The 72089-nt window shown below is 40.3% G+C and overlaps 2 protein-coding genes across 4 annotated transcripts; one reads left to right on the top strand and one right to left on the bottom strand.

Annotated features, from left to right (window-relative positions):
• Nucleotides 1-16661: 16661 nt before the first annotated feature.
• LOC147641137 (uncharacterized) lies at nucleotides 16662-19697 on the top strand. Of its 2 annotated transcripts, XM_086818568.1 has the most exons (5): nucleotides 16765-17572; nucleotides 17690-18634; nucleotides 18724-18948; nucleotides 19050-19158; nucleotides 19266-19697. In XM_086818568.1, exons 1-5 carry the CDS (start codon nucleotides 16997-16999, stop codon nucleotides 19379-19381), a joined length of 1971 nt encoding a protein of 656 aa, XP_086674694.1. In that variant the 5' UTR covers nucleotides 16765-16996; the 3' UTR covers nucleotides 19382-19697. The 2 variants fall into 2 exon arrangements, with proteins under 2 accessions (XP_086674688.1, XP_086674694.1); XM_086818562.1 differs by having other exon boundaries at nucleotides 16662-18634.
• A 27797-nt stretch (nucleotides 19698-47494) lies between these two features.
• LOC147641136 (putative pectate lyase 4) lies at nucleotides 47495-50720 on the bottom strand. 2 transcript variants are annotated; one of them, XM_086818537.1, is made up of 5 exons: nucleotides 50380-50718; nucleotides 49549-49900; nucleotides 48106-48316; nucleotides 47943-48011; nucleotides 47495-47858 (listed from the first exon to the last, which is right to left on the bottom strand). In XM_086818537.1, exons 1-5 carry the CDS (start codon nucleotides 50636-50638, stop codon nucleotides 47637-47639), a joined length of 1113 nt encoding a protein of 370 aa, XP_086674663.1. In that variant the 5' UTR covers nucleotides 50639-50718; the 3' UTR covers nucleotides 47495-47636. The 2 variants fall into 2 exon arrangements, with proteins under 2 accessions (XP_086674663.1, XP_086674674.1); XM_086818548.1 differs by having other exon boundaries at nucleotides 47716-47858; nucleotides 47936-48011; nucleotides 50380-50720.
• Between the last annotated feature and the right edge of the window lie 21369 nt (nucleotides 50721-72089).

Below are 72089 nucleotides of genomic sequence, written 5' to 3'. Positions count from 1 at the left end.
ACCTATTGTTTTTACATTTTCAACTCCTTTTGCTCAAGGATCATTATATCAAAGTCCTACGGTTTCAGTATAGAGAAATCAGGAACCCCTGTCTTCGAATTGGATGAATCAAAGGAGGAAAGTTCCAACTCAATCAGCTACTGTAAATCTAATGCCATTATAGTGGCTGACCAGAAGGAAGAAGAAAGAGATAGGATTCATGCCACTATTGAGCATCAGGGCCATAATAAAAAATTTTCAGTAACTCAGCCTACATCAATTTGCCAAGGTAAAGGTTTTAAGCTTTTGGTTGATTCAAGAAGTACTCTTGAAATCATTCATTTTTCCTAGATGCTTGCATAAATTAGTAATCAAGGGAAACTAATGCAAGGGAAATTGGCTAATGAAAATATTTTTTTTCACATGCACCATGAGATGGGTGTGATTAAGTTCTCTCTAGATGGAAACATAACCGAATGTAAGTTTAGAACTTTTCCCTTAGGCAAAATTCTAAACCATGAGAATTTTTGTCACATGCACCATGAGATGGATGTGATTCAGTTCTCCCTAGATGGAAACATAACCGAATGTAAGTTCAAAATTTTACCCTTAGGCATATATAATAGAATGCTTGGGATGGAGTGTCTTACTCAAAATTAGGCTAACATCCACTATCACAAGGAGACTATTTGTAATTGGAGCGCTCCTACCTCATAACTTATAAATACATCTAAACTATTGAAGAGGCAAGGAGTCGGATTCTAAGGAACCTAAATGGTTAAGTGAAGATGATGATATATTTCCTGAGGATTTTATCACCAATATGGAGATCTACCTTCATTGCTTTGTGAACCCTTCTTTCACAATTCCTATAGTCCTCCATCTTAATCTAATTTCCCTCATAGAAGCACATGCATGGAAGCCGGTGTTATCAATTATAATCCATGCATTAGTAATTTGAAAAAATTCTCCATCTTTATTGTAATCCTCTTGAAATAGTAATTTAAAATTTTTCTCCATCTCTATCTTTCTAGTTCTTGTTCTCTATAAAGGTCATGTTGCTTGAATTAATGCATAAGTTGTACTTTCTCATAGTATTTTCTTACAACCCCCTCTTTCGCCATTATTAGTTAGCCACCCCAACCCATGTTGGTGGAAGAGAAAACGAATCATAAATTTTGAAAAAAAGAGTGGAAAAAAGTGAAAACAAAAATTGAACAAATAAAAAATAAAATAGGGAGAAAATTAGGAAAAAGAACAAGAAAAAGGGGGATGGAAAGATAGGGTGAAAACCCTTAAAAAAAAGCAACAATGAGGGGGGAAAATAATTTAAAATCAAGTAAGCAAAAGAGGTGGGATTAGAGAAGAAAAGCAAATTTAATGGTAAAAAAGAACTAAGGAGGTTTAAAAAAGGAGACAAAAAAACCAAAAAGGGTCTTTTGAAGCTCCTTAATCCCCTTGGAGCATCTTTTTTTAATAGCCATTCTAAGCTCCCTTAAGATGAGTATAGCAAGGGAACCTCCATAAATTCCTCTTGATCTTCATTCCAGCTCCATAATTTACCTTAACTTCTTTTTATCACCTTGAGAGTCCCTTAAGGCATCTTAAAAACTCCTTGTTGAACTCCTTTGAGAACCCCTTAACGCACCTTAAAACCTCCTTAAACTCTCCGATATGAGCCTCTCAATAGCTACTTTGAGTTTCTTATAGGAAAAATGGTATTATTGTTCAACTCTATTTCTTCAAATCGCAAACCATAGTGAGAATTTAGTTAATGACTCCAAATCACATATATTACCCTCATATTACCCAACTTCCATGTCATCGAGCGCTAACTCTTGGTTTTGTGCCCATTGCTTCCAATCACACAATCTTGGCACAAAAGAAAAACAAGGAGAATAAACAAAATTGAAAGAAGATAAGGTTGATAATATTGTCCATGCAAAGAAGCGATGATTAGTGGTGTTAATGAGAGAATTCGTGGTTTATGGAGACCCATTTTGTCAACTTTGGGCTCACATAAGCAAGATAAAGAGGGATCACATGTAAACATAATTTCAAGAAGATAAAGGTTGATATTATTGTCCATGCAAAGAAGCCATGATTAGTAGTGTTAGTGATAAGAATTGTTTACAGAGACCCATTTTTGTCAACTTTGGGCTCACATGTAAGCAAGATAAAGTGGTTATTAAGTTAATTTTGGTGATGCCTTAAAGTACACACTAGGCCACAAAATTGAAAGATGGGTGGTACAGATTGTATTTAAATATTTTGAAAGGGATCCTTCTTGCAAGAATAGCACTATTTTTTCGATTTGCAAATCAAACTATTTTTTGAACCCATATGAATCAACAAGGTAATGACATTTAGTAAGGTTTTAAGGTACATGTATTACTGGCTAGTAACAAGAACTTTAAAATCGATCATCATATCATTTCATTTCAAATTTTCAAAAAGGGTTATGATTGTTTCCAATGCCATCAACCATAGCCAAGAATATTAAACCATGTAGCACCAAATTTCATAGAAGGAGATTGGGATGTTGCACTGGTTAAGGTACAAGGTTTTAAACAATGGTACACAACAAGTGATTATTGGCCACATTTAAAGCCATAAGTTAGCACTAATGGGATAGTGAGTGTGTGTGCTTGATTCTACTTTTTCTACGGGAACAAGGGACAAGGGATAGTGCAAGAAGGTCAATAATACAATATATTAATATAAAGGCTTATATGGAACATCGTCAAGCAATAATTCCGTATCCCAACACAGTGAAGAGAGAAGGTTTGCAAAATTTAGAATGACGTTGTTTGTTGAGACCTTAGTGTGGGGACACATGCTAATTTGATTAATGAAATGGGACCGATTAACATGGAATTGACCATAAAATGGGAAACCTAAGCATGAGAGAGAGAGAGAGAGAGAGAGAGAGAGAGAGAGACTTTTGATTCATATTGTATTTTAGAGCCATAAAGAAGTGTGGTGGGTACAAGTGGAAGCCTTAAAATGCACGATTGGGGATGTGCCACATATCTACCATCCATTCCTTCATATATAAAAGTGGTGTATATATATATTTCCCCAAAAAGTGGTGTACATTGTAGATTCTAATAGTTCTCATAGCAAAGTTTCAAGAGATAATGATGTAATGCTAGTTATGAGATGATGACATCTTTTGTGACCCCCTCAATCAACATCAAATATCAAATCATGATAATTACTATCACCATTACCACCACCATGTGTCTTATCGAGTATCTAAAAGGCTAATGGAACTCATAGTTCTTTACATGACGTCGTTTAATAATTGTGAGTGTTTGGGTAGGTGGGTGAATGTGATGTTTGTGAGTTAAATTTATTCCCTTTGGAAGAGGCACTCTTTTGGTGCTTACCAATGCATGTAAGATGAGATGGTTACACCTAACAAAAGAGGAGATGGGTTTTCTATGTGGGTGCTTAGCAATGTAGGTAAGAAAGAGAGATGGTTACACCTAACAAAAAAGGAGATGGATTTTTTATGTGGGTGCTTCAAAGTAACCAAAAATGTTTATTACCAAGCATCAATGAGGGGTGGTTCACATGCATTCACCAAATGAAGCCTTGGAAAAAGCTCATTTAGTGTTTATTGTGAGACTTGATTTTTCTTTAACTTGAGACGAAGGCCCATTGGATGAGTTTAGCAAAAACAGTGTGTATAGTGGACAATTCACGGTCAAAGGAAAAATTGATATCAATGTGGGTTTAAGTTTAGAACCTCCACCATTCAAGAGTGTTATGTTGGCCTTAGAATATTAGCATTTCAGAAATTAATTTTAGAGAACCTTGTGTCAATCCTTTTCACCATGGGGTGAAGAGGAAATGATAAATATGAAGAAGCGCTTTCTTCATATTTTCAACTATCATTCCTACTTCATGGAAATTTTAAGAATGTTTTTAAACTTTTCCCATCAATTTGAGACATATATTTTAAATTTCAAATACCATTTTTAAATTGCGATGATTGGAATTTTCTCACACCCTTTTTAACCCACCCCCTAATGGAGTGCCGAATAGGGGCGAGCTCGATTTGAACTTGCGTCCGAGTGAGCTCCTAGCTTTATTTGTCCCTACCCCCAAGAAATACCCTTGCATGGAGGCATTTGCATTTTGAAGCCACCCAACTTAGAAATTACACATCACTTTTTGCAAAACTCAATATTTCACCTAGAAACACGCCCGCGCGGGGAGAATCCCCATCCACTACTATGGGTGGACATGATGGAGCGATTTTTTTTTTGAGGAAGGCTTGAAATTAATAGGAAATGGATATTGACACCCAGCTTGTGTATACAACTCACACACACCACCGCCGGAATTTGTACAAGGGTGCACATCCACTGTAGTGGATATATCACTCGTCCTCTTCTACCAGCTGGCATAGTTGTGATTGAGCAATTTTTTTCAAAATGAGGTCTTATTCCACTCCTAGTCGCCCACACACACAGGAATTTCACCTGGCCACACACACACACACACACACACACACCTGAGTATCGCAAGGGGGTACCACCTTTCCAAATATTCGCTACTTTTGTAGGCAATGGATAAGCCGTAGGACGAACCCCACAAATTAGTGGTCGATTTTAGTGAACACCTTGCACAACTTTGGTAGAACTAGGTGTCACAAGATAAGCGGAGCAAAATTTTCAAGATTTTTGAGAAAGTCTCGGTTGTAGAGGCTCTCGCAAGGCTCATAATATGAGGCAGTGCTTGAAAAAACGGCATTCTAGTGTATTTTTACTGGCCAAAATTAAGAAAATTTGGTTGAGGTTTTAAGTGGCCCTTATTTTAAGGAATGTTTTTTTAAACATTTTAGTTATACAACAGACATATACTAAATTAAAATAATGCTAGTACTACTTTTATTACTATTACTATTAATATTAGCTCTATTCTAGAAAAAAAATTACTGCTTCTAAAACGCCAGCAAATTCGAGAGTTTTGCCTCCACATAAATTTTTCAAATAATAAAACAAAAATTCCTAAGGAAAAACATTGATGTGGAAAACCTCTATGCTTCTAAAACGCCTGCAAATTCGAGAGTTTTGCCTCCACATAAATTTTTCAAATAATAAAACAAAAATTCCTATGGAAAAACATTGATGTGGAAAACCTCTATGCCGCTTATGCACAAATCAAAATTGTAAACGAAAAACAATTGTAAAAAAGATAACATTGTGTTAAATAAACAAAGAAAGTTATGTCATTCATGAAAGAGAAATCAAAATAAATAATATGTTTATGTGTAGTAGAACAGAGAGAGAAATCAAAATATTTGTGCGCTGCGGATGGCTAGCATTAGGGACCAAAACAACGTGAAAAACAAAAACACTAAACATATATGTTTGTTTATGCATAGTAGGCAAAGAGAAAGAAATTTTGAATTTGTGTGCCTGGAATATTTGGGGCACGAATTTGGGCGGAATTCTATTCTTTGGACTTTGGAGCGACAAATTATGGCAGAACGAACGAGCAGTTACAATTTATTTGTTGTTAAAATTGTGAAAGGTCGGAAGATGGAACGTATGAGCATTACCCTCATGAATGAGGCCATGATATGTGCATGGGAAAAAACTACCAAACCAAGTTTTAGTGTGCAATCTGAGAAAGAGGTCTGGTGGCTTGGTGCATTCGAGGTACCAAAGGAGACACATGAGGTATTGACATGGATGTTTGAAAAGACTCCCTGGATAACAGATGTAATCAAAAAGCAAATTGATGGCCAACTTTTAGATGTAGAAAACATAGGAAAGTTCAAGGTGGATTGGCATCTTGGGGGAGATTTGAAGACAATTAAATGCATGATGGGTTGTGCTCAAGGTGCGACATCAAGATGACCTTGTCCATACTGCAATGCTTAGATTGATATTCCTAGGCAGAAAAAGACAAATAGAAAAGGTATACAGAAGGTTGGTTCTATTAGGAAGGATGCCTCGAAAGGTCCCAAGAAAGGGAAGAAGCAACAGGAAGATGCAGTAGATCCAACCGAGTCAACTGATGATGAAAATGAGGAACAACCAAATGCAAGATGGGTGGAAGGTGTCATGTCTCCTGATATGCTAGGAGAACCAAACAGGAATTCAAATTGGGGCCCCATCATTAATTTTCCACTAAAGAATATTCACTTTTGCACACTTCATGCATTCATGAGAATCTTCGATCGATTGCTTAAGTGCCATATCGATTATGCATTCACAATGCCTACACAAGAGAGGAAAGTTGCAACCCTTGGTAAATTAGAGCATCTTTTGAATTCTCTGGGCTGCCATGGCGGAAATGTGAAAATTGAAGTGAATAAGCAGGCCTTTGGTATGTCATACAAGGTTGCTTAAAAGGTCTCCATGACTAGATCAAAGGCAAGGAGATTTTTGGAGAAGCTAGCAAACATGGAGAATTCAAAGAAGACTTGGGGACTTTGGAGAGACCTGTGTTCAATCACCACAAATGTAGATTGTCGAATGCCAGCTCTTGTAAATATGTGTAAACAGCTTTGGATAAATTTCAATAACATGGTTTGCATTATGAATCAAAGTAGCACAACTGCCCAAGAACGACATCATTCCAACAACATATCGTAGAATTCACCAAAAGTGTGCTAGGTGCTTGGGGAGAGAGTAAAGTAACACACTATATGGTAAGTTGTACAATAAAAAAATAAACTGGTGTTTTAACCTGGACTTTTTCTAATTAAATTCTATTGTCATGTGTACAACACATAGTAAACTATTGTTTCTCTCAATTAGTGTGCTCAACTTCATTATAAATGCATCAATGATCCTGAGTGGCTAGGGGAGAAGTGCCAGAACAGTGCGAATTTTGAGCCTACATCGCCGTTGTTGGCAGAGGCCAAATTCGCACTGTTCTGGCACAGCTTCCTCAGTCCTCCAAGAGCATTTCTGATGCCTTGGGTGAAAAACTGGCACATGATAGACACTCCATGGTAAACAAACATGATGACACCGAGATATTGTAAGAGAAACTTAAAATTTTAAGTATCAAAAGGTTACAAATGAAAGCCAAATAGGCTTGCTATTACAAAGGGGGGTTTGAAACAAAAGAGTTGCTTCAAAACGAAGGTTAACATCTAAGATCTCTAGATCGTGTCTCGCTCGCCTCAAATGCACCGAGCTAGTTGCATGTCCTTAGCAGATATGGTAATCCTCTTTGCATGTATTGCAAGGAGGTTGGTGTCTTCAAAAAGCCCAACAAGGTAAGCCTCGGAGGCTTCTTGCAATGCTTCAAGGGCAATCCCCTGCACACGGAACTCTGTTCTATATCGTTGGAGAATCTCCTTCACTGTGCGAGCAAAAGGGACTCTTCTTATCAGCAACTCAGTGTTCCTCTGATAAAACTTGATTTCTTGTAAAGCCCTATGCGCTTGGCGCATCCTTCTCCTTGGAGCTCTCTGTGTTGTGTTGGTGCGTTGGCGAGGTTGGGACTTCCTTAGCTTGAAGAGCTTGACCTTTCTACGCGTGCGCGCACTTGCAAGAACCTTCTCTTGGTCTCTGTGTTGTGTTGGTGCGTTGGCGAGGTTGGGACTTCCTTAGCTTGAAGAGATTGACCTTTCTACGCGTGCGCGCACTTGCAAGAACCTTCTCTTGGTCTCTCTCATATTCTGAATCCTCCTCCTCCTGTTGTTGTGGTACCTATGTTTCAAGTTCCTTCCGGGTAGTAGGGGACCTTGTCCTGGTAGTAGGGTCTTGCCACCTATGGTGCTGCACAATGTAGGAATGTTTTCACCAACCCAGTCGAACTGCTCATCATCGGCCTCTCTGTCTTGATCTCTAGGGTGGCTGCATTGTGGGGTCTTCTTCACGCGCTTGCTCCCACTAGAAGGGCCTGCATGTGTGTGCGTTGGTGTTACTGTGGTAGGAGGGTTGGACTCTGGTGACCCCATTGCGCATGTCCTAGAATCCAAGGGGTCAGTCTCTTCCGTGGTGTCACCAATATGTGGTTGTTGGGTGCCTTGCACTGTGTTTTGTGAAGGCATGGTAACACGTGCGGTGTTCTTGGTGCGTGTCATATCCATGTATGACTATGCTTATTGTGCTAATGTGGTGATGTGCTGGTGTCCTTACGTGGGTTCCTACGTAGATCTTGAGCTCAAGCTCTCTAAAAAAGTGAAATGAAAATGAAGTGAGAGAATGAACTATTAATAGTTTTTTTTAGGGCAAAAAAAACCTAGCTAAACTTATTTTATTAGCCTTATTACATCTAGATTTATGCTGGTGCGTGCACAACCCAACGTCTCCCTTGTCTCAATGGAAAAACACCTTTAATCATGTGTAAAAATACAGTGTTTATCATTCAATGCATCAGAATTGCTCCTGGAGGACTGGGGAAGCTATGCCAGAACAGTGTGAATTTAGGCTCTGCAGGCAGCGGCGATGCATGCTTAAAATTCTGATGCATTAATGAAGTTGAGCACACTAATTGTGAGAAACAATAGTTTATAAATTCTAATGCATTAATGAAGTTGAGCACACTAATTGTGAGAAACAGTAGTTTACACTCAGGATCATTTCTAATGCATTTATAATGAAGTTGAGCACACTAATTGTGAGAAACAATAGTTTACAAGATAAAAACACCTTTAATCATGTGTAAAAATACAGTGTTTATCATCCAATGCATCAAAATTGCTCCTGGAGGACTGGGGAAGCTATGCCAGAACAATGTGAATTTAGGCTCTGCAGCGGCGATGCATGCTCAAAATTCACACTATTCTGGCACTGCTTCCCTAGCCACTCAGGATCATTTTTGATGCATTTATAATGAAGTTGAGTACACTAATTGTGAGAAACAATAGTTTATAAGATGAAAACAGCTATAATCATGTGTAAAATTACATCGATTGTCATCTAATGCATCAGAATTGCTCCTGGAGAACTGGGGAAGCTATGCCAGAACAGTGCGAATTTAGGCTCTACAGTGGCGGTGCAGGCTCAAAATTTACACTGTTCTGGCACTGCTCCCCCAGCCACTCAGGATCATTTCTGATGCATTTATAATGAAGTTGAGTACATTGATTATAAAAAACAGTAATTTACAATATAAAAATACCTTTAATCATGTGTAAAAATACATTATTTGTCATCCACCAATGCATCAGAATTACTCCTGGAGGGCTGGGGAAGCTATGCCAGAATAGTGCGAATTTGGACTCTACAGCAGCGGTGCAGGCTCAAAATTCACATTGTTTTGGCACTGCTCCCCCAACCACTCAGAATCATCTCAGAATCATTTCTGATGTACATTGATTATAAAAAACAATAATTTACAAGATAAAAATACCTTTAATCATATGTAAAAATACATTATTTGTCATTCAATGCATCAGAATTGCTCCTGGAGGGATGGGGAAGCTATGCCAGAATAGTGCGAATTTGGGCTCTACAGAACGGTGCAGGCTCAAAATTCACACTGTTCTAGCACTGCTCCCCTAGTAACCACTCAGAATCATTTCTGATAATGCATTTATAATGAAGTTAAGTACATTGATTATGAAAAAGAGTAATTTACAAGATAAAAATACCTTTAATCATGTGTAAAAATATATTATTTGTCATCCAATGCATTAGAATTGCTCCTGAAGGGCTGGGGAAGCTGTGCCAAAACAGTGCAAATTTGGGCTCTATATCAGCGGTGCAGGCTTAAAATTCGCACTATTCTGGCATTGCTCTCCCAAGCTCCCAGGGTCATTTCTGATGCATTTACAAAAACATTGATGGTACAAACTAGAAAAAACAATGATATACTTGATGAAAAGTTTGCAAAAACTATATTGTATTCATAATAAGAAGTGATACATCATCTTTACAAAAGCTTTCTTACAATATTGAGCTTCCTTCTCTTGTTATTGGGCAGAGTGTGCTCAAGGAGTGATTGGGCTATTTCTTGAGGATCCTCTATGGCTATGCTTTTGGCTATACCTATATGAGCAAGAAGCTTACCCCTAAATCCAGAACCAAAAACATCGAAGGTAAGGGATTTTTAAATCAGAACTATACATTTGGTGCTCTATGCCATAGAGGCTGCACAGAGCACCTTAGAGAGGGCTTTCAAAAAGAAGAGAGTGAATGCGGATTGAGGGGTGTAGTCCCTGTGGATAATGGCGATGCCATCCATAGGAAGCCGACCAAGATAGTGCACCAACGTAGCATCATGTCCATGATATCACTTACCATCTTAAACTTTAAGCATAAGATGGTCCAAGCATCAGGTTTGGGCCATTCGAGATTGTTAAGAGGGGGATTAGGGATCTCTTCTAGCTTGCCAAATAAACCTGGTTTTTTATCTATAAAATATGAGTGTTTATGTTACACTGACAATTTGAAGGAAACCTTGGTCGTTGGCCTTGAATGTACATGTCTCCAAGGGTATACACATGTTGCACTATGGCAACCAGTCCTTCCTTCTTAGTATGCTTTAAGCCTTGTAGCCACCCCTTCCAATGATGTAGCATATTCCCTAGTTGACGCACTCGATGTGGTCCCTTAGAGCTTGGCTGCATGTAGACCCAAGCCCCAACCCTGAATCTTGTTAGAGCCCAAACTCTGTTCTCATCTCTTGTGTTATGCAACACAAGCTCTTCCACCTTCTCCCTAGGTCTTCTCACATTACTTGAAGAGGCCATGGTGGTAAGAAAAGAGAAGAAGGGAAAAGAAAAGCTTGTTTTACAACACAGGAGTGGAGAGGAGAGAAAGTTCAGGGTTTTCAGTGCAGCAATGGAAAGCTTAAAAGAGGGTTAGAGTTTGAGAATAGGCTTCCTGAACCTAGAGTAGACTAAAGAGGGATAGAGTTTCTGTTGTTGCCATATATATAGGCAGTGATGTGTGTGAACACACTTAGGACCGCCGGGGCACTTTTTCCCTCTTTAGGAGGTTTTTTCCCCCGGCTTGTATATACGCCCATCATTTTAGGACTAACTTATCTTTTGCACATTGACACAATTTAATACATTGTGTGTTGTGTGCATTCTTGCTTCTTCTTCTCCAAGCTTTGTGTGCTTTCCTGTAACCCTAATTCCAACAGTTGGTATCAGAGCAGGCATCGGCTCCCAGGGCTACGCCGCTAGTACCCTCCGACTCACGTTCTCTGATTGAGGTGAGCTTTCACGAGCGCTTGCAGGTCTCTATACTTTGCAAATAAACCCGTAGGACTTTGCGTTTTCAGAAATTGCATCTGAGGTCGTTTCGGGCTCCGTTTTTGCATTTCAAGTTCTGCACAGGTGTTTTCGTCATTTTGTGCAGAAATTTTGACAGTGTAGTTTTCTGCAAAACAAGCATACGTATTCTATTGTGGACCGTGCTACATAGCACGAGTTGTTTTCTGTTCAGTCTTTGCTTCATTACAGGTAGCTTTTGCATCAGTTTTAGTCAGTGGCCATGGCTGAAAACAGCAATGATGTATTTCGCATGTTGTCTGCTGACAAATTGGATGGAGACAGCAACTACCCACTTTGGGCATATATGATGCAGCATGTTTTGGTTGCAAAAGGAGTGTGAAACATTGTGTAGGGTATGGATGTACGTCCTGGTTCGGTGGATGTAGGATCTCTTGAGGATGTTGCAGGTTCTAGCAGCTCTACTGTTGCTGCTGTTTTACCCACTGTTGAACAAGCTCGTTGGGGATGGTAAAGATGCGCAGGCTCATGCCTTGATTGCACTTTCTGTCAAACGTAACATCACCCCACATATTCGTTCAGCTAAAACAACAAAACAGGCTTGGGATATTCTAGCTGGTTTGTATGCAGGTCGTAACGAGGTAAAAATCACTTACCTGCGTAAAGAGCTAGAATCGAAGATTATGCAGGAAGATGATGACATGAATGTTTTTCTTGCTGAGATTAAAGATCTCAAGGAAGAACAGTTGATTTCTACAGGTGAGATTATTCTTGATCATTCTCTTGTGCAGACTGTTCTTGATGCTTTACCTAAGTCATATCAGACTTTTGCTTCCATGTGGAGACTTGTTACTGAGGACAGATCTGATGTTGTCAAGTACGATACTTTAGTCAACAAGCTCTTGCAAGAAGCGCAGTCCAAGCAAAACAGGGCTAGGCAGCGTGCAGTTGATCAAGCATTTGTTGCTGTCCAGCAGAGAAGAAGTGGTAAGGCAGCCCCTTCCACTGTTTCTTCTCCTATTAGTAGGTCTGCAACTTCTTCTTCTTCCACAGGTAGCAACAATAGGTCTGAGAAGGCTCTTGATAAAGGCAAGAAAAAAATGAGATGCAACTGTTGTAAGGCAACTGATCATGTCATTAAGAATTGCCCTAAGCTAAAGGCCAAAGAGGCAAAGAAGAAAGAGTCAAATGCAGCCACAATAGTGGATGCTTCTACAAATGCAGATTCTACAAATGTTGTGCAGGATATAGAATGGGTTAGCGTGTATTGCCAGTATGACCCATCTGTACATGATGCATGTTTGGCAGTTTCTGTTGACTCTGATGTTTGGTATTTTGACAGTGGTGCTACAAAGCACATTACCTTGCATCGTGATATGTTCACTTGTCTTGAGGCTGTCCCTAATGGGAATACTGTCACATGTGCCAATAATGCTTCTTACCCAATGAAGGGCATTGGTAAAATTATGCTTACTGCTGCAAATGGCAGCGCTTTCACACTTTCAGATGCGTTGTATGTGCCAGGGATAAAGAAGAATCTATTGTCTATCTCTGCGCTTGCTAGACTTGGACTTGTAGTCAAATTTGTGGATGACAGATGTACTGTTCATGATTTGACTTCTAGTGATACGATTATTATATCTGGCACCTTGTTTCGTGGGCTGTATAGGCTCAATTCTTATGACAAGTGTGTGGAAGATTCAGCAAATGTAGTTTCTGATGAAAAGGCAGTTTCAGATGCAAAACTATGGCATGCTCGTTTTGGTCATCTGAACTTTGCTAGTTTGCTGCGTTTGCAAAAATTTGATATGGTTGCTTCATTGCCCCCTCTTGAGGCACCATTGAAACATGTTTGTGAAGGCTGTATTTTGGGCAAAATGCAGCGTTCTGCGTTTCCAAAGGATGGTTCTGTGCGGGCCACTCGCAAATTGCAACTTGTACATAGTGATGTATGTGGGCCTATGCAAACTCCGTCATTTGGTAAACACTTGTACTTCGTGACTTTCATTGATGATCACTCAAGGCATGCATGGGGATATCCACTGAAGGCAAAGTCCGAAGTGTTTTTGTGCTTCAAACACTTTTTACTTATGGTTGAAAATGTATCCAATTGTACTGTGGGCACCCTCCGTTCTGATCGAGGGGGGGAGTACATGTCTAAAGAGTTTGATGCATTTCTGGCTAGTCGTGGGATAAAACACCAATGTACAGTGCCGTATACCCCTCAGCAAAATGGTGTTGCTGAGAGAAAAAACAGGTCACTTATGGAGGTGGCACGATGTATGGTCAAAAGCCAAGCTTTGCCTCATGCGTTTTGGCTTGAGGCTGTCGTGTGTGCTGCATATGTACTCAACAGGTGTCCCACTAAGGCCTTGCAGTCTATTACTCCATACGAAGCTTGGCATGGCAGGAAGCCTTCTATTGGTCACTTGCGTGTCTTTAGTTGCTTGGCCTATGCTTTAGTGCCTGTGCAACAACGCAGAAAATTGGATGATAAGGCTGTCAAATGCATTTTTGTTGGTTACAGTGTTGAGAGCAAGGGTTACAGATTGTATAATCCGCAGTCAAAGCGTATCTTGATTAGTTGAGATGTTGTTTTTGTGGAAGATGCCGTGCAGCCTTTGTTATCATGTACCAAAGAGACAGGTGTGAGCTCACGAGATGTATTTGATACGTTGTTGCCTCTATTTACAGGTGGGAATTCAAATGTAAGTCCTAATGAGGCAAATACTCAGCCTATGCAGATTTCAAACGACATCATAGATCAGCCTATTTCTGATGCAGATTTAGGATGTAATTCATGAGGATAGGGCTGAAAATGAGCAGGCTAGAGGTATGCCTAAATGACTAGTGCAAACCTTGCGTGATAGTAAAATTGATGCACCTATATCTAGTCGTACTCTTTCAGGTTTTCAGCATGCCTCTTATGCATTAGATTGTTATGCTTTGGCTGTGTCTAGTATGTGTGAAGAGGAAGAACCTCTTTTATTTGATGAGGCACAAAAATCAAAAAATTGGTTGGCTGCAATTGGTTGCCTCATTTATGTATGCATTACGAGGCCGGACATTCAGTGCAGTCTCACAGGTGAGCAGGTTTATGCATAGCCCAGGGTCTCAGCATTGGAAGGCAGTTAAACACATCTTTCGCTACTTGAGTGGTACCATACATCTTGGGTTGTTTTATCCCAAGGGGAGATCGTTGCCGCCAGATTTACATGCTTTTTCGGACTCAGATTGGGCTGGTTGCTATGACACAAGAGTGTCCACAAGTGGTTTTTGTTTCATGCTCGGTAGCTCATGCATATCTTGGTTGAGCAAGAAGCAACCTACTGGGGCCACTTCTAGCTGTTAAGCTGAATACAGGAGGGTAGCTTTCACAGCTACGGTTGAGTGTGTGTGGCTCAGACGGCTCATGGCTGACTTGGGTGTTGGACAGGAGTCTGCCACCTCTATCTACACTGACAGTCAGAGCGCATTGGCAGTTGCGAGAAACCCAGTTTTTCATGCTCGCACAAAGCACATTGAGGTGCATTATCACTATGTCAGGGAGAGACTCTCAGAGCAGGAGAGATCAGCTTGGTCTATGTGCCAACACAGGACAACCTCGCCGATAAAGGCGCTTCCTCGTGAGAAGTTCGAAGCTTTCCACAAAGCTTTGGGCTTGCTCCCCTTTGTGGACTGATCTACTTTGGGCATGGCACTTCCCTATACATGAGTGCCAGCTCTCGTTCACACCATCACTCCCAGGGGGGATTTGTTGCCATATATATAGGCAGTGATGTGTGTGAATACACTTAGGATCGCCAGGGCACTTTTTCCCTCTTTAGGAGGTTTTTCCCCCCGGCTTGTATATACGCCCATCATTCTAGGGCTAACTTATCTTTTGTACATTGACACAATCTAATACATTGTGTGTTGTGTGCATTCTTGCTTCTTCTTCTCCAAGCTTTGTGTGCTTTCCTGCAACCCTAATTCCAACATCTGTAGCAATGGAGAGAGAGGGAGCTTGAGAGAGAGAGAGGGAGATTGAGAGGGAGCTTGAGAAGGAGGGAGAGCTTGAGAGGGATGGAGTTTCTGCAGCAATGGAGAGCTTAGAAAAGGAAGAAAGAGGGAGAGGGAGCTTGAGAAGGAGGGAGAGCTTGAGAGATATGGAGTTTCTGCAGCAATGGAGAGCTTAGAAGAGGAAGAAAGAGGTTCAAAATGAGCTTTCCAAATCTAGAGTATGTTGGGGGGGAGTTTGAGAGGGAAAACACACTTTTGGAAAAAAATTAAAAATTTGTAATTTTTAGGGTTTTTAATTTGCGCGATTCTAGGTAGGGGACCTCTAAGTTTGGGCCCAGGAGGTAGGGGAACAAGAGTAGTAATTAGGCCCCATTAGCAAACCAAAGCCTAGGGTCAAAGAAGTCAAAATGTGCACCCAATCCTCTTCCTATTGGTCCATTCCTAATCAAAAGTTAATCCAAGAGGCCCTCTTTGGGTCCAAAAAATTCCTAATGAACTAATTAATGGAATTTCTTTTTCCACTCATTGTAGGCCACTAGGTTTTGGGAAACAAAAACCTAATAGATTTAAAAGTTATCATTATTTTGATTGGTTGAAAAATATTTTTTTTGAGTACTGCTGGGAGATAAACCTATGAATAATGGACAGCAGTGCTCACAAAAAACGATTTTTTAAGCAAGTGAAAAAACCCCCTACTTCTAATTCAAGCCGAGATTTCTATTATAGGCTGGTTTGCACGCAATGGTGATGTCAAAAGCACCAAATTCTACACCAAACTGCCAGTAAGTGTAGACTATTAGGAGAGTAGCATCAAATTTTTGGAAAAGGTGCCATATCATGACGTAAGTGCCTTTTGCAAACCCAAAAAGTTGAGAGCGACTTGTAGCTAGTGCACACATTTCAATACCTTGTCAGATCCATTTTTTTATAACTTGCGACGACAGTTTCTTGTCAAGTACACATTTAATGAGGGTATCTTTTAAAAAAATTCTAGAGAGAGAAAATACGAGTTTGTGAATTTCTTACAAGGCCCTAGAAATGACCTCCAAAATTTCCTAAGGGAGGTCTTGCAACGGCTAGAACTTGGGTATATAGTATACACTATAAATATTTTATATCCTAATTTAAAGTAAAGACATACTCATACATAACCCTTGAAAAAAAAGGAAAAACTTTTGTCCTACCCTGAATATCAAGTTTTAGGATTAAATTTTCTCTTTTTGTGAAAAAGGATTAGACAAATTTTTTTTCCTTTGGGTGCAAAGTTTGCCTTGATAAAATACACTAAAGGGCGGTTTTTCCTGAGCACTGATGGACGGTCAAGATGCCCACTCTATGGGTGGCTGTACTCGAAAAGGCCCACTCTATGGGTGGCTGTACTCGAAAAGGCACACAACGGGTGTTGGTTCGCTTTTGGCTACGTGCAATGCCAGGTAGGCTACACGCTCCTGTACGTCACGGGGCGGGAGAGCCAAATTTAGCGGCGCTTTTAGTCTGTGTTTCTTTCCTGGCAGGACGCGATCTTGTCGTGCGATGCAAGATAATTTGCTGCTTTTGGTTTTGGTAATTTAACTTTATTATTATTTTCTCCTTTTCTGCAGGAACTGCTGTAACCGTGTAGGCTAAAGCTTTCTGCTGCAGCAGCTGTAGCCTTCATCTTCTGCAAACCCTAATTTCTGCAAATCCTAACCTTCATTTCCAAGCAAACCCTAAATCGCGTTCGCAGTATGGTGGTGGTGATTTGAAACCCTAGCAGTCCTTTATCGGACCATTATCATTCCGCAACCATGGACAGCAGAAGCAGGTGGTCCAGTACATCATCATCGTCATCCTCAACATCTTCCGGACGAAATGGCGGCAGCCGAAACGGCTCTCAGCAGAGACGCTCATGTAACAACAATCCTCGTCGGAGATATCGGAATTCGGGCAGCAGCGGTGTCTATGGAGCCGGAGGGCGGAGCAGCGGTGGAGCCGGACGTCCAAGCAGCGACAGCGGCAGGCTTAGTGATCTTCATTCCCGTCAGCAGAAAGGGCAGCCGCAGCAACGGAATGATTGCGTCGAAGCAGCCGGATGAGAGAGTTCCGGCGGCCTTCGTCGAAGTGACGCACGCTCCGCCTCGGTTCCTGGTTCCGTCGTCGACGAGGACGGAGAGCCTAGCGGTCAGGGATTTTGCTGTCAAATCAAGCGCGTTTGGTGACAATCCGGAAGTCTTACATGACTCCGGCCGGGCAAAGGTCGATCATTACACTGCAGTGCATCAGATTTCCTCGAATTCTGTCCATAAATCAAGCACCGAGTGCACTCAGGGTCTTGCACAGAACGCCTTTGCAGAACCAGGGCGCAAATGTACAGAGACTAATGGAAGAAGAACGACAAGCAGAGGGAATAATAGCTTTTCGGATAGCGACGATCACCGTTATCAAGAGGTAATTAGAGTAGAGCCTAGGGGAACACGTAGTTATGATAATCATATAGTAAGAAACAGTACTAGAAGGCATAATTCATGTAGAAAGGATGTGTGCCATGATGAAACTGGGATGCAGAATTCATGTAGAACGGAGGACGTTGGGCATACACCGGATGTGTGCTATACTTCTGAAGTTGGCCGCACTTCTGAGGTGTGTCGTACTCCTCTTGGCAAAGGGCCAGGTCCAGGGGGGACCTTGTCTAATTGGCTCAGAGTGGTCAAGGCAGAGGTAGATTGCAGTACATCAGTCGGCGTTGAAGAAAGCTGGCCTCCTTTGTTGGCCTGCAGGATGACAGGAAGAGCCTCTGGTTTCCATGGAAACACGAAGAGCCAAGTCAAGTCCTTCGCTAGTATGGCCACATCATACAGCAGCAGCCAAGATATGGTGCTCTCCAGTTGCTATGCAAACATGGAGAATCAAGTTAAATCATCTACCAGGACATATGTCAGCCAAGATAAGGTGCTTTTGGGCTCCCATGCAAACATGGAGAACCAAGTGAAGTCATCTACATCAGATGGCAGCCAGGAGGTGCTCCTTGATGAGCAGTGCTGGCCCTCTCTAAAGAATTCGTGTGGCCTAAGTGACCTAGATGATGATCACAGAAATGTTAAGAAGAACAGAACTTTGCAGCCCCTTAGGAGCAGTAATTTCCACACTCAGCCTGGCTCAATTAGTTTTATTGAAGAGCAGAGGAGGAAAGTCCAACAAGCTGCACATGGAGACCCTGCCAAAATGGGGAATCCTGAAAGTGATCTGCACATACCTCCTATGTTACTCATGCTCAACAAAGATTTTATTGTCACTTCTCCGCTGAAGGAGAATTTGCTGCTCACACTTGCTCTAATGGGGAAGCGTCCAGCAGCAGAGGCTCAGAGCCAGTCGTCAGAAGGAGAGATGAGGCGACAGATTCTGGTTGGGCAGTTCAAGGCATTTTCTTCGTTTTTACACTTTGTGTTGGGACGAGATGCGACAAGGGTTCGCAGTGAGAGCAATGCTGGTGGCACCTCCACCATCTCTGAGGTGATTCTCTTTATAACTGAAGCTGGACTGCCTCTGCCTTCATGTATATGTTCCCATTTTGCTCAACAATTGATTGTATTTGATTGCAGTCACTCTCTGTAGAGTACTTTGTAAGGAGGTTTCAAGCCAGAGAGATTGTCACTGAGATGGAGGTGGAATACCGTGCATTCAACTGGAAGAAGGTGGACTACATATGCACCCTGTACGGACAACGAGTTGGAGTTTCCGTCACCCGGGCTATGTCCTTTCCAGATCCCAAGGATTTCTCTACTCAAACGGCTTACAGGCTTTTATACAAGAAGCTGTTTGGTTTGGTAAGTAATCATACATTTAGGTAGCCTTTCTAAATATTGAATTATGACAGTTGCAAAACAGATTATAAGTCGTTGAGGAATGTGTTTTCTTTGATGTGCAGGTGGTTGCAAGGCATGGGGTTTCCAAGCGCCATAGTTTCTCTCAATGCATATTGCATGTCTGGTGTGAAACTCAAGAGACAGCAAGCATTATGCAACGAGAATATGATGGTATATCCCGCTTTCTAACGGCCTTGTTGATCATATCAGTCAACACTTATCTGAGTATGATGGTTTGCTTGGGCAAAGTCTTAACAAGAAGTGTGGATTTCTTACAGGAGTGTCTCGAGAGTTGGATATAACAGATGATGTGATAATGGTGCTGACTGTGGCTGAAGGGTGGCACGCACGCCCTATCTTTTATGAATCCATCTTAAAAAATGTTTCAGCTTGAGGTGGTTCTTACTTGTAGGTGCCCTTGTATATAGCAAGCAGGTTGTCACTTTGATAGCCAAAACTAGAAGTCAGGTACATTTCTTTGTAGACTTTGTAGTCACTGCTGTTACTTCCATGACAAGTTTTTGTACAGCCAAAACAAGTTGATAGCCAAAATTAGAAGTCAGGTGCTTTTCTTTGTATAGTTTGTTGTCACTGCTGTTACTTCCATGACAAGTTTTTGTACAGCCAAAACAAGTTTGGGTCCCTGTTATTATCATTACTAAACTTGTAGTGGATATATGGATGTAATTATATAATTGTTGTTTCTGTTTGTCTGAGATCTCTCTCTCTCTCTCTCTCTCTCTCTCTCTCCATATGAAAACGTCAATTATAAAAGTCAAATCATTCGCGCGCGCACGCGTGTGTGTTCCATGTGAAGATGCTCCATTTGAGGGGAGCAAGTGTTCCATGTGAAGATGCTCTATTTACGATAACTGCCTTGCAATGACCTTGAACCTGATGTTGCGGCATCCAGTGGGCATGCGTAGGGACAAGCCATTGCTGCCCTTGCCCCGTGTGGGAACTAGGAGTCCCACCTACACCCTCACATACGGGATTCCTTTAAAAAAAAGGCTCTTTTTTTTTCCATTTAAAACAAAATTAAACGAATTCTACTCTCTCTCTCTCTCTCTCTCTCTCTCTCTCTCTCACTCTCACACACACACACACACACACACACACATATAAATATGCGCTATTTATGACACACACAAGAACCATTGTATATGTACTCTCTCCTCCGGCTCTTTTTTTTGGGGAGGGGAGCAATAAAGTATATATATTAACTATTGAAAGTCAAACCAACAACATATATCACACCCACACGCGACTTTCTCACAACCTCTACTACCCCACATCCACACTATACTCCTTTTTGATCTCGTTCAGAATTTTACGAAGGAAATCCCATCTATCATTTTCACATAAAAAATTGGATTGATCCCAAGAGATCTAATATCCCAGTAGTAAACAAGCCTCCATCATCGGGGAGACTATTTCTCTAGTAGTCCTCCGTGTTTTGACCACACCTTAAGAGTAGGTCTTGTGCCAACCGGGTTCTCAATAAAAGCCAGGAATGTGTGATCCACTTGCTTTTCCTTATGGCACCATCTCTGTGTTTTGGGCCCAAATCTAGGGGGCCTTTTCTTCTCAATCGAGCATCTAACCTGTAGCCAGCAAGTCCACATTAGGGAGCAACCCCAACTATGCCAATATAAAGGGGACATCATTATGAGATATTCCTCTGTACCTTGTTTTGAATCAGCACATTCAACTCCACAGACCAGATTTTATTTACATTACAGAAAGACCAACACATGCAAATGCATTTATACATCACCTCAGAATCCTGCAGTCATGTACAGTAGTCTTCAAAAACACTGTCATTTCTACTAGTCCAAATTTCCCACAAGATGCAAGCTCTAGGAATATTAAAAACTAGTCCACTGCATTCATCATTAATTGCCCATTTCCCAAGAAGCCAATCCTCCCAAAAAAATTACTAATTTAATCTCTTTTGTATCCACCTCGTCATTTTGTCCCAAGTGCTTCTTAGGGTAGAGTAGTCCGGAAATAGATGCTTACCACTCTCTAGAGAAGACCTGTATCTAGGGCATACACCACTACTCATGTTTCTTTTCTTCATCTTATACCCCATAGGAAGTGCCCACATATAAACCTTCCACAAAAAAACCTGAAATTTTTTAGGCATCTGAGGGTTCCATAGCACATGCCATCTCTTTTTCCAACTTGCCACACTCCACTTTACATTCCATATTTTATTACAATACATAACATTAGCATCTCCCTTCCTCATGAGAGCATAAATGTCTTTAGTTTTTCCATCCTTCAGTTTGACACCATTAGACTATGCCCAATCCTTGATCTAGACTGAAATATATGTGGCTATATAACATAACTCACTCTACCAGCAACTCCAACACCTACATCATCAAGTCTCTCTCTTTTCTAGTTAGCTGAAACTCTAGGGATAATGCATTTAACTCTTTCCATCCAATAGCATTACTGTCCCAACAATTAGCTAGGTGTCTAATACCTTTGTTTATTAAGGCAAACTTGTGAGTCCACCATAACCCAAGTGACAACATGGAATTCCCAGATACTCTCCCTCCACCATAACCCAAGTGACAACATGGAATTCATAGATACTCTCCCTCCACCATCTCAGACCAAAAGGCTCAGATTCTTTTTCCAGCTGTTGGCAAAGCATTTTACAAAAACCAGAGCATGTAATTTTCAGAGGAGTAGATGAAAACAATTTGTCTGTTTCCCCATTTCCCTCTGGCCAAGATCTCAGTCAGTTCCACCATCTCTCTTATCATCAAGGACCAAGTGGAGGATTGAGAGAGCATCCTAGGTAGCATCAAGCTACTTCTAGCTTCACAATGGGTGGGCAGATGTATGATACCAATGCCTCCTTCATTTTTGGGCACTACTGATACCAATGCCTCCTTCATTTTTGGGCACTACCAATTTCTCCTAAGCCAACCATGCAGGAACTCTTTTCTTACCTACATCATTTCTCCATAGGAAATCCCTGATAGGACCAATAATCTCCTTCCAGTGACACTTCCCAAATTTAAGCACTGGACTTAGAAACATAACATAGGCATTCAACACTAAGTTGCATAAATCGATTCTGATATGAAAGGGTACTCTCAGACCTTCCCACTTCTTTAATTTCTCAACAAACCTGTTGATGGACCACATGACCAATTGTTTATTGTTGGTAAGACCCACCCCAAAGGGAACTCCAAGCCTCACTATGTGGCCCTTTTGTACTACCCCACATCCCTACCTTTGGAGATCAAAATCATTATCCTCTGTCAAACTTATGATCCTAGATTTTAGAATATTGCATTTAGACCCTGAGGTATCAGCAAACTCCTGAACAATATTTAAGGCCATTCTCACATTGTTGTTCTCAACTTTTAAAAATAAAAGAGAATCATCAGCAAAACATTGAATAACCAGCTACTCACTATGTTTGAGTTGCCAGTAATCTTTCCTTCCCTACACGCCAGCTCAATTGATGAGGAGGATCAGAGGATGAGAAGCAATAGAAAACAGTAGAGGGGCTAAAGGGCATCCCTGCCTGACTGACCTATTGATTTCAAAGCCTCCTATTATTCTTCCATTAGAGAAACCACCCAAGGAAAGAGAATATATGCAAGTAGCCATTCTGGTACCAAACCCCATTCTTTCTATCACTCTTGCAAAATGAAAGACCACCATATCCTATCATATGCTTTCTCAAGATCTAGTTGCATCATAATACATTTCTGCTGGGTTTTAATGGCCACATCTCTACCCAATGAAGCACCAAAAATGTTATCATACACGGATTTGCCTTTAATAAAGCCATGTTGTTTTTTTGAGATGATCTCTTGCAAGACAAGGGCAACTCTAATAGCAAGCACCTTAGCTAAGATTTTATACATCACAGTCACAGTAAGGTGCCTCCAATGCCCAAACCTGTTGAAAGTAGTCTATTTGGGGGGATGAGTTTCACCAATCCTTCTTTAAAGACTGTCCCAATGACCAAATTTGAAGACTTTCTTACAAATGTCAGTCCACCACCTCTTTTAAAGAGGGCCAAAAGATAATAAAGAACTCAGTTGAAAGACCATCCCACCTAGGTGCCTTTTCCCTACCCAACTTCAGTAGAGCACACCAACACTTATCCATCTCAATATCCCTCTCTAACCATTTAGCTTTACCAGAGTCCATTTTCTTATTAAGAAGACCAAGTAGCCTGTTTTTAGCTTGAAACCTCCTCAAAGACGAATCTTCTTTTAAGCTCAATGTAGACCCCAAAAATTTGACCCATTTTAAAGCAAGCAGTTTGGGGTCATTTAAAGGAGTGCCATCCTCATCTAAAATGCACCCCCATCACTATGTCACTTTTATTCTTGGAAAGTTTAAAAAACTTATTGTCAGGTTTCTTTTTATTGCTAAAGAGGCTCTTTTTGGTCCAATGTTCATGTTCTTTAAAGCATTTATCTTCCACCATTTTGATATTAGCTTGACACTTAAAGTACAGCTCAGCGTCACCAGAATCTAGCCCAATAGTTTGTCTTTTATTAACAGCAACTCTTCTAGAAGAGCAGGCCATTTTTTTTCTCAGCTCTCCTTTCCTCAGCTCTTAGTTTTCCCACAGCCCTAATGACACCTTGCATCTCATTGGCAAATTGTTTCCAAGAGCCCTCTGCTCCCATTCTCATTTTTAAGAGCCCTCTGCTCCCATTCTCATTTTTAAGAGCCCTCTGCTCCCATTCTCATTTTTAAGTTATTAATAGTTGCTTCAGTATTTTCCACAAAGAGAGGGTCTTTCAAGAGCCCTCTGCTCCCATTCTCATTTTTAAGTTATTAATAGTTGCTTCAGTATTTTCCACAAAGAGAGGGTCTTTCAAAAGTAGATTATTAACTCTCAATTTCCTAGTGGGGTAATGAGATAAGTCCAAGCCAGATCCATCATAGTGAGAACAACCCCACATTAAGTAGAGCTGTAGTCCACAGTCACTCTCAAATTGTGAGGCACCCAAGCAGCCTGTTGACTAAATAAAACTCTATCAATTCTTGATGAGGAAGAAAGATATTGCAAACTAAAATGTATGCGTTGGCTTATCTCTCCACTCCCCAAGATACCAGCTATCTTTAAGTCCCAAGCCCCTTCTAAGATCTTCCCACTTCCCTTTTTCCTTCCCTATTAAAATAGTGCTACCACCACATCTGTCCACCACTCTTTCTCCCATGTTGAAGTCTCCTAACAGAACACAAGGTACTTGAACATTTACACCAGCAATCCAATCCCACATGTAGCTCCTAACCTTGTGATTGTGAGCCCCATAAATAGTAATGATCCATATTCTTTGACCATTAAAAATGATCTCTACTATCAAAATCCTTCCCTCAGGATGATTAGTTATAATACTAGGATTGAGATCCCTCTTAACTATGGTCATAACATCCCCACTAAAACCTGACTTGATGCCACCATAAAATATATATCCCATTCCCCAAAATAGTTGATCATCGAAATGTTACCATAAAGATTATGTTCTTGGAATAGCTAGAATAGATAAGTCCCAAGACTTCACTAGATCCCAAAAAATGCTATATTTCTTTTTGTCTTTAATCCCTTTCACATTCCAGGTGGTTCATCATGATAATGGAGTTTCCAATACCATTTCCACTTCCACACAATCCTTCTGACTACTCTGAGCTAGATTAACCTCCTTTGTAGCTTCACTATTAGCTTTATCAGGGCATTGATCTATCAACAAGGAATTATCTCTCTCTAGAAGTGGACTAAACGGGTTAGAAAAAATAATAGAATTCTGATTGTCCCCCCTCCCATTCCTCCTATTCTCATAGCTTCTACTATTCATAGCTTTCCTAGCTTCAACTTTACTCTGCCTTTCATTGGCTTTAGACTTGACTTTATCCCACCCTCTTTCCTTCTCTTTATCCCCCTAGAATCTATCATCGCTTCTTTCCCCTTAGGATCAACTTTTTGAGGCTCCAACAAATCCTTCTCCTTATCAATTCCTCCCCTATACTCCTCTTTAAGATCCTCTCTAGAGATCACCATAGTCGGACAGTCTTTGGCAATATGCCCAAAAGCCCCACACCTGAAGCAAGCTCCAGGGAATGCACCAAATTTGAGACTTAGTTCTAGTTTCCCTAATTGCCCTAAGTCAACTTCAACAGATTTCGGAGTCTCAATAGAAGGATTCCATGTAATACATACACTGTTCCCTTGTTTTCCTCCTACCTTATCACCAGGGACAAACAACACCGGACCTAGAGATTGAGCAATATCACGCAAAGCTAGTCTCAGCTAAGGGGGCAACCCTATCTTCTTGACCCAAACAGGGCAGGCGTTTTGCAAGACTTTTATTAACATCAAAAAGAGGGTCGAAGGGAAAGACATAAATGAGACATGAATTAGCCTCTGACCAAAGAACAAAGGGCCCTTGGCAAACAGTTCAGTCACACAGATTGCCCTTTGATAAACAAAACATTGAAAAAACCCTTACCAAGATAGAATATCTTAGAAACAGCACAATCATGCAAGATGGATTCCTGCAGCTCCATCTACCTAGTTCTCCCTTCAACGGAGGTTTTCCTGGACAAAACAAGAACACACTACACATAGATAATAAACCTACCTGGCTTTTGATGAATTCCTGGCTTAGCTTCAGGCATACCTTATCTTTGACTCGATTAAATGGACGTTCATTAAGCCAATCAAGGACACACTTCCTTTTGACGCAGACCGCCTCAGCCTCCTCACCTCTTCACTTCATTTCCTCCTCAGCCTCTGGGTCCCAATCTCCCCATCAAGTCGCCCCTTCATCCTCTCACGAAGGAGCCAACTACTAGAGGTGACTGCCATGCAAGACGCGATACGCCGACCACCCGTTGTTGACGTACACAATACATGCACTCCCACGAGCCGATTATCACCACTCGCCAACTTGTGCTTCGCAAGTGTGACACGTAGAGAATCAGATCGCACTCAAGCCTCCTTCGGCTCATTTTTGTTTTTCCCATTTAAAACAAAACAAATTAAAAAAAACTATTTCTTCTTCTTCTTCTTCTTCTTCTTCTTCTTCTTCTTCTTCTTCTCTCTCTCTCTCTCTCTCTCTCTCTCTCTCTCTCTCTCTCTCTCTCTCTCTCTCTCTCTCTCTCTCTCTCGCTCTCTCTCAACTTGTCCACATGACTATATCTGTCTAGCCCAAAAAGTGACCTGGCCGGAGGAGGTTGTATGGAGGCCTTTCTCGCACATAGTTATTCAAAAGGTGCAAAAAAAGTTTTATATGTTGAAAAAAAGGGCGAGGAGTACACATGGAACGATTTCATTGGCAACCGGGACATGTGGGCATGGTGTTGGAGGCATTAAGGTTTCAGAATTCTGTTAATCATGTAGCTAGATGATGAGCTTTGGCACTGTGCCCAACTACAGATGCCCCCACAAAAGCATCATACGGAGGTGGCTGGACGAAGGGTTTACCATGAGCCGTGTCTCTCTTATTATATATATATATATATATATAAAACTAATTCTACTCTCTCTCTAGTTGTTTCTAACTCTCTCTTGAGATCTCAAACTCTATCTCTCAAACTCCTACTCTCTCTCTAACTCTCGCAGTCTCTCTCTATTTCTCTCTCTCTCTCTCTAACTATATAGAAGAACATGGGAGCAAAGTCCAAGAGAAGCCAAATGCAATGCAGTGCAACAGTCAAAGTTGCATGGTAATAATAAATAATCTTGTGTTCCATACTCTCACATCCATATATTGTTATGTTTGCAAGCTTAGCATGAATGGAGAGATCAAGATGATCTATCTCTTCACATTGGAGGATTGTGGAAATATCTTCACAAAGGCTCTTGGGAGACTGACTCAACATTTTATCAAAAAGGGAGTTCACCTATGAGTGTAGTAATAATCTCCATCTTTTATCTTGTTGAGTCTTGCTCTCTATGAAGAACCTTGATGTTTGTATTAATTCACAAGTAGTATAGTTGGTTTATAGTAGCAATCTTGGTTTGAAGTAGTAATCTCCATCTTTTATCTTGGTGATTCTTGTTCTCTATGAAGTCCACCTTGATGTTGTGTTGATGCACAAGTTGTAAATGAGTGATTGCTTATGGGTTTGAAAAATGTATTAAACTATACACTTTTCTTATTTTGAAAAAAGTATTATATTGTAATTTATTAAGTGATATTTAGAATATATAGGGTTACATTTTTTAAATTTGGAGCAATATGTTGCAAAATAGATAAAACTTGGGACTCATGTAGATATATAATGGTAGGTGGAATTTAGTCTTTGGGTGGTGCAATAGAAGATAATATGAAAACATTTGTTCAAGTCAAGAGCTACCTTAGCCTTTGCCAAACAAGCGTCATTTGGTACTTTATCATAGAGCAGCAAATGTAACCTCCCGTGTGGGTGCGCTAGCTCGTCTGCCCCCCATTGTCACTCTATTGTGTCACACCGGAATGCTTCCTCTACTAAGAGTGTGAAGGTAGATCTTCCTTTACCTAGATAGAGCTAAGAATGAGATAGCCTTCATGGTGGTTCTCTCTCACAAAAGGTGGATGATAGAGAGGCTAATGAGAAGGAGAAGCCTACAATCAACCTATCTAGCAAGTATCCATCAAAAAGAAAGTAAGATACACAAGAAAGAGGGTAAAGGAGAGCTCTCACACAATTATATTATATTACAAGGAAATGCATGTGCATTTCTCAATGTATACAAATGACTAGCTTTCACACTAGACCGCGAACAAAACTCATCTTGGTGAGAATAGTGCACAAAGTCTTGTTTAGGCTCTTGGCTTAGCCTTTTTCTTCTGGGGAGTATGTTGTGCACACCATAAGGAATTATTAAAGAAAGAACTCTACCACTTCATTTTTAAAAGAAGTCGTAACATGATCCCTCACTACTTTTAGTGGGTGAAACTGAACGAGTAATCACATTCTCATAAAGGAAGTTAGTGGTAGATATTCCATCAAATTTCTGCATAGCTTTTGCCTCAGAGCCCACCTGGTGACGTAATCATTGGTTACTATGATAAAGGGCACAAGGGTTTCCTTCTCGCGCCCAACCTAATGGAACACATGAAGTCTAATCCCCATGCATCAAATGGTTGTTCCAAAATTCTGGGGTTTAGGGACATACGTTCCTTCTCTTGGACCATGATGAACCTTCGGAATTCATCACATCATTTAACATACTGAGATCATCTCAAAAGAGTATAGATCTTCAAGCCATAGAACCTTGACAAAGTGTCCTCTGTTTACGCTAGAATGGGCTTGCTCAAGGATGGACCCAAAATTCATCTTCATGATGAACACATTTCTCATGATGTCATCTTGACTCTTCTTGTAAAGCATCACTGTTTGCTATCAATTGATAAGGGTCTGCCTTCCTAAAATGAGGCATCTGGCTTTGTCCTTCTTGATGGGGTAGTCAATTGGAAATTAATTTCCAAGAAGTTGGTGATGTCTTTACTCCATTCTGGTACATGGTCAATGTGGAACAATGGAGCATCAAGAAGATCATCTTCCACTCCTAGAGGGTTTTGTCTATTTGGAATTCTAGAAAGATTCTAGAAAGTGATTGGAATAGACATGCAGTGATCTCTTTTTCATCATGATGGTGAAATCAAATTCCAATAAAATGAGCAAACATCTAGTGATGCGCCCCATGCTGCAACAAGGCATGGACATGCATTGATCTCTTTTTCATCGTGATGGTGAAATCAAATTCCAATAAAGTGAGCAAACATATGGTGATGCACCCATGCTCCTCCTTTGAATTTGGTGTGGGAGCGGCTCTACAACCCATGGACAACCTTGGAGGGAGAAGTGACAAACCAAGTTGTTAGGTGGAGCTATAAGTTTGGCATTGGGCAACACCCAACGGCATACAAGCATAACGATTTTAAAACACACAACACACATTCTCTTTCTCTCTTTATCCAAAAAAGGAGCTTCTTTTTTTTATTTTTCTCTCTTTTTCATGTATTTTTAAATAAAAAATAATTTAAAAAATCTACCACTGTTATCATAGCACACTGCCCTGCTCTCACTAGGCCACGTGCCAAGTCCACTAGACGTAGAAGTACACAACCCCATCCACTCCAGCCTCCACACAACCTACACAAGGGAGGAGAAAAAAGCAAGGTCTAAGGTTAGGAAAAAACAAACAAAAAAAAAAAGCAAAGCAAAACAAAAACCTTGTCATCCGATCCCTTGATCCCGCCTTGTCACCCGATTCCACCTTATCACTAGATCCCTTGTTGGGGGAGACAAGCCTGTTAGGTATTTCGGAGTCGTGTGTGCATGTCCACCTCGTGTTTGTGTGTCTCTTATATGTGTGTTATTAAGATATAGGCCTTGGAGCCTTGGTGAACAAGGGTGTAGAAGGTGTGTGGGTGTGAATGGTCCTAAGGGAGCCACCTAACCCTAGGCCACTAGCAAGTCTATTTCAAGGCACATGACAAAGGCATTTGTATGAAGCATGAAGCTTAGTTGTATTTTGAGCAACTTAATAAGCAAGATATTTTCTTGTATTTTGTGGGTCTCTCTCCTCCACATATTTGATCTAGCATGAGCACCATGAAATTCTAACATGGTATCTAGAGCTTGGGTAGATTAGGTCACATTTTGGTTGGTGTAGACTAGGTTATCCCCTTTTTCATCTTTTGTGGAGAAGAACCCCCAGCCAGTGGAGGCCCTCCTCCAGCATCTTGAGGAGGCCGAATCTCGACATGATCTCAACTAGGAAAGTGAAGAAGACCTCTAGGTGCTCGAGCTCGTACAACCAATCGACGGATTCCTCTTCTCCTAGTCGCGACATTGCTGTCTGAGTAGATTGGTGCACGAAAACTGCAACAGCAGTAGCTGATGCCGTATAGCCATTCGTCGACTGTAAGCGATTATTGGTTGTGTGGGCTTAGGGCTTTTGAAGCTCATAGCCTCAAGTATCATGCTAGAATGGCTTGTTGTGCATGAAAAGAGGCCATCCTTGGATGCTCCATGGCCATTTCAAAATGACCTTCCTCATGTTATGCATGGAAAAGAATGGCCCTATGATCATTCTTGAATGCACACATGGCCCCTTGGGGTCAGGCCACTAGAATGATTCTTACACCTGTTGTGCATGAAAAGAATGGGCCTAGGGCCATTCTTCCACCTGTTGTGCATGGAAAAGAATGGTCCTAGGACCATTCTTGGATGCACCCATGGCCCCTTGGGGTCATGCAAGAATGGCCCTAGGGCTATTCCTCCACTTGTGCGGCATGGAAGGAGGCCATTATTGGATGCTCCATGTCCATCCCAAAAATGACCTTGAGCCCTTGGGGTCATGCAAGAATGGCTCCACAGCCATTCTTCCTCATGTTATGCATGCAAAAGAATGACCCTAGGACCATTCTTGGATGTCTCCATGGCCACTATTTCATACACTGTGATGCATTTTAAAGTAAAACGATGGATATATGAGGCCTTGGGGTCATGTAGGAATGGTCCTTGCACCTGTTGTGCAAGAAAAGAATGGCCCTAGGGCCATTCTTGGATGACCTTGAGGCCTTGGGGTCATGCAAGAATGGCCCTAGGGCCATTCTTCTTCATGTTTAGCATGGAAAAGAATGGCCCTAGAACCATTCTTGGATGCCCCCATGGCCATCCCAAAAATGACCTTGAGGCCTTGGGGTCATGCAAGAATAGCCCTAGGGCCATTCTTCCTCATGTTGTGCATGGAAAAGAATGGCCCTAGGACCATTCTTGGATGCCCCATGGCCATCCCAAAAATGACCTTGAGCCCTTGGGGTCATGTAAGAATGGCCTTAGGGCCAATCTTCCTCATGTTGTGCATGGAAAGGAATGGCCCTAGTCCCATTCTTGGATGCCCCATGGCCATCCCAAAAATGACCTTGAGGTTTGGGCCCATGTAAGAATGGGCCTAGGGCCATTCTTCCTCATGTTGTGCATGGAAAAGAATGGTCCTAGGACCATTCTTTGGATACCCCATGGCCATCCCAAAAATGGCCTTGAGGCCTTGGGGTCATGCAAGAATGGCCTTGAGGCCTTGGGGTCATGCAAGAATGGCCCTAGGAACATTCTTCCTCATGTTATGCATATAAAAGAATGGCCCTATGGCCATTCTTGGATGCGCCCATGGCCCCTTGGGGTCAAACCAGAATAGTTCTTACACCTGTTGTGCATGAAAAGAATGGCACTAGGGCCATTCTTCTACCTGTTATGCATGGAAAAGAATGGTCCTAGGACCATTCTTGGATGCACCCATGGCCCCTTGGGACCATTCTTGCACCTGTTGTGCATGGCCATTTTTGGATGCTCCATGTCTATCCCAAAAATGACCTTGATGCCTTGGGGTCATGCAAGAATGGCCTTTGGGGTTATTCTTCCACCTTTTATGCATGAAAAGAATGGCCCTAGAGCCATTCCTGGATGCCCCATGGCCATCCCAAAAATGGCCTTGAGGCCTTGGGTTCATGCAAGAATGGCCCTAGGGCCATTCTTCCTCATGTTGTGCATGGAAACGAATGGCCCTAGGACCATTCTTGCATGCCCCATGGCCATCCCAAAAATGGCCTTGAGGCCTTGGGGTCATACAAGAATGGGCCTAGGACCATTCTTCCTCATGTTGTGCATGGAAACGAATGGCTCTATGACCATTCTTGGATGCACCCATGGCGCCTTGGGGTCAGGCCAAAATGGTTCTCTACACCTGTTGTGCATGAAAAGAATGGTTCTTACACCTGTTGTTGTGCATGAAAAGAATGGCCCTAGGGCCATTCTTTCACCTGTTGTGCATGGAAAAGAATGGTCTTAGGACCAGTCTTGGATGCACCCATGGCCCCTTGGGGTCGTGCAAGAATGGCCCTAGGGCCATTCTTCCACCTCTTGTTGTGCATGGAAGGAGGCCATTATTGGATACTCCATGTCCATCCGAAAAATGACATTGAGTCCTTGGGGTCATGCACGAATGGCCTTTGGGGTCATTCTTCCACTTGTGCATGAAAAGAATGGCCCTAGGGCCATTCTTGTATGCCCCATGGCCATCCAAAAAATGACCTTGAGGCCTTAGGGTCATGTGAGAATGACCCTAGGGCCATTCTTCCTCATGTTGTGCATGGAAAAGAATGGCCCTTGGACCGTTCTTGGATGCCCCATGGCCATCCCAAAAATGACCTTAAGGCCGCCTTGGGGTTATGCAAGAATGGCTCTAGGGCCATTCTTCCTCATGTTGTGTATGGAAAAGAATGGGTCTAGAAACATTCTTAGATGCCCCATTGTTAAAACCCTAAGATCTCTCTAGATAATTGTTATGCATAAACATGCATAAATTAGGCATAAACTCATCCACCCAAAGACCTCGGTTCCAAGGGATGCACACATGAATTAAAATTAAGTACATCATACCTTTACCTTGATGTCCCATACCATCAAGAGGTAAATCCAACAGCATGTAGCTATAGTGTGAAATGGTAGGTGAGTAGATATAATCCTCTATACAAGAGAACATCATATCATAACCTAGCCCAACCCCCCTTGAGTGTGTCCCATGACCCTTTTATATAGGAGGGCCCTCAAGTACTCTTGATTCTCCATTTCCCATGTGTGACCCTTGGATGCCTGACCCTAACCTTAATCCTTAAGGTTAGTCCTAACCCATGCTCCACTAGAGCTTGTTCCCATGCTCCCATGCTCACAAGCCTAATGTGGGTTAGCCTCCTAGTATATTCACACATAATGTGCATATAACATAGTTTCGCTCTCTCAAAACATTGCACTCTTGCAATGAAAAGAAGGAGAACTGCGCTGAACGATCTCAACCGGCTCCCAAGTTGAATCCTCTATTTTCCTATCTTTCGACCTAATTTTAACCTCAGGGATTAATCAACTACAAAGTTTCCTTCCCTGAATTCAAGTACCTTATTAGGTTCATGTGGAACATCGGATAATTCCTTGACTTCAACGAACTCTTGAGGAGTAATTGTGTTATCCTCACCTTCCAGTTTCCCTTTCAGTCTATTGTTATAAAAGACTGGATGAACTCTAACATGTGGAGGTAGTTTAAGTTCATACATAACCGTGCCAATCCGATGTATAAATCGAAGTGGACCACAATATCTAGGAGATAAATTCAAGCATTTTTCTTTTGACAAAGTCTAAGAATCTTTAGGAACTTTTAAATAAACCAATGCTCCTTTGGTTCAAAAGACCAAGTTGAGCGTCCTCTATCAGCAAAACCATGCCCTATCTTGAGCAATCCTGATAGAATCCTGAGCTTTGGTCAACATTTTCTGCATATCACGCAAGAAATCCCTCGATGCATCAAGCTTGATGTCCTTTTAAGACCGACATCAATAGATGTCCTGGGTTGATACCCATACATAAGCATGAACGGACTAAAACCAATAGCCGTATGTTTAAAACTATGGCAAATTCCATCATTGGAAGATATTTTTTTCAATTTGATGCTTTTCCAGAGACATATGCACGAAGCATATCCTCTACAATATGATTCATACGCTCTGTTTTCCCATCAGACTACGGATGATCAGAGGAATTCATACTCAAAGTAGTTTCCTCGTTGTAAACCATTCGGAATAAAGTAGAAAAACATGGTATTATAACAATAGGAACCAGGTATCCATCGGTGACCCGATGTACCCACATCTGCTCATGGAATTATCGGCGTCCCAAGTTACCCATATCAACATAGAGAGTCATCGTCTCGATGAGTCACATATGTCCATCCGTAAATCATAAGGTTGACTGTATAAATAACCTAAAGTACGGAACTAGAGAAAGAAATGCCAACAAAGGAAAAATTCAAATTTTCTTAATCCGAACACAACAAGATAAACTCGTTGAACTTTAAAGAAAGAGATTTCAACAAGTGAAAATGTCGACGAGATTACACTCATCAATACATAAAGGCTATAGATAAAAGAAGTTTATCTAGAGAATGCCCACACAACAACCTTAAATGAATTCGAAAAATGAGGTTGTCTTTGAATGTTGAGATCAACATGCTAAGTGACGTTAGCAAAGAAACAATCTTGAGCCCAAATTATCCCATAAGATAATATATGTGAGGGATGCGTCCGATACCACCATGATGCCACCCATACATACCTTACCAATTTGAAACTCCCTAGTATGCCATCTAGGAAATATGAATAAAATCCTGTATAAAAGGAATAAGATGGCCTTATCCTAGACTTTCACATACTAAAACCTGTCTCTATATACCTAAGACCACATCAAGGAATAACTCTTTTTCGAGTACATCCTTAGAAAAGAAATTGCATTATTGGCGCCTTTCTAATGATAACTACCCAATAAACACAATAAAGCTGGGGTAAAAAAATAACTCACCTAGATACATAAACAACTAGGTATCCAAGCTGGAATATATACAAGAGTACAAGGAATATACTTCAAAATTACGTGCAAAAAAAATGAAGGCAAATGCTATCTCCAAAGCACATGAAATTATCCAAAAGATCAAAAAATCCTAATAAAACCATGGATAAAAGCATAGAAGCTCCTCAAATCCTTGAAAACCATAGTTGATCATAAAAATCAATGCATGCCATCTAATGATCATTAATCATGCCAAAAAAAGCATTTAAAATTGGTGGCCAACTCATTAATCCGGAGTATATAAACGTAGTGTCGTTCAAGCAAAACTCCAAAGTAAGCAAGTGAAACACATGTGTGTAACACTCATTAAAAAACCCCTAGATACAAGTGATCTAGGCAGAACCTGATGAGTCCATATAAAACTTGGAAAACATCCAATAAAATCCGCCAAAACAAACCGATCAACTAACCCATGATAGAATTTGTCTTAGGCTTAGGAAAATAAGCACAATTCACACTTAAACAAGTGCAAAATAAATTATCATGGAAAAGTGTCAAAGGTGAAACACACTTTGAATGCAAATTATAGCCATCAAAAGAAATTCAGGAACATGTCTAAAAAGAATGGCTAAACAATGGTAAGAAATCATAAAAACATCGTTTAAAATTAATCCAAACAGAAATAACTACTAATACGAGGTACAATCATATTAATAATATGCAAATAACCCGCATCAATCTAATGTCAGCTCGAAAAAACGTGCTTCAACATTAAATAATCCTCAAAAATATTAAATTCTTGAGAAAAAAAATTATCGTGATTTTTTCTAAATTCTTCCTAATTTTATAAGGCCTCAAAATATAATAATTTTGAATTCTACCAAACCTATCTTATGGCATTCCAACTTATATTTTTCCAGAAATTTTTTAGCGATTAGATTTGCCAAAATACCATTGATATTTTTAAAATACCAATTTCTAGGATTTCTGAAAACATTTTCTAGAATATTCATAATTTCTCCTGAGAATCCCATCATTCACGAAAATTCCAATTCCGCCTAACAATTCTCAAATCCAATGAAAATTTATAATTTTAATGGATTTTCTAATTTTTTGGGTCAAAAAATATATTTTTAAAGGAATTTGAATGGTCAGAGGTGCCCGAATGGACACACCATATGCCAAACACCAACCCCACATTTTCTAGAAATTTAAAATAACCTTAGTCTAATTTTTCACTAATTTTCAAGAATTTTAAAAAAAATTTACCCCGAACACATTAGAATACGAACAGTCAAAAAATTTTGAGAATTCCAATGGTTTTCTCGAAATACGGAAAGCCAACAGTTTCAGGAAAATGAAAAGACAAAAAAATAAATTAAAATTGGAATGTGAAATGCCAAAAGTTTTCTGAATCCAAAAGGCCAAAAGATTTTCCAAAATTCGAAAAGCCAAAAGGTTTCCCCGGAATGTGGAAAGCCAAGAGTTTTCAAGAAAATAATTTTCAGAAATATCCACAGAATATTTTTTTCAAATTTCATATTTTCTCCTCTTTTTTCACCTTTTTTCCAAGCTTTGAAAAGATTTTTTTTGGAATTTTAAAAAAAGCTCTTTAATTAAAAAAACTTAATTAAGCTTTATACAAAGCTTATAAAATATTTTTTTAGGGGGGGCATTTTTTCGCCCGACGGCGTCGGAAAGCCAAGAGTTTTCAAGAAAATAAATTTTCAAATAAATATCCAGAGAATGTTTTTTCCAAATTCTGTATTTTCTCCTTTTTTCTAGCTTTTTTCCAAGCTTTGAAAATCTTTTTTTGGGAATTTTTTAAAAAAGCACTTTAATTAAAAAAAACTTAAATAACGCTTAATTAAGCTTTATACAAAGCTTATAAAAATTTTTTGAGGGGGGCGTTTTTTCGCCCGTGTTGATGACGGCTGCTGCGTAGCACCCCCCTACGCGTGCGCGCATATCTATGGGAGAGAGAGAGAGAGAGGAGGGTCTCCCTCTCCACTTTCCTCTCTCCTTCTTCTCCGAAATATTCACTTCTCACCACCTCTCCTCTGTTATATCACAGAGAGGATTAACATTTGATTAATTATAATTAATCAAATTTAAAAGTTAATTATGATTAAAAATTAATCCACTTGTGCCTATTAAGAAGCGTTCACACATGCGAGAGAAGGAAAAAAAATTTAGAATTGAGATTCAAAGAGGGTCCCATGCACACGAGAGAGCATTCCATGCATCAACATGCTGCCCCCTACTGCATTTCAACAGAAACTCAGCAGAAATTTGATACCCGTGGAAAAACTCGCAAAAATGTATAAAAAATACATTCTTTTCATTAAAATGCTCAAAACATTTCTAAAAAATTAGAAAAAAATTCCTAATAACTATAGAAATTCAGGCAATTCATTCTATTTGAGGCCTTGGGGTCATGCAAGAAAGGCCCTAGGGCCATTTATCCTCATGTTGTGCATCGAAAAGAATGGCCCTAGGGCCATTCTTGGATGCACCCTCGCCCCTTGGGGTCATGCAAGAATGGTCCTAGGGCCATTCTTCCACCTGTTGTGCATGGAAGGAGGCCATTATTTGGAGCTCCATGGCCATTCCAAAATGACCTTAAGGCCTTGGGGTCATACAAGAATGGCCTTAAGGCCTTGGGGTCATACAAGAATGGCCTTTGGAGTGATTCTTCCACCTGTTGTGCTTGAAAAGAATGGCCCATGGTCATCCCAAAAATGACCTTGAGGCCTTGGGGTCAAGCAAGAATGGCCCTAGGGCCATTCTTCCTCATGTTGTGCATGGAAGAGAATGGTCCTAGGACCATTCTTGGATGCCCCATGGCCATCCCAAAAATGACCTTGAGGACTTGGGTCATGCAACAATGGCCCTAGGGCCATTCTCCCTCATGTTGTGCATGGAAACAAATGGCCCTAGGACCATTCTTGGATACCCCATGGCCATCCCAAAAATAACCTTGAGGTTTGTGGGCATGCAAGAATGGCCCTAGGGCTAGTCTTCCTCATGATGTGCATCGAAAAGAATGGCCCTAGGACCATTCTTGGACGCCCAAAAATGACCTTGAGGCTTGGGGTCATGCAAGAATGGTCCTAGTGCCATTCTTCCACTTGTTATGCATGGAAAAGAATGTCCCTAGGACCATTCTTAGATACCCCATGGCCATCCCAAAAATGACCTTGAGGCCTTGGGGTCATGTAAAAATGGCCCTAGGGACCAAAGACGGACGCCTTGGACAGTAGGAGCGCGTAGCCTACTGCCCCCTGCGCCTCCCCCCATCGCTGTCGCCGCCAGCCTTCCCAGCCCCCCGCCTGTCCCCGCAACCCCTCCCCTCCCCCGCTTTCTTCCCGCCTGCCCCCCTCAGCCCCCCGCCTGCGCCGCCAGCCTTCTCAGCCCCCCGCCTCCCTCTTCCGCGCCGCCCTCTTCTCCCCCCCCCTTCGCCTTCCCTGCGCAGCCCCCCCTCGCCCTCCTGCCTCCGCCTCCCCCCCTGTTTTCTCCCTCCTTCCTTTCTTTCCCCCCTCCTCGCGTCATCGGCCTCTCTGCCCCCCGTCCCTGCTTCTCCCCTTCTCCCCGCCTCAGCCCCCCGTTCCCCTTTTTTCGGCGATTTCCGCGTAGTGGAGAGGTTTTCTCTTGGGTTCGTCTCTTCGATTCAGCCAGTACCTGGTCTTTTCCCTTAGGAGGACTCCATGGCAGCCTCTCCGTCAGCCCCGACCGATACAGGTCTTCGATTAGACTTCTCAGATGCAGAGCAGCAGCTTCTCGCGTCCTCCGTTTCTTCCTTGGAGGCCTCTTCCTTGGTTTGCAAGGTGGTGGGTAGCCGCCCAATGCGGAGAGAGCTACGCGACCTACTGCAGGGTAGCCTCATTGGCGAGACTGCAAGAATCGTCAGCGTGGATTTTTTAGGCCGCGGCTACTACCAGGTGGAGTTCGAGTCCCCTTCAGCAGCTCAGAGGGTGCTGGCTCGGAGCCCCATTGCCCTACGCTCCTCTCGGGCGTTCTTTGCACGATGGACCCACGGTTTCGACCCATCGTCTGATCCACTGGCAGGCGCGACTGGATTCCCCATCACCGTCTGCTTTCCAGGTCTCCGAAGGGAGTACTTGCCCCTCTTGCCGTCCATAGGCAGGGCTTTCGGGCAAGTGGTGGAGGTGCCACAGACCGCGGCCTCAGTGGTTGCTCGGGCAGCAGGACTCCCGGCCATTCGTGTTGTGGTTCCGTCACCAGAGTCCCTCCCGAAGACGATCCTCCTCCCTTGTCTTTCTGGAGGACATCTGATACAGCGCGTGGAGTATTCGGGCCTCCCCGGCCAGTGTTTCATATGTCGGGAGATGGGCCATCTCGCACGTGCATGCCCCCGCAAGGGGGTTCATCCTTCACGCTATGCGGCCTCTGGACCCACTGCAGGAGACCCGAGAGGTGGCCATCCACCTCCGAGACCGGACATCCCTGGCTCGCCACAGCAGGCACCACCATCGGACGAGCAGGCTCCAGCGGAGAACGCCGCGCAAACCCAGGAGACTGGCGGCTGGCAGGAGGTTCGCCGGCGGAAACGCCCGGCCCGCAGGGACCGTCGCAGACGCCAGCAGGCAGCACAGGCTGGCGGACAGGCTGGTGGACAGGCGACTCCGACTGGCGTACAGGCACCTACCTGCATTTATGCTCCAGTCACGGATAGGCGGCCTGCAGGTCCCACCCCGATGGACGAGGATTCAGACTCAGTGCCCGTTGTGTTGAGGCCGATGGTGGTGGAGCCTCTCACGTGGAGACACCACTCCCGCCTCCCCCCCGGGGGGCCCCGCCCCCTCCTTGGAGCAGTTTCCTGAGGATCCCCGGCCGCTCTCTGCGACCCCCGGTTCCCCTCCCCCCCACCCGGAGAGCACTCTTTCCTCCCCCCCTCTCCCCCCCGTCCCCCCCCTCCCTCCTCCCCCTGCGGCCCCCCCTGACTCCTATCCTCTGGCAGATGCCTTTCCATCCTCCACTCGCTCTCCCCCCTCCTCGCCGCGAGCCCCCATCCCCCCTTCGGCCTCTCCAGGATATTTCGCCAGACCACCCGCTGCCCCGGGGCAGCGCAGCGGGGTAGGCCAGAGTTCAGTCCAGCGGCTGTTTCACCGCCTCTCTGGGCCGGTGGAGATGGCGATCCTAGCTTCGCCCGCCACAGAGTTCTCTCCAGCCTCCCCTGGGGGGCCCCCACGAGTGATGGGGCTACCAGTGGATTACAGTTTTTTCAGGTGCCTCCAGCTGGATGCTGGCCCATTCGAGACACTGGTCGCGCCCTTGCGAGTTTGCGTGGTGTGCCATCCCTCTCGTTCTCCTTCAGTGGTGAGCAGCATGGTGGCCTTCTCCTTTCCTCTCAGCGTTGCCCCAGACACAGCATGGGACTGCAACTCTGTAGAGGAAGTTCTTCGTGACCAGATACTGGAGTTTTCTCACCACTTCAGTGACTTGGGGCTCACGGACTTATTGCAGACCCGACTACACTCAGCCCGCATGAGCCAAGTTGTGTATAGGTACATGCATAAATTTATACGATCATTGCATTAAAAATTAATGCATAAGTATTTTCTTATATAATAACGTGTGGATATTCAAAGATGGATATATAAGTGTATATAACACAAAGAAGCATACATCACTGCCACCTATTATAAAGGAATGGCAGAACCTTGATCACAAAAACACAATGTATATAGTGGCTCAAAAGCGAGACCTATGGGATACAACTACATATATCTCTTATCCCACTATTCCCCAATTACCCCAAGGATGAGTATCCAAAAGAGGAGAAGAAAAGATATCTACAAGTATTGCTAAAAAAATAGGCAAGAGTGGTAAGTTGTATTTTAATGATTTATTGTATTGGTAAAACAAGATGAAATTAATATATGGGATTTGTATCCTTATATGAAAACAAGAATCAATTATGTCTATTAAATTAGATATTGTTATTTTATGTGAAGGGAAAAATGCTAATGAGTGAGTCCGCATGGCTCTTGGAGACAAAGGCAAAGGCAAGTTACCTTTAAGTGAGAAGGAAGAGAAAGAAAATGAGAAAGATACTAAGGGGATCAAGAGGAGGATGTTGAGGATCAAGAAGATGAGGAGGAAGAAGTTATTGCCAATGAGTATGAATCACATGAAGATGGTAGTGAGATGGCATCCCATGATCTCCCTCTCAGCACATAACACATGAATCATAGATCCCTACTCAGGTAAGAGAAAAAAAATCACATTTATTACTCATAGTCGCAATAACATGATTTTAAGTAAGAAATGATAGTTAATAAATATGTAATAATCGCAAAGGGGTAAACCTCCTATGGCTTTATTTTGTGAGTGAGCTACCTTCATCATCGAAGCCTTTGACACTAATCAAGTTCAACGTCCTAGATATTCACATGCAAACTTTAGCAGTCGGTCTCTAATCTGTAAGCACATTTGCTTAATAGATTTTGACAGGATTTATGTCCATAGGAGAGAAACAAACAAGCGAAGTGAGGGAATCAACAGTTCTTGATGTTGTAGAAATTAATTAATCTCAACAAGTAATACCTTGATAATTGACATTTTTCTCTAAATTTCGTGTATGATATCTAATATATACTATACATTCAAGTTGTCCAGACCTCTTATCTATAAAATATACCCACCATCGATATAAAGGCAGGTGTAAGCATGGCGAACCAAGTATAAAGGCAGGTGTAAGCATGGCGAACCAACCAAGTATAGTTGAGAATGTTTATTGATGTATAATGGATTTATATAATGTATAGAAAATCCACCAGAAGTTAAATGTGTTCACAAAGAAAGGCTAACATACACTATACATTAGTAGTGAGACTGTTGCCTAGATGACATAGAAACATCCATCTCTTAATCCATTCTGAGAAATAAAAAATAAGCTTACTTCTGAATACACAATAATATTGATTTTATTAATAATTGAGTTTTCAACAATTATATAGTAGCTTTTCTTTACTTCAAGACTATGGACAAAGGAAAAATAAAGATGTGCTCGGCAACCATGTGAAAATGGGATGGACCATTAGAAATATGAAAGTACATGAAGACTATGTTAACCTCCACAAAGCCATTCAAGGTATTGCTATCATGAACGCCTTCAAAAGTTAAATGTGTTCACAAAGGAAGGCTAGCATACACTATACAATAGTAATGAAACTATTGCCCAAATGACATAGAAACATCCATCTCTTAATCCATTCTGAGAAATAAAAAATAAGCTTACTTATGAATAAACAATAATATCGATTTTATTAATAATTGAGTTTTCAACAATTACATAGTAGCTTTTCTTTACTTCAAGACTATGGACAAAGGAAAAAATAAAGACATTGTGCTCAGCAACCATGTGAAAATGGGATGGACCATTAGAAATATGAAAGTAAATGAAGAATAAGTTAACCTCCACAAAGCCATTCAAGGTATTGCTATCATGAACGCCTTCAAAATTTAAGGAATTTTTTCAAACATATACTACCACACGATGATCATAAAGCTATCCACTGGTCGATCCATCTTTGGTATTGATACAGGCGTAATCCCTACATGAAACGATATTGGTGGTGAGTGCTTTTAAAGATAATAGATTGCCGAAAGAGTATTTCACCATACTTGCAAGTGTTTACAAACTACATTACAGACGATGATGAGTAGTATTGTAACAAAGTGTTCTTAGGATGCACATGCACATGGGATGGGCCTAGACACATAGGCTTAGGGTCATTTACATGTGGGATTAGGACACATGGGCGTTGTGACTATAAAAGACGTGCTCTAGGAGTATTGTACCTTTTGAGACCTTTTGGATATTTAGTGATACTCATTACATTTACTTTCCATGCTCCTTAGTGATGATCTCTCTTGCTCTCCCTAATCCAAGCTAATTATGATAATCTTAGACTAATTCTAGGATATTCTAGGATAATCTAGCTACTGCTTTCTTACATTGGTATCAAAGCTTAGGCTTTTGATCTATTGAATCATTTTCGCCACTTCATTAACCCTAAATTTTAGAAATCTGATTTTCTTAGAATTTCTTTATTTTGAGAAAAAATATGGTGGACTTTTTTATAGTTTAGCAAGAGCCTTTAGAGTTTTCCTTAGTTTTGAAACTAGGGAGAGATTTAGGGTTTGCTACTATGCAGAAAAATTCAAGAAGTTGCAAAAAACAAGAAAGTGCAAAATATGCCGATTTTCTTGCATATTTGAAATCTTTGAAGTTTTTTTGAAAAAACTGTGCAGAGTGCAATGTAGAACTATTGTACCAGTTGTAAATTTTCAAGATTTTCTTGCAAATTTGAAGTCTTTGCAGTCTTTTGGGAGAAACTATGCAAAGTGTAGTTTAGAACTATTGTACCAGTTGTTGCAGATTTTCAAGATTTTTTGTGCAGTTTAGTATACTTGGTACAAATTTTTAAGAAAAGTATAAAAATTTAAAATTCTTCAAATTTAGTGCAAGAAATGGTGCCAGTGAGTCACTCTAAACCTTAATCTTACCCTAAAGTTGATTTTCTTAAAATTTGTACAAGATCTTTACATTCTATACAAGAAAACTTCAATATCAAGTTTTATTTAGTCATAAATGCACAAGAAGTGGAGACAGAAGTGAATCTTGGTGCGTTGGAGTGCAAGAAAGTGCAAGTACAAATTTGCAAGATAGCAAGATTCTTGATAGATTACAAAGTTTAATGCAAATCTTAATATATGCAAGTGAATAATGATGCAAGCAAGACATCCATGGTTTGAAGTTGACAAATATGCAAAAAGTTGATGTATGCATGTCAGAGATGATGTATACAAGGCATGAAAAGATGTATGAATGCACTATTGAACAAAACTTTGCTGCAATTATTTGTTGCAAATCAAGAAAGCCTCATTGGGAGTTGAATACAAACCATTGACACTATTGAACCACCCACACCATTAGCACTAACCAATATGCTTCATACACCATAAGGCTTGAGTTGTGTTGACCGTTGGTGTGGAAATACCAGTCATTGATTGGTTAGCAACCCTCAAGAATTTACAGCAAGCTGGGTAGCATAGAAGGGGTCTTCTAACCTAGTTAGCCAAGGATTATAAAAGAGTCTTGACAATAGTAGACAAAGCCTAACAGCATCGCAAATAACCAAGCAACTCTTGACAATAAAAGCAAGCTCACACAATTTCTTCATTGGGCTATAACAACCTTCAAACATTGGTTTTCCAAGTATGCTTGCAAAATATTGAGGATGAAAGACAAACAATTGGTAGCACATAAGCTCTCGATATACCAGTGACTCTGAAGAAAGAGTAGACCCAACATACAAAGTGCAGAGAACAATTTACAAATATTTTCATGTAGTTTCAAAGAGGTGTGCAGAGTTGGTCAAGTCTATGATAGAGCTTGAGATCGAGGATCGTCAAGAGATCCAAGGAGCGGAGATCAGGGTTTTTCTTGAGTCTTGAAGATAGGATCTTTCCCATATTTGGTGGTTGTGAGCTTTAATATGCTTCAAAGCACATGATAGGCTGAGAAATGCTACTAAAGGCTCAGCAACATGACCATATGGAGATCATTTCTCAACAAGCTTTATGTTAAGGCTACTCATCATCAACAACAAGTCTCAACCATCTGATCACTACTACAGTAGTATGCAAGGGAGTGGTCAAGTGTAACACAACCATTGAAGAGAACAGATGGCAACAACAATCAACACCATAGCCCTTGTACAGAAGCAGACGCATTTGATATTCATGCAACTCAAAGCAACTTAGTGTTATTAACTCAACTTAGTCCTTTTGGTTAACATGTCAACACCATTGGTGAATAGATACCGTCATCACCTTCTCATGCTTAGTTGGTAGAGCACAAAATGCAGTAAGAGCAGGAGCTTCTAGCAGCTCTCGAAAGTAGTCTGCCAGATTTAGTTCAAAAGCACTTGAGTATCATTGATAGTGGCGTTGCTTCTCTATGTTCAAACACACACACAACAACTCTAACACAACAATATACACACAAGCATCAGTTGTAAAAGCGTTGGCAGTTAGGCTCAGCGCAGGCATTTGGCAATGTAGACTAAATAGTAGACTTCTTCTTTTCGTTTCCTCTCATTAGCTATCCAGTCAGATTCACTCTGAGTTTGCAGCAAACAGAGTTGAGCAGTAGCAATACAAAGTGGGCAAGACTATTCACCGTACGATTCTTGCTACAGTTACAGTTACACATCAAACTGGGAGCATTAATAGTGCCTGCTAGCTTAGCTCCAAGCGCAGAGCGCCAGTTTGGGGGATATTATGACAGACCCAATGGGTGCGAGTGTTGGTAGATGATCAGCAGCCTGGTCCAATCTTTGAGGAAAGGCGACTGTCAGCGTTGCAGCCTGCCTATAGGCGCAGAAGCCCCTTACAAGCTCTCTGATGAAAGGCGGCTGTCAGCGTTGCATCACGTTGTTGTTTTCAGCACCCCAGAGCCAACAGCGGGTTGTTCACTCTTGAGGCTAAGCGCAGACAGCAACGCACCATCTGAGTTATGATGTACGTCACTTCAGTAGTTCGTTCAGTAGTAAGCATTGTTAGGGGGCGCTCTTCAGCAGCGTTTTATAGACGGCAACACACGGAGCTACAGCCAGTGATTCCGCAACGTTTAAGCATTACAACATAGCTTTACAGCGTCTCTGAACATGTTTAGAGGCTTCACAACCTTCTCAAAAGGTTCAACCCATTCAACAAGCACACCGCCCGTTCAACAAGCACACTGCAGCACATTCAACAAGGACAGGTGTTTCACATCATCGCGGCGTTTCAACAGGTCATGGTAACGTTTCAACAGCTCTCATCTCTTGAGTAAGAGGGGTAGGCTTCATAGAGTGAAAGCTATCTCTCAGCCGCCAGAGGAGAGAGGAAGGAAGAAGCCATCATCGTCTTCTTCAGGCTCAAGTGTGGCTTGGAGAGGTGAATAATGAGAAACAGGTAAAATTTAGGTTTCTACCCACCACCCTTTACACATTTGAGTCATTCACACTAGGACCTTGTCCATTCACATTGCAAGCAGTCATTCCGTCTTGTGGCCTTTCACATTGCATCCCATTTGAGCTATTCACATTATAGATAGTCACTCCATGTTGTGGTTATTGTTTTGACCTTTGTTCACATGCTTTGAGCTTCGTCGTCGAGGTGGTTCGTGTGCTGTGTGACCAATTTTGTGAATTTTGGGTGTTCACACGCATATTTTTTACTGTTTGGTGTTTTTTTGGGAGCGTTCACATGTACATCTTGGCCCTTGTTTAGACTATTTTGGGCTTCACACGCGCTTTTTGGCCCTTGTTCATGTGCGGGCAGGTCATTTGAGCATATTGGTACCTTTTTCACACGTTGTGTGGCATTCTTAAGCACATTTAGGGGTGTTTCCACACTTTCGGGCATTGGTGGCGGATGACATGGGGATCCATTACTACCTCTACCCCGCCTATGATCGCCGTACTACCCACCATCATCATCGTCGACGATGTCACTATACGATTCCATCGTAGACGTTAATCATGTGGCATCTAGTCATACCCTATCACTCTGGCTCCATGCCTGTCTCAATATGATTCACCATTTCAGGTGTGGAGATACATATCATTTTTCGAGTTCACATATACATTTGGCACATCACAGCTTTGACCTCTAGATCTTTCTTCACCGACATCATGTGATGATGACACATCATATTTATGTCACATATGGATGTTTGCGCTCCAGATGTTGTTACCTAGCCAGTGTAGACACTTATTTGATGAGGAGGATGTCCATGCTGCCAGATGGTCTAGACATTCTACACATGGTGATTTTGTTGAGAATCTATGTGGTTATCTTTACATGGATGGTTCGGCATTGCTTTCGTGGGATGATGTAGGTAGGGACTTGATTGAGTGCCCTACACGTGTGAGCAGAGATGACTATATACCTGAGGATGAGTATCATGAGATGACATGCATTTAGTGCATGATGATGTGGATATTGATGATGATTATCATGTAGAAATAAATAGATGGAGGGTTTCGCAAGGTATAACTTGAAGAAATTTAAAAGTACCCATTGTAGAAATGTGTCATTTGATGGCACTACCTTCATTTGATGGCAACTACATTCACACTAATATGATGGTGATATTAGTAGGAGGAATGCATCGACGTAGAGAGCTATGGATATTGATTCTAAATACCTTCATAAAGAGAAATGGATTTAGTGCTTGACCTATATGCTGGTAGTGGAGATTTTACACAAGACACATTCAAGAGAATTCCGTGTAGTCTATGCAAATCCACATGAAGTAGTAGCTAAATTTTCTCTAAAGAAATTGAGTTTGTAAGACAATTTTTACTTAATTAAAATTTGACAGCATTCAAAAGTTTTATGTTTTTAATTGCGTAAGTGAACTTCCTTTTCTATCTTAATCTCTCAAATTTAGTTGCATCATAGAACACTATCCCTCTCTATCTCTTCATGGTGTAGTAGAAAAGAAGGCAAGTATAAAAAGATCATTCATAATTGTATACGTGGTGACTCTTCTCCTTTCTTCTATGGAGGCAAAGAAAAGGGAAAGATAATAACCGTTGTCAATTCATAAAAAGATCATTCATAGTTGTATACGTAGCAACTCTTCTCCTTCCTATGGACACAAGGAAAAGAGAGGGATAATAATCATTGTCAAGTCATGTGGTTTTGTATGATGGTATTGACCATTCTTGGATACTCACTCTTTGGCCTCTTTCCTGTGAAAATCATTTAAATAAATTTTCTTTGCCAAAATGATGCAATCTCTTTAGATCAAGATAAAAAAGCAAAATTGCAACAAGAACAAACGTCATACATAATTTGTCTACAGAAACAAACATAATATATTGATGAGAGAAAAGGAAGAGAGAAAAGAGATAAAACGAGAGCGAGAGAGAGAGAGAGAGAGAGAGAGAGATTGAAGTGAGCGAGGAGATATAGAAACGGAAGAGAGATAGTAGGAGAGAGAAAAGAGAGAAGGGAGAGAAAAGAGACACTTAGAGAAAAAAGAGAAGGGAGAGGGGGGGAGAGAATGTATTCACTGGGTGTTTTATGGTGATAGTTTGCCTTGATTTTCTTATAGAATTGTATACAATTCTGCAAAAAATCTGCTAACAGTGTGGACAAGAGCTGTGCTTTCACTGTACATGCTCTTGCTTGCCAAGCCTTGGAGTAGGCACCGGAACTCTGCCACAACTGTAAATTTCATCCGGTCAGGCATTGTGAATTGGTGGGCTGGGGATGTTTTGCCAGCCAACTGATGACCTTATCAAGGACACCAAGTCCGGTGTGTGAGGGGAAACTGTGCCCCTGAGAGAGTGCGCTTTGGGTCTAAAAACCATCTCAGGGTTTCTTGGGACCCCGATTGCACCATTCAAGAACACATCACCTTCAGAGGAGATATTGCCCGACTCAGCCACTTCTTTATCACTTGCCTGTGTGAGGACGGGTGCACATGAGATTCTCAAAAGATGTGCAAATTCTATGTCTAAATCAACACAACTGAACCCACCTAATACCTTTTCAAAGTAGTATTCAAAGGCTTTCTTATTCTTGCCTGCTTCATAGACATTGCATTGAGATAATATCTGCCATACGAGTGTTAGAAATCAAGTCCAGGCCACAACAAGGCTCCAACGAACCCTTTATCTTTACTTGTAAGCCAAGAAAAAGTATGATTACCTGGGCTTCCACACTAGCACACACTGCATAAATGCCCCAGTTTCGAGTGTAATTGTTGTAAAGGTGCACTTTCCCAAACCGCACGCGAGGGTGGCGCTGACGTGTGCCATCAAAGAAACAATGGTGGATGGTCACTCTGATGGAACGATCCTCGACATGACTTGGATCCGCTCCTATCAACATGGTCTTGTCATGATTGCAAAAGTAGCACCTGTACAAAAGAGTCAGACCTCCAGCACTATCCCACAAAGCCACATGCAGTTTCCAGAATGCATGTCTCAAGCAAAATGTGTGCAGCTATTTATTTCCAATGTGTGTACAAACATGACATACATACTACTTAGCTAATCAGCCTACATGTTGTATACATCAAAACTTCAAAACACAAACACACACACATAGATATACAGGCATAAACAACAGCGTAAGTGTGTGTACATATATACGTATGTATAAATGTATTTATGTGTGTATGTATGAATATATGAGAGTGTGTGTGTGTGTGACTGTATGTATGCATCTGTACCTACATACATATGTAGTATGTATTGTGTGTAGGTCTTCATGTGTATGTATGCTAGACTAGAGACTTAAACCTACTTTTATTTGCTACATTTAAGTGTGTGTGTGTGTGTGTGTGTGTTTTTACACACACGTTGTGGGGCGAAAGAAAAAGGGCAGCCCTCTATAGCAGCATCCACCCACACATGCTGGAACACACTCAAAGAACAAAATAGGGACACCACCAGCTTTTACTAAAGCTGGAAAATGGAAACTCACACACTCATAATCTCGAGATCCCCATAATCAACACTCAAACAACTCTCTACCCTCGTCCAACCATCCAGATACACAGCAACTATGCACGTACATAGATGTATGCTTTACATACATACATACGTCGATGTATGCTATACATACACGTTGTGGGGGCTTGGCAATTGTTGGTGCTCCCTGGTGGCATGAATGTGTTGTTTCTTTTTAGATATTCTGCTATATGTGTGTTATCTGTGTGAAGTAAGGGAACAAAAGAAATTTTGCATATACGCTAGCGACACATCCTACTTATTTTATCAACTTGAAACCACTGGAACCTCATATACTATGTGGTGTGTGTGTGTGTTGATGTGCCCAGACCCCCTTGTGTGCACAAGGATGCCATTCACATGCTAATCTCTCATTCTCTCTCTTTTCTTAATTGATCTATTGCTTATGGCTGTTGAGCCTATGTAATCAAGGTTTTTTACCCATATATATCATCTACCAATGGAGTTGTGAGGTAGAGAAGTTGATGTACCCTTTTCCCTCTCTTCTCTTGGTGTAAATGTGTATTTTGGGTTGCACATACATACATACATATTCACTTTGCAGACATACATACGTACAATCAACCATGCCACATTGCCAATCATGACAGAAAAAAAAAAAGGTTAAAAAGTTCACCTTGAAACTGTTATATCAGTGCATTGTCTAGTAATGTCAATAAGGCCATCATCATAATCAGATAGACTGCAACGATCTATCCATACGTGCTTGCAATTAGGTTTCAATTGAATGGCATCCACATCATCCCCCCGCCCACCTTCAAACTCCAGATTGCAAATGATGACGTGTTCACATTCTCGGAGTTGGAGCCCTTTTCCCATGAGCTTCACCCTCTGACCTCGACCATCGATGGTTTTGTAGGACTGAACTTTGATGCCAGACGAGAGCATTATTACACCAGAGACATCAAACACGATCCAGAGGGGCTTTTTAGACTTGCAAGCCGTTCTAAGACTGCCTTCACCATCTTCTGCAAGATGTGCAAACACAAACTCAGTACCAAATAACGACTTCTGTTCTTTCTATCAAACGATCACTGTGACAAAATATGCACCACATACACATACAAACGGGCAAAGATTGTCTGCCTGTCTGTGCAGCCTAATCTGAAAGGATCCTACCAGAAATAGGCCTTTTCTCTGACCTTGTCCAATGTGGACATGTCTGGGCATATGCTGAAATGGCATACTCTCTCTTAAGAGAAACCTTTGTACAATGCACAATGTTATTACTGCTGAAACTAAGCTGACTTCCAGAGGGCGATGATCTCTCTCTCTCTCTCTCTCTCTCTCTCTCTCTCTCTCTCAACTAAGCTGGCTTCCAGAGGGCGAAGGGCGATGATCTCTCTCTCTCTCTCTCTCTCTCTCTCTCTCTCTCTCTCTCTCTCTCTCTCTCTCCCCACACACACACACAAAATGTGATTGCACATAAGAAAGAAGGGAAGAGTACCGTTCAAGGTAGTGACATGGTAGATTTCACCACGGAGACCTCCGATGGACTGGCAACCGAACCCTTCAGCCTGGCCTGCGAGAGCGTGCAGGTGCGAATCGACATGAAGGTAGGGCAGCCGACGCGTCGAAGGGGGGGGCGGCGGAGGGCGCGGCTGTTGCGGCGGCGGGAGGGGCGGCTGCTTCTCAGGACCAAACCTGCGAGGGAAGCAGCGATGGAGCCAACGCTTCATCTTCTTCTGCTGCTGCTGAGTTGCCATTCCCGACAAGCTATATGATACCCCACGAAAATGCTTGCTTTTCCAACTGATGTGCTTCGGTAACAAGAAAGCATCATATACTTTAAGATGTGATGTGCAACAATATATAATCCATAGTGCCCTGAAATTTGAAATTTTTCAATTCATAGTAACAACTGACCATAATTCTCACAATAATGTGGAACGGCTTTGGACACTTAGAAATCCCAGTGCCCTGTGCATAGTGCTAGAAAAAAACAGTCTTTTCGTGTTCGTTTAAAAAAATTTAATAAACCTATTGAACTTTGTCTTTACAAAAACCAATAAAATTTATAGGCTTTCAGTTATAAAAACTAGTTAATAATGAGATTTTGAATAGGGGAAACCGATTGTACTCCAACTTGTCTTTTTCTCACTAGCTCGGAAAAAGGTTTTTCTCTAGCACTGGCCCCTGTGCCCACTCTCTTTGTATGTGGCAGGCAGCACCTGAGTACTCTTAGGCTTGGTCTTGATCGTCCCATCTTGAAGTTTTGATGCCAATCCTCTTCATCTTACAATGGGTGGATATTCTTGGGCTTGGACAAGTAGTATTGGCCATCCGATCTCAAAGTTTCGATGTTGATTCTCTACATACAACATTGCTCAATTATACAATGGGTGGATGTTCTTGGGCTTGGACAAGTAATACTGACCATCTGATCTCAACGGTTTAGTGTGGGTTCTCTACATAACACAACATTCCCCATTTCTGATGCTCCTACTTTCCTAGGCCCTAAATATATGCCCCTTTTGAAGGCCCATATCTAGGTTTCTAATGGCTCCCGACAAGCAATCAATTTCTAAGGGTAAATTTATCCTTAGGACAATGCATATCTTCTTAGTCTTGCGATAGAAGGGATTGATTGTTTTTTCAATAATTGTTGTTAAAATACCGGAGATGGATTTTTAATGAAAAAGTGAACCAATCTATGCTCTCCCCCAACCACCAAATGGCTTTGTAATCCACTTGAAGAATGGCATTTTCTCCCTCATGCATTTAGCTTCTCCCTTGAAGGGGTAACCTTGGTTTCTTATGAATCAAAGGTCAACATGCATACATTTTTTCTTTCAATGGGATGAGAAGGCTTTTGAAATGGGTCACATATGAGCCATGCAAGGTATAAGATCCCAAAAAATTATGCTTGGAGTATAGGGTAAGGGTCCTAATATAAGGTCATATAAGATAATATTAATAAAAGCTTTCAATAACCAAGAAAAAGCAACTCATATACTTCCACTTGTCAAATCTTGTTTGCTACCATCTTATGAGAATCTTTACTACCTTCAAATCATATACTTCCACTAGTCAAATCTTGTTTGCTACAATCTTTTAAGAATCTTAACTACCTTCAAGCAAGAAAAGTATGCATAAATCTCTCTATCAAAGATGCTAGTGACAAATCACAGATAGAAAGGGGGGGGAGTGAGGGGAGGGGAGAGAGAGCTAAAGTCTATATATACACTGCGCTTAAAAATCACATAACCTTGCTGATGGTTAGCTTTTGTATCAACTTTTTCCCAACTTATTGCCACACTAAGTTTGTTAGTGAAAGATGCCCTCATACCTACCCTCTTAGTAGCCCACTTACCTATTCAACAAGTCAGATTGAACCCAATAACCTTCTTCTTCAAACTTTATTTTTCAATTCTATATATATATTTTTTAATAGATATATTTTAGCTTGAAGATTTTTGAAGCTCTCAAAGAAAACCTTAGAAATGCTTTTCTCATTCATAAGGTGAGAAAACCTTAAATATATTTAAGCTCCAAGATCTCATGATTTTCAACCAACAAAAAAAAAGCTCCAAGATCTCATGATTTTCAAAAACAAAAAGCTCCAAGATCTCATGATTTTCAAAGAGAATAAAGGTTTTTGGGCATCATACTTTCTATGAACATTGTCATCATACAACATCAGGATCCTACCTCATTACAAAATGGGGTCCCAAAGTAAGATGGACTAGTACACTCCAAATGCCTTTTTAACCACACACATTTGCACTTAACATCTGTCCTTCAATAGGTGCAAATAAATTGTATTTAGAGAATCTTACCTTTTAACATGAAAATGTGCCTTAGAAGGAAAGGCACATTATGTCAAAATTGCACTATTGATAACTTTGTGGCTTTTCTAAGACATTATTTGAATGTTTTAAGTATTGAACTAATAAAACTTAATGGTGATTAATTTTATATTTGTGAACATTGATGAGTCGTCTCGTGAATGAATATAGAGGGGATGTGTGTGTGTGTGTGTGTGTGTGTGTGTGTGTGTGTGTGTGTGTGTGTGTGTGAAGATAAACAAGTACCAAGTAACATTAACACTTATTCTTTTAATCATGTGCATTGTACATAAGGCATCAAATTAATTACAAGTATAGTCACAAGACTTTCATGAAGAGGCTAGTGTTTTATTATCACTCTATTAGCACTTATAATTTCTACAAAATAGTAGAATTTATAATTTCTTGCAACCATTAACCCAAGTAAATTAAAAGACCTAATTGACATCCAAAGCAAGATAGAAAATTGCTTAGAAAATAGTTTCTTATGTATAAAAGTTTTTACTTACAACAAAACTTTCAAGAGAAAACTCTCACTCACAACTATCCAAATTCAAAAACATTTAGTGCATGTGAGTATTTGGGAATGCAAGTTTTATAAGGTTCACCCCATTATTATCCATGTCCAAAGGTAGTCCTAACAAGTGGCTACCTTATTTTGTCTATCTACACACATGCCATACTATTACCCATGGTTAGTTAGACTTTCTAACCTTACATGCGTCCACATGTGTGTGTGTGAGTGATATATATATATATATATTACAATGTGTGTGTGTGTGTGTGTGTGTGTGTGCGAGAGAGAGAGAGAGAGAGAGAGAGAGAGAGAGAGAGAGAGAGAGAGATTTTACAATCCATCATGTTAACTTTTCCACCATTATTGATACTTTCTCAAGACCACACCATTTATCTATTTAAGCCAAAATTACGTAAGATCACTTGAGTTTTTTTATATCCCTTAATGACCAAACACATGGCGCCATGACATTGCTAGTAGCTCTCAATGTGTACTTTCCCCCTAGATGGGTAAAACAGCATTCGACCAATCTATAGCTCAGTTTTCAGTTATTTACATCATGATTTGCAAAGATGTACATTTGCATGATGACATAACATGGATACACATGGGGCACATACATGGCATGGTGAAACAAGTCACATACATGGCATGGTGAAACGACTCGTTGATATCAAACCTATGATTGGATGATGCGTATCTACATGGATGGTCATCAATTGAGGCCACTGAGTAAGTCACATTTAATTTGGGTAGTTATTATTGTATGGATAATTTCATAACTTTAAAGATTAATGTCATGAGTTAGAGGACCAGATTACTACTAGATGACATGAGACAAATGGTCACATTTGATAGGCAATTAGTATTAAGCATGTGCAACAACTCCCTAGGCACATGAGGGGATTTTAGTTCACATGGTTGGTTATATTATTGTGGCTCATTAGGAGATGGTCACTACATTCAGGGTGTTGAAAAGTTAAGCTCAAGATAATCCCACATGATATGCTAGTGTGGGATATATAGGTGATTGGGCATTGAAACACATGGTTTTGGTAGATGCCATGTCTTCATGAGTAGATGTGTGTGTAAAGTAGTAATAAATTCTCACCAAATAGTCAAGATAGGGTGGACATTAGTGTGTGGACACTTAGGGGTGTGAATCTTATCACTTGCATGTATGGAAAGTGAGTGATCCTAGCAAGAGAAGAGATGAAACCTAGGCACCTACCTAATCTAGGATTAAGATTTTTTTAGTAAATCTTTTAGGTACATGGAAACCCTCTCATGTTCCTTGTGTGAATTGTATCACTTACATGTATGGAAAGTGAGTGATCCTATCAAGAGAAGAGGTGAAATCTAGGCACCTCCTTAATGTGCATCTATTGTAAGATTAAGAATTTTTTAGTAAAGGTTTTAAGTTAAATCAACACCCTCTCATGTTCCTTTTTGAGTGATTTGCTCCATCTAGTGTGTTAATTATGTTCAAATCTTCATGTCATGTGGATTTAGATGAGCTACAAAAATGTCATTTTGGTATCAGAGCATGGACCTTTTCTTGGGTTAATTCTCCATCTCATGTTCCTCTTTGGTGATTATATAATTTAGTTGTGATTTTCTCCATCTACTACATTAATTGTGCTCAAATCTTCATGGACCTATTTTATTAAAGGTTTAGGTTAAATCGAAATCCTCTCACATTCCTATTTAAGTGATTTTATCATTTAGGTTAAATCTTCATGGACCTATTTTATTAAAGGTTTAGTTTAAGTCAAAACCCTCTCATGTTCCTCTTTAAGTGATTATATCATTTAATTGTGATTTGCTCAATCTACTGTGTTAATTGTGTTCAAATCTGCATGTCTTGTGGATTTTTATGAGCTGCTAAAATATTATTTTGGTATTGGAGAATGGACCTATTCTTAGGCTAATTCTCCATAAACTTTTCAAAAAATCATAAGTACAAGGTAAGGGCTAAATTACTAATCTTTCATATTTCCATTTGGTACTTGATTTTCTTATAGGGAAATAGGTGGCCGAAAATAGGGAAAAAATCAACACAAATTTCTAGCCAAATAGGTGTTTACAATTTGCACGAATCAAAAGTGATTTGTGGAATCTTTTCTAAGCATTAGCTTGGGTAATCCAAAGCTAATTTATTATGCCTCATTTATGAGGAAAGAGGTGAGAAAAATTTAGGTGAGCATAATCAAGTTTTCGGTGAGCTCAAAGGAGCTTGATAAACACAAGTAAAACAAGCATAGATGAGGCTTGACACAAGTATTCCACAAAGTAAGCACATAGCAAAGAAGATACAGTGACAGCTCTCTCATTATGATTCACAAAGAAGATACATCAATACATAGGCTCACAAAGATCTCTCCCATGACCTAAGCGATAATGTCAAGGGCATGTCACCTAGCCCTATCTAGATCTATCCTATGTTAGCTCCCCTTTCGTAATTGTCTACTTACACAAGGGAAATAACCTTAGACTTTATGTCTATATCAAATGCTAAGGCCTATTGTTGCCTAGACTAATGTGCATATGCACACATGGATGCTAGATCACATAGATATTTCAATAATTTGAGCCAAAATAGTGTCTACCATATCAACCAAACAGGCAATTCACACATAAACCATATCAAAAGAGTGTCTGCCATATCAACCAAAGAGACAATGCACACACAAACCAAGAAGTAATGGTGGCCCAATATCACACCATGTCTGACCCAAAACTGACACTTTAAAGGGTTCAAGGATATACGATATAATCAACATCGCTCGAACAATTTCCTTAAGCACGCCAGATGGTCCACCCATCGAGAGTGCGCACACAGATCGTCAATGAATACCTCCGACCACTTCTGTAAGTAGTCCTTGAAGGCTATGCACATCAACCGTTGGAAATGTTGCTGGGGCATTGGTGAGGCCAAAGGGCATAACCTTGTATGCAAATGTCCCCCAAATTGTACTAAAAGCTATCTTATGTTGGTCCTCTGGTGCTATGGACACCTGATTATAATCGGAGAATCCATCCAAGAAGCTGTAAGCTTCTTCCCTAGCCACTCTTTCCAAAACATGTTCCATATAGGACAGTGGAATAATGGTCTTTCCTAGTAGCTACGTTGACCTTTTTAAGATTAACACATACGCTAAGTTTTCCATTATTTTTTGGCACTATTACGATTGGTGAAAACCAATCGATATGTTTGATTTCATAGATGAAATCTGTAGCAATGAGCTTGTCTATTTCCTCCTTTACAATTGCCGCATACTTAGTATTCATCTGGTATGGTTTTTGCATGGTTGGCCTCGACCCTTCCATAATCGTATGTTGTACTATCTCAGGTGGTACCCCCTTCATCTCCTTGTAACTCCAGGCAAAACAATCCTTAAATTCCTTAAGGAGAGCAACGAGCTCATCTTCTTCAGCCAAAGTCAAGTCCTTAGCAATGTATACGGGTCGACTTCCTCCCCTGGTCCCATAATATCCACTTCCTTGACTTCTGCCAGGCCATCGTATTATGTGAATAGCCCATCCTCTTTAACCCTTATCGCCGTTAGTCGGACCACTTTCCGCTCGTCTTCAACAATGTAGGTTTTGAAGTGGTCAGGTGTACTGAGAGCAAGTCTGGTTTTTCTTCATTTTCACTTTTGGTTTTAGTCATGATCTTTCTAGCCTCACATTCTGCTTTTGCCAAGGCTTTATTGCGTTTTCGATGCCCAGCTTTTGTAAGCCTAGGTGTTTCTAGCTCTTGAAGGGAGACTTTCTCCTTGTGTCTTCCCTCCTGCGATTTCTTACTCAACTGCTCACCCCAATCCTTAAAGAACTCATCGTGTACCTTAGTGGCCTCAAGGTATCTCAGCCACTGGGCATTCGTGGGTTTTCTTTGTAATAGGGCATTTCGTCGGGCAATATATCGTTTCTGTTTTCGCCACCACCTTCTGAGGCGTTGAGCATTGGTACGGCCTTGTGCTATGGTCCTTTCTGTACTCGATGTCTCCTCTTCTAATGCTTCATCGATGGTCTGCTAATTAACCATACAGATCAAGGTCATGGGGATAGTTCCAGATTCCACATATTAGACCCCCTGGGTTGCATCACATCTATGGTAGCCAACACATGGAGGAGGAAGTGATGCGTACATTTCTATTTTCTCTTCTTCCTTGGGATTTCCCACCAAGGGCTGGCATATTTGTATAGAGGTGGTCCATTCCGTTGTGACCAAATGATTACCAAACAATTGCCCTTCAATGGGGCGTGCTTTCCATGTTCTTAGATCTATCTTTAAAATTTGCAAATCCCTACATACATACATGTGATCTAAGGCCCAATCATGCACCAATTTGGATTCCCTCATGTAGGGTCTCCCCAATATTATGTCATATGAATCAGGTTGGCATAGGAAGTCCATGACCACAAATGTATGATGGTAGCGAAACGTAAAGAGTTTGAATTTCACATTCTCCAGAAGTCCAATGGGCCTTGAAGATGTTCCGTAAGCCATTTTAACGATTAGATCTACTTTTTTTAGATCAAGTTTCCCCCAATTTTTCTAGCAATGTTTTGTGATGATGCTAACCCTCTACCCCACCATCCAGGATAGCCAGTGTGCCTGGTACCCATTATCATGAATTGGGATTGTAGCATTTGTGTCGTCGCTTTTGTAATAACACGATAGTTGATTAATTGGTATCTTAATGACTCAGGTTTTCCTTGTGTGTCTCAAGGTTCTTTCTCCCAGAGGTGGCAGAGCCTCATCTATAGTACCGGCTGGCTTTAGTTTCTGCCCTCTACCCATTCTTTTATATATGTCCATAGGGTTGGTGAATTGCGTAACAATTTTCCCAATGGCATTTGTACAGGTGTGGACAATACACCCACGCAAGACTTCCTATGTCTCTGGGTTCTTTGGAGATAGAGGGTTCTCCCCATGTGTGTGACTCGCAATCCTCCATAGGGAAGGAATGGATGGTTGGCAATAGAAGTCAAACCACTTGTGCGATATGGACAATCCTTGATCAAATGATGAATCCCATATTTAGTACAAGTGAGTATTGGCATGTCATTGGGTGTAACAGTCACTTGTTGGGGTTGGTGCGTCTGAACCATATTCTTGTTTGGGCACTCGGCAACTCGATGCAGCCCTCCACAACCAAAACATTATAGCAGTCCTCTTCTCAGGTTCGAGTTCATGTCCTTGACCTTCCACTGTACCGTGGTTTGAAACACAAGTACTGGCGTGTTATTCTGTAGGACGTAGAATTTAGGCATGATCTTCGCCGTTTCCTCATAGTACTCTCCGTTAAGTTCTACTTCACGCACCATATCAACATCTTGTGTGACGGCCCTTCAATCAAAACTTGATTGATTTTAGCTTGCGGTGGTTGTGGTGGTAGAGCTGGTGGTGGGGCAGAGGTGAAGCATCTTGTACCTGGAACATCCCCCTAGGTAAGTAGGAAGAGTTGGTTTGTTCTACAGTATCAGTGATCTGTACAGGTGGTGCAGGTAAAGCCAATGGAGTTCTAAGTGCTAGTAGCTATGCAACATTTTGGAATCTTGGATATCTGCACATTGAAAAAAAAATTGCTTTTAGGGTCAGAACCCCTCTTCCTTGTTGTAGGTGTCCCTCCCTTACCGACCTTCATGGCCTTAGCCTGACTATTCGTTGGATTGGACTAAACTGTGAGTTTGCAGGAAAAGTTCACGAGGTGAACAAAAAAAAGGGTTCACACCATGAAGAGTTCTGAAAAAGTTCATGGCATGAACGTTTTTCTGAACTTTCACGTGTTCAAAATCTTGTCAGACTTCAGCGTTAGAGGAGAAAAGGTTACCTATTTTTGGCAAGGCAATCCCGTGATTTTCGATGTTGATTACGGCGCTGATGTCAAGAGCAGTTTGTGGCGTGAAGTTGCAGAAAAGTTCACGATGTGAGCATTTTCTACAGTTCACGTGGGAACTTCCCGTGTCGAATATTATGTTTTTGGGTGCAAAATACTTATCCAACGAATCACAAAATGATTGTGCCACACCTCTAAGGAGTGAAATACAAGTTCACGGCATAGTCAATGGCTCCTTATATTTTTAATTTTTGTGAATTTTTAGAAAAGGAGAAAACAGAATACCAACCTGTTCATTCACGTTGATGCTTCCAATGATGCAAATATCAAAATTAACAAGAAAAAACAGTGAAGCTCTATTCTAAGACCACTCCACCACACACATACACAACAACACAACCAATTTCACACGATTTCTTACTTCCACACAAATCTTATCCATTCATTTTCTACACAATGCACTACCAGAATGCAAGGGAAATCATGAATCTTATGCAATGGGAGATGAAACTCCAAGAAGATAGAAGAAACAAAGGTGTTTCCCCAGCAGCGGCGCCAAAAATGTTATGGGCTACCACACCTCCAAGAGGGAACTCAATGCATTCACCTAAAGGATGAGCAATAGATCACAAATGTCATAGAGAACTTACCAATGCTTCGAACTTGAGTCCCTTGAGGCCTCCAAGCTCACTTGTTACACTCCAAACTCCAAGATCCACCTCCACGCTGTCACCGTAGAGTCGCTCGCACCAATCACTCTCTCTCACTCTCCCACACAAGCATGAATCATACAAGCATAGAAGAGGAACAATGCTAGAATGCTCTCTCACTCTCAATCTCTCTCAAGACACAAGGAAGATTTGTCTATAGAGCACAAAGGGGATTGTGTCTTTTCATTATAAGAAAATGCCTTATATACATTTAGCCCTTATTCACACTTGGGCGCCCAAAACTTACTTAACTAGGCCTTGGGTGGCCAATATCTCATAATGTACATTTTTATAGTGCCATTTCATGACACTTATTAATGTCCTCAATTGGAGAATTATGTTTGTTAATCCAAAATCGGATTAACATTTATTGGAGCACCATCTTTATTGACTTGGCGTTGACCGAAAAAGTAGTTCACCTACATGTGGACATTGTGGGGGTGTCGAAAAATCATTTACTCAATGCTCCACCCTATTGTTGTTTTTGTGGGTGATAGATGTGCTCTATTTTGGAAGGCCCCCTTTATGATGAGTAACCATTGCTAGCAGTTCCTAGGAAGTTCTTAAATTAGAAAGTGGACGGTGGCCAAGTATGGCCAGATGGTTAGGAGATAGCTTATCTAGACTTGGCACTCTCCTAAGTAGGATGCATGCTTGTGCAGGCTATGTAACCACATCACTAAGTGCTAGAAAGAAAACTAAGGACACATTGTTCTCGGGTGTTAGGGGTCTATTTGAGGGTCCAGATGGTCTTAAATAGCTATGGGGGCTGCACAGTCAAATGTATAGTCAGATGATGTGGTCTTAGATGGCTATGGGAGAGTTACATAGTCAGATGATGTGGTCTTAGATGGCTATGGGAGAGTTACATAGTTGGATGATATGGTCATTTTGGACCAAGTTGTGGGTTGGTCGACGTGGCTACCTATGTCCATGGAAACCCTGGGTACTACATATAGATTAGTCTAGCAGCCTTAGTTTATCATCGAGTTCATTGTGCTCAAGTGTTTATCCCTCCACTTCTTTCCGCAATTCAATGCTTTGTATTGTGTTGATCCAGCTTCCATTATTGTTTATTCTTACATAGAAGTATCATGAACATTTATAGACAAGACGAGTGATAACAAATATGTGTTGCATAGTTAGGATAAGCCATTGTGTTGGCTCTATTCAATGCCATAGATTTGCATTAGGAATTAATTGAAAATAGTATAAGGGACCTTAGCCTAAGGGTCTACATTTTCAAAAAAAATTTGAATTATAGTCCAATTAAGGTTCCAATGGGCCAATTGGATTAATCCAAGTGTTGGAATGAGATAAATCCAAATAATAAAAGAAAATACCCAAAAATGAGTAAATGCTCACATAAGATGAAGAGTTGACTGAGTACAAGGTTTATTAGTAGTTAAAAATTATGAGATATTACTAAAACAATGAGATATTTTGGAATAATGATGCATTTTTGACACCTTGGTAAGGAAAGGGGGACTCTTGAGGTAGGTGCCTCTTTCACATGTGTGGAAGGGTTTTTAATTCAAAAAAATTGTGATATTCTTCTCTCTCCTCTCTCCTTGATCAAACCAAATAAAAAAGGAAGCCAAATTGGCCCAAATCTTATCCAAAATGAGTCAAACTGAACCTAGAAAATTCTAGAACCCAGTTGGACTTGGTCAGTGGCCTCCCTCACCTACAAATAGACCCTCAGTCATTTGTAATAAAATATTAGAGCTATACTATGCCAGTATTATATTAAAATAATCATATTTTCTATTATCCTTTAAATTTTCCTCTCTCTTGGGGGCTTTGAGCTCTCTCTCTCTGTACAACAACTCTTGCAGTTGTTCTTCTCCTCTTGGTGGACCAATTGATTGGTCGGTAGCTTCACTGCTAATAGAGAATCAAGCCAAACTTGGAGGTAAAATCAAATTTTATGGTTTTTTTTTAATTTTCTCAATAACTTTCTTCTTCTCAACCCCTCTCAAGCTTGAGAAGCTTTCTAAATAATTGTTTTAATTCAAATCAAGCTTTCTCTTAAAGTCTTAATGCTTAATTAAGAGAAAGGTAATCTTTATGCTTATTTGTAATGCTTTCTTTAAGTAAATCTCTCTCTCTAAAAGAATAGCCATCTTTATGGCTAAATCCCTTGAAAAAGGATGCTTCTCAATGATAGTCTCTTAATTCAAAGCTAAACTCTAGGCTTGTTAAGCTAGAGATTAAGAAAATGGTATTTTTATGATTTTGTGTTAACAAAATAATGGTTATTTCTTTTAGATTATTTATGAGGAGTTAAAAACTACTTGTTTATGATTATGGTTAAAATTATGATTTAAATCCATAGTTTGATTTTAAGCATAAAAGCAAAACTACTATCATATTTTCATTACAAGCCTTTATTCTTTAGGAAAAAATTAAGAATTATCAGTAATAGCAGTGAAGCTATGGTAAAATTTTTAGAAAATAATACATATCTTATTTTTATGCATAATGCTAAAAGAGGACTTCCTACCATATTCTAGGATTGGACATCCTATGCAAAAAGAATGATTTTCATCATATTCATGAGAAATAATTTTTTTATAATTATGCATAATTAATTGATTATGAGAAAAGAGTAAATTTTGGTTTAAAAAAATTTATGCAAAAAGAGGAATTTTTGGTAAATTTATTTTTATGCAAAAAGAGGAATTTCCATGATATTTGAGATCCAAGTAATTAAATGGTAAAAGAGGGATTTTTGGCATAATTCAAATTATGAGTATTTATCAAAAGTGAAATTTTAAGCATTATTAATTTTATTGGAAAATATGGGTAGAATTGATTTTTGTAAATCCCATGAATCTTTTATTCAAAAGAAGAATATTGAATATATTTCACTTGAGAAAATTGAGAAAGAATAAGAAAATATCCATCGAGAGAAAGTACATTTAACTAGGCCAAGCAATTGGCAGAAACTTAGAAAAGTCCTAACGGTATCAAAAGTAGAAAACGGTACTAAATGTGAATGCGATGTGATAAGATGTGATGTGATGTAAATGGATGTGGATGTGGATGTGATGAGATGTGGATGAGATGTGATGTGATGTAAATGGATGTAGATGTGGATGTGATGTGAACTGATGTAAATGGATGAGAATGAGATGTGATGATATGTGAAAGGATGTGATGTGATATAAATGGATGAGAATGAGATGTGATGTGATAGATATGCATGTGAATGAATGTGGGATGTGAATGGGTGTGATGGATGTGATGAGATGTGAGTGGATGAGGTGAGATGTGGTGAGATGTGAATGAGATGTAATGAGATGTGAATGGATGTGATGTGGTGTAGTGAGATGTGAATGTGATGTAATGAGATGTGAATGGATGTGATGTGATGTGGATCTGGTAGGATATGAATGGATGAGATATGATGTGGATAGATGTGATGTGATGTGATGTGGACTTGGGTAGATGTGAATGGATGTGAAGTAATGTAAATAGATATAAACGTGATGTGATGATATGTGAATGTGATGTGGATCTGAATGAATGTAGATGGATGTGATGTGATATGAATAGATGAGATGCAATAACACTTTTAAAATAAAAAGATTTCTAATATGCATCTTTCTATGCATAGAATTTGAATCTAATGAAATTAACACTTTTATAATAAAAAAATATCCAATATGCATCTTTCTATACATAGAAATTGAATCTAATGAAAATAACACTTTTATAATAAAAAAATATCCAATATGCATCTTTCTATGCATAGAAATTGAATCTAATGAAAATAACACTTTTATAATTTAAAAAAATATCCAATATGCATCTTTCTATGCATAGAAATTGAATCTAATGAAAATAACACTTTTATAATTAAAAAAATATCCAATATGCATCTTTCTATGCATAGAAATTGAATCTAATGAAAATAACTCTTTTATAATAAAAAAATATCCAATATGCATCTTTCTATGCATAGAAATTTAATCTAATGAAAATAACACTTTTATAATAAAAAAATTTCTTTTAGAATGCACAAATGGTGGAGATTATTCTTTTTGAATAACATAAAGATAAAACTTATTTCCATAAAATTTAAGAAAATTTTGCCATAACCTCCTTTGTATGGCTGACCATTTCTCAATTTTTACATTCTAAATTTACTTTAAAATTTATCCCAAGATGAAATAAAGCACTCTAATCTAATCAATTTTTCACTTCTAAAGAGTAATCAATAGGAAAAGTTAACTCAATTTAATTGTTACTCATTTTAAGATGAAGAAAGGCTGAAATTCTTAATGAAGAGAAGGGGGAAGCCTTTTCATCAAGGCTTATAATCCATAATCACATTAAAAAGCAAAGAATTTAGAAAACCATAGATTAGAATTAAAAAAATAGAATTAATAACTTACATGGAGTTTTGTGAGCTTTCCTTTGGCTTGAGGGATTGAGGGTTCTACTCTTGTTTGGATCAAGAGTGGCCACCAATTCTTTGTAGAGGAATTAGTCAAAAACAAGTGAATTATCAAGTGAATTCAATGTTTTTGGCTTTGGGGAGTAGAGTAACAGTGCATAAACACTATTAAGCTTTTACAAAGGGGGAGGCTTCCATTTATAGGAAAATGTGAGCCTCAAACCAAGCAAACTGATTCTAGAATTTTCCAGATCAGTTTGGTCAATTTTTGACCATTTTTGGGTCAGTTCAGCTTACTTTTTGGAACTAGACTTGAAATAGGAGAGAGGAGAGATGAAATATCTCATTTTATTGATTTAAAATGGAAAGCAATGATGAGAAAAAAGGCGCCTCCTTCATGAGGGGGAATCCCCATTTTGAGGTGTCAAAAATCAGTTTTTTAACTATTTTCCTTGGTCTCCACTCTTCATCTTATATGTGAGTATTTACTCATTTTTGGGGGGTTTTTCTTTATTTCTTCAATTTATCTCCTCCCTACATTTGGATTAATCTAATTGGTCCCTCAGAACCTTAATCCAAAATTTTCTAAAAATCTGGACCCTTAGGCTAAGGCCTTTTGAGCAGATTATAATTTATTTCTAATGCACCTTAGGAAATTCTTTTTAAACTTCTGTTTCAGAAAAATTTAGTTTAATAAGAAAGGATATTTTTCCATCTAAAGATATCTAAAAATTGAGTAATCTCTCTCTAGAACATTTTCTCTCTCTAGGCCAAAACAGGTAGAAACAATATCTTTTATTATTCTGAAAAGGGGATTGATTACAGGGGAAGAAACTAGACATCTTGAGGGGTTGGGGAGGAATCTTACATTTTAGTCTACTCCAAGTTGGTGGAAGAGCATGAGGAACATGTACGCAGAGTTATGTAATTGCTGCACAAACATAAACTCTATGCTAAGAAGAGAAAATGTACCTTCTTTACTCATCAGATTGAGTATCTTGGATTCATTGTCTCCCAAGATGGTATCTCAATAGATCCCGCCAAGGTCAAGTATATACTGGAATAGCCACCCCCTAAATTAGTCCGTGAAGTTCGTGGATTTTTAGGAATCACAGGATGGTACAGGATTTTCATTAAAGATTATGCCCTGGTAGTTGCACCCTTGATGGATCTTCTTAAGAAGGATTCCAAAATAGTGTGGTTTCCAATCCATCAAGTTAGCTTTGATCAGCTCAAAGCCATCATTACCTCAGCTCCAATCCTGAAACTTCTCGATTTCACCAGCAAAGAATTTGAGGTGGCTAGTAGTCTAGCACTTGTTGGTGGTGTCTTAGGCCAAGAAGGGAGATCAGTAGCTTATACTTCTCGCAAGCTGAAGCAATATGAAGCAAATTATGCCACCCATGATTTGGAACTCTTAGTTGTTGTTCATAACCTCAAGTTATGGAGGCATTATCTCTTGGGGTGTAAATTCCAGCTTGTTACTCACCACAAGAGTCTGAAGTGAATCTTCACCCAACCTAACCTCAACATGAAGCAGAGGGTGAATTGAAATCCTACAAGAATATGACTCCGACATCAAATTCCACCCTGAGAAGGATAATGTGGTAGATGATGCACTCAACAGCAAATATTTTTTGAGTGTAATTTCTATGCCAAATGATCCCATTATGATCAAGGTGAAAGAAGTGTCAATCCATGATCCTGATCACCAAAAGATGGTGAACCTAGGCAAAGAAGGTGGAACCTCAGAAAAAGAGCAAAATCTAGTCAAAGGTTACTCCACCCATGATGGGTGCCTCTACTTTAATCACAGGCTCTGTATTCCTAAGGATCCCTCCCTAAAGAAGTTAATCCTCCACGAAGCTCATGATAGTCCCACTATAGGGCACCCAGGCTATGAAAAAACCTTGAATGCTGTAAGAAGGAGCTATCATTGGGCAGGCTTGAAAAATAATGTCCTTCAGTACTTGAAGCAATGTCTCTCATGTCAAAGGATCAAACCTGAAAGAGTCAAAATGCTTGGCTTCAACACTTGGATATCCCCTAAATGAAGTGGGAATGCATTAGTATGGATTTTGTCATAAGTCTCCCTAGTGTACAAGGAGGATATGATTCCATTCTAGTGGTGGTGGACTTGCCTAGCAAAGAAGCTCATCTTATACCAGCAAAGAAAACCTTCAAAGCTTCTGATGTTGCTCGGTTATTCATCAAGGGGATCTTCAAGCTTCATGGTCTACCAAAGAGGATAGTCAGTGATCGGGTTTCTAACTTCGCTTTGAAGTTCTCGCAGTCCTTATTTCAGGCCTTGGGTACTCAACTTTGTTTTAGTACAACTTATCATCCAGAGACCAATGTCCAGACTGAGAGAGTCAACCAAATAATAAAAGACATTCTCATAGAATATTGTGAACGAGAACCAAGAAGATGGATTCAATACCTTCCTCTTGTAGAATTCAATTCTAATACATCTTATCATCAAAGCATAGGAATGTCACCATTCAAAGCATTCTATCGGCAAGAATGCTTATCTCCTCTGAATTTATGTGATCCAACCTTAAGAGTCGAAGCCTCCAGAAAAATGCTCGAGGAGATGGAAAAGCGTACCAAGGCTATCTAGAAAGATATTAAAGCTGCTCAAGATCGGCAAAAGCATTATGCCGACACAAGGAGGTCTGAAAGGATCTTCAAGAAAGGAGACAAAGTTCTTCTACGAGTAGTAGCTCTCTGTCACTTGGGAAATATAAGAAGCTCAGTCCCAAGACATTGTGGACCCTATACAGTCATCAAATGTTTGGGCAGAAGTGCCTATAAGCTGCAGCTCCTCCCAGCCCATATTAAGGTCCACAATGTATTTCATGTAAGTTTGTTAAAGTCTTATGTACCCAGTCTCGATCATATTCTTGATGATGAGCAAGTTGTAATCCCAACTCAAGGAGTCCTTGAATTGCAGCCTAGTAGGATCATAGATTCTATTGAAATATACAAGTGAATAGGGTATGTGTGGGAACAAGCTCTTGGATAGAGGCTGTAAAAGAGAAGATGCAATTGTGAAAAGGTGAGAAGAACCTGTGAAAAGGTGAGAAGAATCTACTGGGAGAGAATAAAGGGTAGCATGAGAGAATTTAGGAGTGTGGAGATATTCTGGGAGATATTCAGGAAAAAGAGAAGAGGTGGAGAGAATCAGGCAAAAGGTGGAGATATTCTGGGAGTGAATCATGGAGAAATCAATGGGATTTGATGCTTGATGTAAACTCTATAAATTGAGGCATAGCCCTAATGAGAATTTGCTGGTTTTTGAGTATCCATGCCTATATTAATCTATTTGCTAATTATTCACTAATTACGTCTTAATCATTTGCTAATCACTTTGTTAATGATGTTGATTCTAGTGTATGATCCACCATAGCTCATCATTATGCTCAAATTTCAACATGGTATCAGAGCCATGCCTAGAATCAATTAGGTTTATGAGCCCATTAGTTAATTAATTAGGATTAGTAGATAATTAGCAAAAAAATCAAATTTTTAGTGAGTTTTTCACTTTCCCCTTCACCCCAGCCAGTGGAGGATCTCTAGCACCTTGCACACATAGAATTAGGGCATAAGCTTCTAACACAAGCTAGCTAACACACTTGGCTACAAGCCTATGCAAACGGTGCAGCAAACCGCGAAGAAATGAAGGAGAAATCACGAAATTCGCTGGCGCCTGTTTTTCTGAGTGAAATGGACATTGCAACTTCCACAGATCAAAGCTCTCTAATTCCTCTTAGCCCAAGGGGTAATCAAGCATGCTCTACAAGCTGGTGAAGACAGAATTCAATTTCATCAAGTCTACAGTGAGATCCAAGCTCTTCATCAAATCTGCAGGTGACTTTGGTAAAACAGAGATTAAGCTTTCATTATTTGGTCAAACCTTGTGTTTCTTGGCTTAATCCTCTACTAGACTCATTGCTATTGATGCCTTTGAAAGCATTTGAGCTCATTTGAAGTGGAAGGCACCAGATCTGGACTCCCCGCATACTCTGTTTTCTGCACACAAACCAGAGCATTAATTTGCTAATCAATGATTAATCAGTACTAATCACTGTATTTTGGTGCAATTGAGGGTTCAAATTAACCATTAGGTATCTGATATAGATCCCTATAACTTCAGATTGTAAATCGGAGTTGGTTTGATACTCCAACCATCCCGTACAAGTTGGTTACCCTTAATTTAGTTTTATTTCTGGTAAAATTGTGCTGATAAAATTGTGAAAATCATCATTTTGCATTTAACCCTTGGTTAATGCCTGTAAATCTCACTCAAAATCAAGATTATTCACAGCCAGAGTTGCATTTGGAATGTGCATGAGAATGAATGCTATACGCATTATGTATTGGGCACATTGCATCAGTGTAAAAATGGGAACAGACACTGCCCTTGTCCAGAATAAGGCAAGTGGTAAGACCTCCAGCATAATTTTGGGTTTGCATTGCATAATGATACAAAATAAACATAAAAAGCCCAAAGAAACTGGCAGCAAAACATTGAAACATGTTGCTCACATGGAGCAAAATGACCTGACGGACGAGCTCATGGCCCCAGCCATGGAAGAAGAAGAATATCTCTTCCCAAGAAGAGGATCCACACCAAGAAGAAGATCTAAAGGAAGACATGGACACGAGAAGAGAAGCTGCCACAAGAAGAGAAGCTGTCCCAAGAAGACTGAAAGAAGAGACGGACGCGTGGAGAGAAGCTGCCACCCACGACAAGAAGACTGAAGAGAAGAGAAGATGTGAGGCTCCAAAGAGTGAGGAGCCATGTGAAAATCTCTGAGAGAGAGAGAGAGAGAGAGACCCCACAACCCAATGTAACCTGCCCCAATAAAGTAAAACCACCTCTGAGCCACCGATGATGTAGGCCACGTGGTAGATGTATGTGTGAGCACTTTAGTCAAGGTCGCGGACACTTATAGTAGCCTTGGACACATAGAGAGAGAGTGTGTCAAGGACTATGGAGTTTAGGGACTCGAGGCACTGGTCGCAGGCTATCAAGTAAGAGAGAAACTTGATATAGGGTCCAGGTGTGCTGAGATAACTTGAGGGGAGGTGTAGACACTGGTCGCAGACTATCAAGTAAGGGGAGGCAAACTTGGTATAGGATCTAGGTGTACTAGGAGTATTCACTTGAGGGGAGGTGTTGAAATATACAAGTGAATAGGGTGTGTGTGGGAACAAGCTCTTGGATAGAGGCTGTAAAAGAGAAGATGCAATTGTGAAAAGGTGAGAAGAACCTGTGAAAAGGTGAGAAGAATCTACTGGGAGAGAATAAAGGGTAGCATGAGAGAATTTAGGAGTGTGGAGATATTCTGGGAGATATTCAGGGAAAAGAGAAGAGGTGGAGAGAATCAGGCAAGAGGTGGAGAGAATCAGGCAAAAGGTGGAGATATTCTGGGAGTGAATCATGGAGAAATCAATGGGATTTGATGCTTGATGTAAACTCTATAAATTGAGGCATAGCCCTAATGAGAATTTGCTGGTTTTTGAGTATCCATGCCTACATTAATCTATTTGCTAATTATTCACTAATTATATCTTAATCATTTGCTAATCACTTTGTTAATGATGTTATTCTAGTGTATGATCCACCATAGCTCATCATTATGCTGAAATTTCAACAGATTCTAGAGAAAGGAAACTCCATAATAGAACTCTTGTAGAGCATCTAGTACAGTGGAAAGATTACCTTGAAGAGGATGCAGCTTGGGAAGATGAAGCTACACTCTTAAAAGAATACCCTAAATTCATGACGAGATGAGGACATCTCGATTTCTTTAAGGGAGGAAGGATGTAACATGCCCATCTTCAATAATAATATATGCCCATTTGATAGATGAATTTATGGTCTTTTTATGATGTAAAAATCATCAATTTGGGCAATGAATTAATGCCTATACATAAGCACTATAGATGAATAAATATTTAATATTCTACACCTATTACTGACTGGACATGAGGGAACAATAAATCTCTAGTCACTATTGTCTGATTAGGACTTGTTAACATGTTGAACAGTGCTAATCTCAAACTATGAATTAAGCTGGTTTCTATCTCTTTTGGAGATCTACATCCTGTTGTAAGGCTTTGATTATAAAATAGCTCACTGATAGCTAGCTTGGATGAACTAATTTTTTTGGGTACTATATCTGATTCATGGCTGGGCCAAGTTAATATTATGCTGCTCATAAGGCATTCCCTATGGTTGTTGTTTATTAATATCTATCTCTAATAATAGAAAATCTAAACCCTGTATTGCATATATTGGACTTTCTAATGAGGGTGTTGCTTTGTCTCCACCTGTGATAATTTTTTAACTAAACTTAGCAGCTCTATTGATTTAAGTTCCTAGCACCTGGATAATTCTCTCTACTTGCTGAACCCATTTATGATATGTTTAAGGGTTTACACATTTGCTTTCATTGACTTGTTTACTATGTTAGGGAATATATTAATGAGCCCTTTTGGCCAGATGATCAGAAGGTGCCATTGATATGCCTTTTAGACTTAGTACATACTTGCTGGGTCTATTGCTAATGTCCATTATGGTACTGAATTGGCATCTATCTCTTTGCAATGTCTACACTCCTTTATATGGAGTTGATTTATAGGTCACTTGATCCTCTGAGTGCTTTGTTGCCTGCTAATCATCTGCCTACTAATGGTGGCATCTACCAGAATGGTTTCCCCCCCTTTTTTTGGACTTTTCTTGCTTGAAATCCTGGCTCTAGTTCTACGGCCTAGTGTATGGATTCACTCAATCTGCCTTTTACTTTTGATGATGTTTTTGCTAACTAAAAACTAATGGGGTGAACCTCTTTTGAATGCTTAGCAAATAAGTAGATACAACTAAGTAGATAATACAAGTCAGCATGTTCTATTAGCCCATGATGTAAACATGCAGGATCTAGTAGTCTATCCACTATGGGACTATTCTACCATCTACTTGTTTTTACATTCTTTGATTGGAGGATGTTTACAGGGTACATGATTGGTTGAAATATATGGTGCATGATCACTACCTATATATTGGTTGTGTTATCATGGTTGTCAACTTGGAATTTTACATATAAACATAGGGATTGACTATTAAACTTTAACCTTAAAACTAGAAATGGATTAATTGATCCAACTATAGCTTAAATCTAGGGTTCTTTGGGTGCAATTTATAACAAGTGGTAGGTCTTAGGACACCTACCCTCTCAAATGTCTTGTAGATTAAGCTTTACAACACATACTTCACTGTTTGAGACACTGTCTCTTTTATTTATGACATGATTATTGTAAATAATATTATTGTTTTGTAATCATGTTAAACACTTCATTTATCAAGACTATTTAGGTTCTCAAACTTTTTTTTTGGCTATGGATATGTTGTTAAATGTAGATCAAACTCGCACACACACACACACACACACACACACCAAAATGGACACCACAGACACATGAAAATCGACACATGGATATGTAGATCAAACTCGCGCACACACACACACACACACACCAAAATGGACACCACAGGCACATGAAAATCGACACACCATGCATGAATTGGACACTTCACACACCAATTGGACACTTCACATACCAAATGGACAGACACCCCAATTCGACACACACACGTAATATTTTGAGTGAATAATTATAGAGCCAAGACATTACACTTTCATCGTTGATTACAAAAAGGTGCATAGATTTGAAAAGGTGAACTTACAAAAAGCGATTACAAAAAGGTAATAGAAGTCCACAAAAAAGATGAGGACAAATGTTTTCATCACTATCCTACCTGCTCTCTAAACTCTGGCTTTATTAGACACGATTATGCTAGAATGAAACAGACATCTAGTTCTTG

This window comes from Cibotium barometz, chromosome 2 (assembly GCF_041138505.1).
Source record: "Cibotium barometz isolate CiBa-2024 chromosome 2, ASM4113850v1, whole genome shotgun sequence".
NCBI classification, from domain to species: domain Eukaryota; kingdom Viridiplantae; phylum Streptophyta; class Polypodiopsida; order Cyatheales; family Cibotiaceae; genus Cibotium; species Cibotium barometz.
Note: the sequence above shows the minus strand (reverse complement) of the source record. Positions and strands in the feature narration are given on the sequence as shown.

Bases quoted from the DNA above. Each gene is read 5' to 3' on its own strand.
- LOC147641137 (XM_086818562.1), top strand. From the start codon at position 16,997: ATGGCGGCAGCCGAAACGGCTCTCAGCAGAGACGCTCATGTAACAACA. The intron at 18,635-18,723 runs GTGATTCTCTTT...ATTTGATTGCAG, and splicing joins GCACCTCCACCATCTCTGAG to TCACTCTCTGTAGAGTACTT. The intron at 19,159-19,265 runs GTATATCCCGCT...GATTTCTTACAG, and splicing joins TATGCAACGAGAATATGATG to GAGTGTCTCGAGAGTTGGAT.
- LOC147641136 (XM_086818537.1), bottom strand. From the start codon at position 50,638: ATGGCAACTCAGCAGCAGCAGAAGAAGATGAAGCGTTGGCTCCATCGC. The intron at 49,901-50,379 runs GTACTCTTCCCT...CACATCTTGCAG, and splicing joins CCATGTCACTACCTTGAACG to AAGATGGTGAAGGCAGTCTT. The intron at 48,317-49,548 runs GTGAACTTTTTA...TCTTTTGTACAG, and splicing joins ACTGATATAACAGTTTCAAG to GTGCTACTTTTGCAATCATG.